Source organism: Populus nigra, chromosome 13 (assembly GCF_951802175.1).
Source record: "Populus nigra chromosome 13, ddPopNigr1.1, whole genome shotgun sequence".
Taxonomy (NCBI): Eukaryota; Viridiplantae; Streptophyta; class Magnoliopsida; order Malpighiales; family Salicaceae; genus Populus; species Populus nigra.
Window position 1 is genome coordinate 15775091 of NC_084864.1, and position 70744 is coordinate 15845834.

General features: G+C 35.7%; 9 protein-coding genes and 2 pseudogenes across 14 annotated transcripts; 5 read left to right on the forward strand and 6 right to left on the reverse strand.

The window, feature by feature from the left end:
- The first annotated feature begins 5725 nt into the window (after window positions 1–5725).
- LOC133670936 (GEM-like protein 7) lies at window positions 5726–7860 on the forward strand. 2 transcript variants are annotated; one of them, XM_062091534.1, is made up of 5 exons: window positions 5726–5878; window positions 5970–6002; window positions 6094–6141; window positions 6273–6532; window positions 7212–7860. In XM_062091534.1, exons 1-5 carry the CDS (start codon window positions 5809–5811, stop codon window positions 7383–7385), a joined length of 585 nt encoding a protein of 194 aa, XP_061947518.1. In that variant the 5' UTR covers window positions 5726–5808; the 3' UTR covers window positions 7386–7860. The 2 variants fall into 2 exon arrangements, with proteins under 2 accessions (XP_061947518.1, XP_061947519.1); XM_062091535.1 differs by having other exon boundaries at window positions 7120–7484.
- A 7207-nt stretch (window positions 7861–15067) lies between these two features.
- Window positions 15068–17227, forward strand: LOC133670863 (kiwellin-like; annotated as a pseudogene).
- A 1002-nt stretch (window positions 17228–18229) lies between these two features.
- On the reverse strand, window positions 18230–19277 carry LOC133671634 (kunitz trypsin inhibitor 5-like). Its single transcript, XM_062092443.1, has one exon. It carries the CDS (start codon window positions 19108–19110, stop codon window positions 18481–18483), a length of 630 nt encoding a protein of 209 aa, XP_061948427.1. The 5' UTR covers window positions 19111–19277; the 3' UTR covers window positions 18230–18480.
- Window positions 19278–25125: 5848 nt separating this feature from the next.
- On the reverse strand, window positions 25126–25968 carry LOC133670473 (kunitz trypsin inhibitor 5-like). Its single transcript, XM_062090975.1, has one exon. It carries the CDS (start codon window positions 25880–25882, stop codon window positions 25262–25264), a length of 621 nt encoding a protein of 206 aa, XP_061946959.1. The 5' UTR covers window positions 25883–25968; the 3' UTR covers window positions 25126–25261.
- A 13574-nt stretch (window positions 25969–39542) lies between these two features.
- On the reverse strand, window positions 39543–40421 carry LOC133670339 (kunitz trypsin inhibitor 5-like). The gene has a single exon (XM_062090816.1). The coding sequence runs from the start codon at window positions 40338–40340 to the stop codon at window positions 39720–39722; it is 621 nt and encodes a 206-aa protein (XP_061946800.1). The 5' UTR covers window positions 40341–40421; the 3' UTR covers window positions 39543–39719.
- Window positions 40422–43901: 3480 nt separating this feature from the next.
- Window positions 43902–44805, reverse strand: LOC133671721 (kunitz trypsin inhibitor 5-like). The gene has a single exon (XM_062092573.1). The coding sequence runs from the start codon at window positions 44697–44699 to the stop codon at window positions 44079–44081; it is 621 nt and encodes a 206-aa protein (XP_061948557.1). The 5' UTR covers window positions 44700–44805; the 3' UTR covers window positions 43902–44078.
- An 866-nt stretch (window positions 44806–45671) lies between these two features.
- Window positions 45672–47264, reverse strand: LOC133670864 (pentatricopeptide repeat-containing protein At3g04750, mitochondrial-like). Its single transcript, XM_062091454.1, has one exon. The coding sequence runs from the start codon at window positions 47262–47264 to the stop codon at window positions 45672–45674; it is 1593 nt and encodes a 530-aa protein (XP_061947438.1).
- Window positions 47265–50851: 3587 nt separating this feature from the next.
- On the forward strand, window positions 50852–53851 carry LOC133670865 (uncharacterized). Its single transcript, XM_062091456.1, has 5 exons — window positions 50852–50865; window positions 50957–51520; window positions 51863–52047; window positions 53152–53265; window positions 53358–53851. The coding sequence occupies exons 1-5, from the start codon at window positions 50852–50854 to the stop codon at window positions 53483–53485; spliced, it is 1005 nt and encodes a 334-aa protein (XP_061947440.1). The 3' UTR covers window positions 53486–53851.
- A 1048-nt stretch (window positions 53852–54899) lies between these two features.
- Window positions 54900–55856, forward strand: LOC133670520 (NDR1/HIN1-like protein 6). Its single transcript, XM_062091030.1, has one exon. The coding sequence runs from the start codon at window positions 54978–54980 to the stop codon at window positions 55764–55766; it is 789 nt and encodes a 262-aa protein (XP_061947014.1). The 5' UTR covers window positions 54900–54977; the 3' UTR covers window positions 55767–55856.
- A 3068-nt stretch (window positions 55857–58924) lies between these two features.
- On the forward strand, window positions 58925–60751 carry LOC133670866 (uncharacterized; annotated as a pseudogene).
- A 425-nt stretch (window positions 60752–61176) lies between these two features.
- Window positions 61177–67993, reverse strand: LOC133670574 (uncharacterized). Of its 5 annotated transcripts, none has more exons than XM_062091089.1 (12): window positions 67555–67987; window positions 66705–66754; window positions 66025–66290; window positions 65807–65940; window positions 65550–65685; window positions 64460–64556; window positions 64291–64357; window positions 63669–63767; window positions 63439–63528; window positions 62466–62620; window positions 61851–61952; window positions 61177–61735 (listed from the first exon to the last, which is right to left on the reverse strand). In XM_062091089.1, exons 3-12 carry the CDS (start codon window positions 66275–66277, stop codon window positions 61585–61587), a joined length of 1284 nt encoding a protein of 427 aa, XP_061947073.1. In that variant the 5' UTR covers window positions 66278–66290; window positions 66705–66754; window positions 67555–67987; the 3' UTR covers window positions 61177–61584. The 5 variants fall into 5 exon arrangements, with proteins under 5 accessions (XP_061947073.1, XP_061947075.1, XP_061947074.1 ...); XM_062091091.1 differs by having other exon boundaries at window positions 66025–66250; window positions 67555–67984; XM_062091090.1 differs by lacking the exon at window positions 67555–67987 and adding an exon at window positions 67426–67527.
- Window positions 67994–70744: the final 2751 nt, after the last annotated feature.

Here is a 70744-nt window from a genome sequence, read left to right on the forward strand (position 1 = left end):
AGTTTTTCCAATAGATTATAAGTTGTTTTGAGAAACAAGATGAAAATTTGATTATTTTAGAATTCCAAAACTTATTTTTGTTTTATCATTAAATTACCAAAAAATATGGTAGATTGTGACATACCTATCATCCGATATAAAATGGAGCGAACAAGGACATAACCTCATGGAGTGCACGATACCGCTTCCGAGTGAATTAAAAAGCAAACCTGTCAATCATCTAGATTGTAGCTCAGTGGTAAGAGCTTGAGATCAAGAAGTTTACTTTATCTGTGGTCTCAGGTTCGAGTCATGTGGTTACTCATATGATGGCCACTGGAGGCTTATATGGTCGTTAACTTCAGGACTCGTGGAATTAGTCGAGATGTGCGCAAACTGACCCGGACATCCAGTTAAACTAAAAAAAAAAAAAAGAAGCAAACCTCTCATCCAATATGCGTCTCTTTCTGGGCCAACTGCCCATGCTCTTAGGTTTAATACTCAAGCATGTTTCTCGCTTTCCTTAAGACCAGAGGAAAGACTCGAAGTAACCAAACAAGAACTAGTATTTAGGAAGAGCATATGGACTATGAAAGCCAGGCCCATCACTTGCCTCATGGAAATTCTGGAGGCAAAGAAACAGGAGAACAGAAAAATTGGGACGTTGGAGGATTTTTAGAAAAAAAAATCATTTTTCTTAGTTATTATTATTATTTTATTTTATTTAGACAAATATGTGTAAATATGAGCCATTAAACAGTAATCATGATACCACAATCTCATAATCGAAGACAGCCTTAGAATTATCACCATTGCACAACTAACTATTCAGCAATATTGTCATACATCAACTCCATCTCAAGTCAACACGGTTAGTCATGAAGATATCATGTAAGAAAATTATTTAAAAACAACACTCTTACGTACATCCCAAATTAAAATGAACATATCTTCGAATAACATTTGCTAGAACAGTGAAACAAGCCATAAAGATCCTCATCGATCCATCTCTTATATGATTAAGAGCTTGAAAGCAATAACATTAATCTCAGTATTAGTATGTATTGATTTAGACTTTATTTGATATTGTGATACAGTGGAGTTAAATATATTTTCAGGTTGATAATAACTTCAAGAATTATTTGATTTTTCATTGCTTAAAATGTTTTTCATTTCAGATTGTGATAAGAAATTAATGAGTTTAAGAATAATTATAATTTGTGGCTTTTCTTAGATTTGAGTTTTTCAAACCAAGCTACTTTATATTTAGGTACCAATCAGAATCTTCTGGATTGAAAATGATGTACGAAAAAAAGAAGAGAATTATGGCCATTTGAAATAGAAATATTGCATGAACATGCGTGGAAACTGCTTGGAATTAAAGCGTGTAATGAATGGAAACTGCTTATAAAATCCTATGATTGCATTCATTATCTTCGCAAACACGCATAAAATCATTAAAAAGGAACACCCTCTTGTTGAATACTAAACTCAATCTAGAAGGTCAAGGAAGGCAACCACCGGCCAGCCAGCCACCAGCTATGACCGACCAGCCGCCAGCCGCCAGCTGCAGCCGCCAGCCGCCTTCACACCACCGTCCATAGCCGCCTTCACACTTGAAGGTTGAATTTTCTTGTTTTGAATTCGTGTATAAATAGCAAGCTGAGCTTATGCTATTATGTGTGGGAGAGTAGAGAGAATAGAGAGAAACACTAGAGAGAAAGAGAGGGTGTGTATTGTTAAGCTTGTTGTAAGTTTATTTTTGCTCCTGTAAGCTTGTGTTCATGAAATAAAACTTTGTGTTTTATCCCCTCTGAGTGTTTCAAAGCCACCACTAGTGGTTCCTCCCACCAACAATTGGTATCAGAGCCCCGTTCGTCAGAAAACAGAAGTATTTTCTGGGATAGCCGAATTTTCAAAGTTGTCAAAAACAAGTTTTGATCATTCCATCGTGTAGAGCTCATCCATACGAACTCACTGCCGCAAAAATCAGCTCAATCGGACACCGGGGTGATCCACACGCGCCTCCTGAAGTTCCGGTAACTGTAGCCCAGTCGCACCCACGCGCGCCAGAGGAAGAAGACGAGTGACGGCCACGCGCGCCATATTTGAGCCGTTTAAGCCGCGCCGAGCCAAGCCAAGCCAAGCCTCCAGCCGAGCCGGAGAATATTCCCGAGAATATTCCCTTTTCAAGCCGAGCCGCTAAGCCGAGCCGCTATTAGCCGAAGCCGAGCCGATAGAATATTCCACAGAATATTCCCGGTTCAACCCAGCGAACCGCCCGACGCCCAGAATTGGTTTTTTGGACCGGTTCACCCATTTTCTGACCCGATTTCTACAAAGTCAGACCGGTTCCCGACTATTTCGACCATTCCGGATCGATCTACAGTGTCCGTTTTGCCAAATTCAACTCCCAGAAGGAGATATAGTCATTAAAAGAGCAAAATGACTACAGAAAGTACACAAACACTCATCCCGAAGCTGACCAAAGACAACTATGATAGTTGGTGCATCAGATTAAAGGCATTCCTTGGTTCACAAGAGTGTTTGGAGATTGTACACTATGGTTATGATGAACCAGAGTCCAAAGAAGAAGAAGAAGCTTTACAAGAGGCACAGAAGCAAGCCCTGAAAGTCAACAGAAAGAAGGACAACAAAGCAAAGACCATCATCTACCAAGGTCTTGATGAAGATACATTCGAGATCATAGCTTCCGCTGAAACATCACATGACATATGGGAGGCTCTCCAACAAAAGTACAAAGGTGCTGACAGAATCAAAAAGATTCGTCTTCAATCTTTGCGAGGTGAATTTGAATTATTGCAGATGAAGTCCTCGGAGTCTATTTCTGATTATCACACAAGGATTATGGTGATAGTCAATCAGATGAGGAGAAATGGAGAAGCCATCGTTGATTCTCGAATTACTGAGAAAATTTTGAGATCCCTAGATCCAAAATTTGATTTTGTTGTTGTCGCTATTGAAGAGTCCAAGGAAGTGGACAAGTTGACAGTGGATGAACTTATGAGTTCTTTGCAAGCTCATGAGCAGAAGATTGTAAAGAGAAATGGAGATAAGGCCATCGAGCATGCCTTACAAGCAAAGCTGTCTCTCAAGGACAGATATGAGCAAGGGGAGACTTCAACAAGTGGATATACCACTCAAGCAGGAAGTCAACAATCCAGAGGAGGATTCCAGAGATTCCAAGGAAGAGGTTCTTGGAATACAAGCTTCAGAGGAAGAGGTGGCAGAAATACCACCAGAGGAGGCCAAAGACAACAAGCATTCACTCCTAGAGGAAGAGGAGGCGGTTACAATAACCGTGATAAGAGAAATATCCAGTGTTATAGGTGCAATCAATTTGGGCACTATAGCACTGAATGTCAAAGGAAAGCTCCGTTGGAGATACGTGAGCAAGCCAACTATGCAGAGAAGGATGACAGAGAAGAAGCTGCATTTCTTGTCCAACAAGAACTTAGCGAGAAACAGGAGAATATATGGTATCTAGATACTGGAGCCAGCAATCACATGTGTGGCTACCGAGAGTTATTTGGTGATCTAGATGAGACCAAGCAAGGTCTAGTTACTTTTGGAGATACCTCAAAGGTTCCATTCAAAGGTAAAGGCAGCATCCCAATCAAGTTGAAGAACGGCGATTCCAGCCACATCGCCAATGTCTATTATGTCCCAGCCATAAAGCAGAACCTGATCAGCTTAGGTCAACTTATGGAGAGAGGTTATACTTTTTACTCGAAGAATTGTCATCTGACAATTAGAGACAACAATTGGAGATTAATGGCCTATGTGAAAATGTCCAAGAATAGGATGTTTCCTTTGAACATCCAGTATGATGCAGCAAAGTGTTTGAGTGCCATCACCAACAGTGAAGAATGGCTCTGGCACCTGAGGCTTGGACATCTGAATTTCACAAGTCTGAAGATGCTAGCAAGCAAGAAGATGGTCAAAGGTTTGCCTCACATTGATCATCCAGATGAAGTCTGTGAGAGTTGTGTCCTAAGCAAACATCACAGATCCAGTTTTGCCAAAGAAGTCAACTGGAGAGCAAAGAGGCCACTGGAGTTAGTACACACAGATGTGTGTGGCCCAATTACGCCTATGTCGACTGGACAGAATAGGTACTTCCTCACTTTTATTGATGATTTTAGCAGAAAAACGTGGATATACTTTCTGAAGAGGAAGTCAGAAGTATTCAATTGTTTTAAAGATTTTAAAGCAATTGTGGAGAAGCAAAGTGGCTACATGATCAGAACCGTGAGATCTGATCAAGGTGGAGAATATACAGCAAATGACTTTGAAGCCTATTGTACACAACAAGGCATCAGACATCAGACAACACCTGCTTATACACCACAGCTGAATGGTGTAGCTGAAAGGAAGAATCGCACGATTCTTGACATGGCAAGAAGTCTGCTCAAAGCAAAGAAGTTGCCCAAGCAATACTGGGCTGAAGCTGTATCATGTGCAGTGTATCTACTGAATCGCTGCCCAACCAGAAGTTTGCAAGGAGTCATTCCAGAAGAAGCATGGAGTGGTCACAAACCAAGTGTTACTCATCTACGAGTCTTTGGTTGTGTGGCATATGCAAAGATCCCAGATGCAAGAAGGAGAAAGCTTGATGATAAAAGCGAGAAATGTATCTTTGTCGGATATGGTGAAAGAAGGATGGGATACAAGCTGTATAATCCCATCACGAAGAAGGTGATTATGAGTAGAGATGTTATCTTTGAAGAAGATAAATCTTGGGAATGGAATGATGATAAAGAAGCAGTCAAATGGATCAACATTGATTTGATCCTTGAAGGTGAAGAAGTACCAACAGTACTTGTCGAAGAACCGATTGTGCCAGCAGCTGAACCACAAAGTCCAGTGATTATGCCAGCAGCTGAACCACAAAGTCCGGTACACAGATTCCCTGTATTCAACAGGAGGAACACACCAGGAGCATCATCATCAACACCAGCAGCAACATCCTCATCGTCAGAAGGACCAAGAAGGATGAGAAATCTTGACGAGTTGTACGATGCCACGCAAGTCATCGAAGATACAACTTTATTTTGTTTCTTTGCAGATAATGACCCACTTAGCTTCAACAAAGCTATCACAGAAGAGAAGATAAAAGCAATGGATGAAGAAATGCATGTCATTGAAAAGAATGATACCTGGAAGTTGACTTATCCACCAGAAAGCAAGAAAGCAATAGGTGTCAAAGGGGTCTATAAGATAAAGAAGAATGCAAAAGAAAAGGTGCAAAAAGACAAAGCCATTGAAGAGGGAAACATTTATCAGAATGAAGTTCATGCTTGGCATGACATCCCTCGATTGAGTTTAAAGGGGAGATTTGTTGAATACTAAACTCAATCTAGAAGGTCAAGGAAGGCAACCACCGGCCAGCCAGCCACCAGCTATGACCGACCAGCCGCCAGCCGCCAGCTGCAGCCGCCAGCCGCCTTCACACCACCGTCCATAGCCGCCTTCACACTTGAAGGTTGAATTTTCTTGTTTTGAATTCGTGTATAAATAGCAAGCTGAGCTTATGCTATTATGTGTGGGAGAGTAGAGAGAATAGAGAGAAACACTAGAGAGAAAGAGAGGGTGTGTATTGTTAAGCTTGTTGTAAGTTTATTTTTGCTCCTGTAAGCTTGTGTTCATGAAATAAAACTTTGTGTTTTATCCCCTCTGAGTGTTTCAAAGCCACCACTAGTGGTTCCTCCCACCAACACCTCTTCCTCTAAACAACAGTGTAAAATCTTAGCCTAAACTGATCAGCTTCTTCTGATCTGATCACTTTAATTTCTTTGTGTGACAGAAATGTCTCAGAGGAAAATCCCACCTCCACATTATGAGCAAACAGGAACACCCTCTTCCTTTTATCATCCTGGTTCGTCTTCTAGTTCTCCCCAGGATCATCAATTATTATTGCTGAATCTAAATAAATATCGTGTAGATAACTTCAATTCACTGACTTGCAGGTGCAGGAACACCCTCTTCCTGTAATCATCCTGGTTCGTCTTCTGGTTCTCCCCAAGATCATCAATTGGTATTGCTGAATCTAAATCAATATTATGTAGATAACTTTAATCCATTGACTTGCAGGTGCAGCTGGGGGATCAAGCAACACCATTGCAAATTACTTTGACCGTGGTAATTAAGACTCCTTCCCTTGAATTATTTGATGTATTGCTCTTTATTTTTCTCATTAGGAATGAATAAATCAAGGATGGGATTCTTCTTCAGAGAAAACTAACATCATTAATCATATGTTATAATTGCAGTTATATCGGCTGGTCTCTTAGATACAATGAAATTTGAGGCAAAGAAAATAAAAAAAGGCGGGAGGAGGAACATTTTCAAGCAGAAATTTGACGTTAGAGCAGGAGAAAAGCTGCTTAAGGCATCACACTGCTTTTTCTCAATTGAAACTGGTGCTGTTGCAGGACTTCTCTTTATTTCTACTGAAAAGATAGCATTCTGCAGTCAGAGATCAATTGCCTTCAATTTTCCTATTTTGCAGAAAAATCAAACAGTTGAACAGGTGAATAAGTATTTCCTCTCTTTACTATATTTTTCTTGTCTCAACTAGGCGAAGTCTTATTCAATTGATTGCAAGCTGTAGTTTTAATTTTTTTAAAATGTATTGATCACTTGTACACTAAAATATTGAAGCATAGGATGCAGAGCTCGTCTGTCTTCAATCTCTTCCTTAAAAAAAGACAAAGACTTTATTTCTAAACCATGTAGATATTCAACTCGGTTGACTTAATGACCAATTGATCCTGACCTGATTGGTCATTTCAGTAATCCAAGACCTAGGTCGATTAAAGTTTCAAATTAAATTAGGTGGAAATAAATTCAGTTAGACCTGATTAACCTAGTAGGTGAATTGATAATCTGGTCATTCATGTTAAAATCTAGTTTTGAATTGAATACATCAATCCTCCCAATTCATTATCTGGCCCTAGCAGAGACTTAAGGTATTAACTAAAAGTATTTTCCATGAGGGGTGGAACTAATTAAAGGGGGCGCTGTAGCATCCCCATAATTTGGAACATTTTACATTTTAGTCTTAAAATTTCTCATGTTTCTTTTAATTGACTTATAATTTTTATGAATGTAAATCAGATAATCAAACAACTGAACTGTATGAATTTGCATGGTTGGTCCTGTACGCAAAAGAAACCTGACTCGTTGAAAATTGATATATTCATGAGCAGTTTGAGATACCACTAAGGAACATTAGATGGAGCAACTATGGTCATCCACAACAGAAGATCCTAAAAATACGAACAGAAGATAATTCTGAATTCCTGTTCATGGACTTCTTGCGTTACGACAAAGCTCGTCAAAAGTTTGAGAAAGCAATGCGCAAACTCTACCAAGCTAAGTAATTTCAAAGCAAAAGATTAAGAAGTTGATCTCAAGATCAGACAAATGCAATGGTAATGAAGTTCTGAGGCGAAAGAAAAAGGCTCATCTTTTAGACAACATTGTCGTCTTAATTTTAACAGTGTGCAGTATTTAGAATATGGAAATGCTCAAAGGGTTTCCTACCTTTTCCGTTTCTATGGATAATTGAAACCAATTCTTCATTTCGGAAGGGAAAAAGGAAAACAGGAAATAGTAGATCTTAATATTGAGATAGGAGAAGGATTCCCAGATCAAGTAATTAGATTAATTTGTAGTCTAAAAAGAGAGTTTGTGTTTAGAATTTTTATTAAACTAGTATTTAGAATCCTTCTTGGAATATGATAATTTGGGGTTCTCTTTATCCTGTAATCCCTTTATAAATAAAAGGTTCATGCATTCAGAATGGTGTAGGTGTGCTGAATATGTATGAATTAAAGAAGAGAGGTTCAAAATTTATTTGTGTGTTAAGTTTTCAATAATCGATATATATATCAGAGTTCTAATAAAATTAAAGGAGACTAATTTTAATCTGAATGATTGGATTAGAGGTCAATGTTAAAGAAAGAGTACTTAATTTGTGATTATTAGGCCTCCAATATTCTTTGCACATATTGCCTAGGCATATTTTTCTTCCTAGAACCAACTCTAGTAAAGGGACATTAAAGATCTTAGATGAGGTAGCGAGGTTGTGTGTTTACGGAAAAATAAAGATTGATGAACTCGCGATCAACAAGGTGAAAGGCATTTTAAAATCTTAGTTAGAGAAAAAAAATGAAATTTGACTTACCTAAAGAAATCTTAGTTAGAGAAATAAAATTCAATAAAATGAAAAGTGAAAACTACAGTGTTGTAGCCAACAAAAAATGTATTATAAGAGAAAAAGAAGAAGAAATTATGCTTGATAATCTTTATTTTATACATGAAAGAAGGTTAAGAAAAGTGTTTGCTGAAATTAAATACTAAATAAAACTCGCTTTAGAAGATTTGGTTCCAATAATTTACAGATTACTAGATGAAAATTAATTAGTTATGTAATTGCAAGATATTGAAGATATGTATATCCTTTGCAAAAACAAATATGAAAGATACTCTTAAAATAAAATTATTTGTGAAGTTTAGAAAGATATTTGGTATTTACACTGAAAAAAACTTTAATTTAAAAAAAGTTTCTCGTTACTTAATAGAGTGTTTAAGAACACAAGTTTATTGCTAAATTGAGTGTTTTGGTAGATAAAATTTCAAACTGCCTTACTTATAAAATTAACCAATGGCATTTAAAAATACGGTTTTAAATTTTCCAATTAAGAAAAGGTCATATAATTAATTAATTATTAAACACGATACTTTATTTTCTATCCCTGTGAAATCAATTGACGAAGTCCTAAACGTGTATAAAGGTCAATTCTTGTACGCCAAGTCCCATATCAATTGTCAAATTCCATATCAAGTGGTCCAATGAAAAGTATTTTTCCATATCAAGTGGTCCAATATATCTTACAATTTATGAGAAAATAAAAATATATTATATGTCGTCTGCATGCATTTATTATAGCACGAGAGATCCAACATATCTCTTTGAATTTCTCAAATGTTTACAATAGTGGTGATTGATTTAAGTTTGTGCGTGTTGGAAAACTGTACATCAATTTAACCAAATACATAATTCAAAAGTCTTTTTTTTTCTCTTTGTGTAATTAAAATTAAAATCAATTAATCGACAAAATAATACAATCAATCACATAATTTAACTCCAAGAATTTTACATGAAAAATCCGATATAGGAAAAATCACGGGGCTATAATCCACCTAAAAACTTCTACTAACAACAAACGATGAGTTTACATGTGTTCTCCCTTAACTATAATTAAGGATTGCAACATTTACAATATTAAGAATAGTCTATTTTTGCAATACAACAAAATTAAAAAAAAAAATAGGTTTGAGAAAATCTCATAATACTAACAACTCTATTTTATGCCAAAATGACCTATTTAGACACCACTCTTCCATCCAACCATTTAGAATTAAGAGCACTATGTCTAGAACTTGTTGTCAAAATCTCAGCCTGATCTAACAATGAATAAGTTGGAAATCATTGAATGAAGACATATTACTCATCTTTCTCTTTTCTCTTTTTCTCTTACGCTCTCTCCTTTTCTATTGCAAAACCATTATACCACGACAATGAATTTTTATAGTCATATCACTTGTTAGCTTCTTTTCTTCATTTAAAACATGTGGTGATCTAATTTATCATGTAAAGAATTTGTCATGTCGATGATTAGCTTGTAAGCTTTAATTTGATAAGCTTTAATGAATAAGTTGGAAATCATTGAATGAAGACATATTACTCATCTTTCTCTTTTCTCTTTTTCTCTTACGCTCTCTCCTTTTCTATTGCAAAACCATTATACCACGACAATGAATTTTTATAGTCATATCACTTGTTAGCTTCTTTTCTTCATTTAAAACATGTGGTGATCTAATTTATCATGTAAGGAATTTGTCATGTCGATGATTAGCTTGTAAGCTTTAATTTGATAAGCTTTAATGAATAAGTTGGAAATCATTGAATGAAGACATATTACTCATCTTTCTCTTTTCTCTTTTTCTCTTACGCTCTCTCCTTTTCTATTGCAAAACCATTATACCACGACAATGAATTTTTATAGTCATATCACTTGTTAGCTTCTTTTCTTCATTTAAAACATGTGGTGATCTAATTTATCATGTAAGGAATTTGTCATGTCGATGATTAGCTTGTAAGCTTTAATTTGATAAGCTTTAATGAATAAGTTGGAAATCATTGAATGAAGACATATTACTCATCTTTCTCTTTTCTCTTTTTCTCTTACGCTCTCTCCTTTTCTATTGCAAAACCATTATACCACGACAATGAATTTTTATAGTCATATCACTTGTTAGCTTCTTTTCTTCATTTAAAACATGTGGTGATCTAATTTATCATGTAAGGAATTTGTCATGTCGATGATTAGCTTGTAAGCTTTAATTTGATAAGCTTTAATGAATAAGTTGGAAATCATTGAATGAAGACATATTACTCATCTTTCTCTTTTCTCTTTTTCTCTTACGCTCTCTCCTTTTCTATTGCAAAACCATTATACCACGACAATGAATTTTTATAGTCATATCACTTGTTAGCTTCTTTTCTTCATTTAAAACATGTGGTGATCTAATTTATCATGTAAGGAATTTGTCATGTCGATGATTAGCTTGTAAGCTTTAATTTGATAAGCTTTAATGAATAAGTTGGAAATCATTGAATGAAGACATATTACTCATCTTTCTCTTTTCTCTTTTTCTCTTACGCTCTCTCCTTTTCTATTGCAAAACCATTATACCACGACAATGAATTTTTATAGTCATATCACTTGTTAGCTTCTTTTCTTCATTTAAAACATGTGGTGATCTAATTTATCATGTAAGGAATTTGTCATGTCGATGATTAGCTTGTAAGCTTTAATTTGATAAGCTTTACCAAGCTCGTTTCTCTTCTACAAAGCTTTATCATGTCTGGCATATTATTATTTGTATGGATCTTCTCACTAACAAATGATTTCATCTCCATAACATCTTGAATCTATTGATATTTTGATTGAAAGTGAAAAATAGAATGATTACTGAGATATATTTCACTTTGACTGTTACAATGCAACATAAAGTTTTCTTGAACTAGTCTAAGTTCATGTAAGAAATTCTTTATCCATAGCAACTGTAACATCCTCATCATTGGTATAGAGATTCCCTCACAATAAATCTAAAAAGAATGTAATTTATTTTTTTATTTTCAGTTTGAAACAATCACCCAGTTATTATAAATCTTTCTGGAATTTAAATTTTTTTTTTATCAATCCCTAATCTTAGTATTACATATAATCCTTGTAAATTAATAACATTTCTATCAAAATTTTAGCAAATTTTTTTAATTTTTTTAATTTTGAACATCCCGAGTGTCGAAATCAATTCATATCACAATCAATCACACTTCTTATCCATAAACCACACAAAACTCATCACCCCACATTCGATCAAATCATCCTGGATCCCATCTCATTATATCCAAGATTCCATAATCCATTCTTTTCTGGAATTTCAAAAAAAAAAAAATTTATCAATCCCTAATCTTAGTATTACATATAATCCTTGTACATTAATAACAATTCTATCGAAATTTCAGCAGATTTTTTTTAATTTTTTTTATTTTGAACATCCTGAGTGTCGATATCAATTCATATCACAATTAATCACACTTATTATCCATAAACCACATAAAACTCATCACCCCACATTCGATCAAATCATCCTGGATCCCATCTCATTATATCCAAGATTCCATAGTCCATTCTCATTAATTCATAACACTAATAATAGCAATATATTCAACATTTGTAGTGGATGATGCAACATATTTTTGCAACCTTAATTGCCATGAAACTATTCCCTCTACAAAGGTCATCAAGTCTAGAATCAACATCACCATCCATATTTGTATCTATATATCCATCTAACACAAGTTTATCATTGCCAAAACATAAGTTGAAACTAGAAGTATATTTGAGATACTTGAGTATTCATTTCATTACTAGCTAATGTTCCTTACTAGGATTAGAGAGGAACCGACTAACCATACTAACTGCATAAGCTATATTCGACCTTGTATAAACTATGATATACATCAAGTTACCAATTACAAATGTATAAGAAACCTTTTTTTAGCTCATTTTTACCTTCATCACTTGAAGAACATACTTAGAACATAGCTTAGAGTGGCTTGAAATGGAGTAGAAATGCGTGTGAACTTGCTTATGTTGCATCTCTCGAGTACTTATTGAACATATCTCTCATAAGATAGCCAAAGTCTCTCATTCTTTTTGTCATGATTCATTTTTATACCAAAATCTATTTTGTCAGTCCTAAGTCTTTTATTGTAAATGATTTGTTTAGCTCTCCCTTTAAACTATAAATCTTCTTAGAATTACTTCCAACAATTAGCATATCATCCATATATAACAAGAGAATAATAGAGTTTCCATCAAGAAACCTTTTTATAAACACACAATTATAAAAAGTGGTCCTATCATAACCATGATTTACCATGAAAGAATCAAACTTCTTGTACCATTTTCTTGGAGCTTGCTTCAACCCATACAAACTCTTTTTCAACTTGAATACTAGCTACTCTTTGCCTATTGCTTTAAACTCTTTAGGCTGCTTCATATAGATCTTATCTAAGTTCCCATAGAGGAAGATAATTTTCACATCAAGTTGTTCAATTTAAAGATCCAAACTAGCAATTAAACCAAGCACTACCTGGATTGAAGAATCTTGATCATTGGTGAAAAGATTTCTTCAAAATCATTACTTTTTTTCTGACCAAAACCTTTCACAACCAATCTTGCATTGTACCTTGGCTATGAGCAGTTTTCATCACCTTTTGACCTGAACACTAATTATTCTTGAGTGCTCTCTTGCATTTAAGAAGTTTTCCTACCTCAAAAGTAAGGATTTCATCTTTACTTGCATGACTTTCAACCAGTTATTTTTCTTCTCACGTGACATAGCTTCATCAAAGCATTCTGACTCCCCCATCAGTAATCAACACATACTCTTGAGGAGAATATATGGTGAAAGGTTGGTGATGTCTAATGAACCTCATCAATTATGGCTCATCTGAATCTTTTTAAATAACCTATTCAGGAATAACATCATCATCATCATCATCATTAACTAGTGGCTCAATAGGTAAACCACCATTATCATCATTTTAAAAATCCTCCCCTTGATTACATCAAAGTTAATTATGGTTTAGGTCTCAAATTTGAATTAGCAGGAATAGAAATAATGAGCTATGTTTTTTCTTTCTATTCAAAGTCTTCAATGATTTAGTCTTCAAAAAAGACACTATCTCTTTTTCTAATTTTTTTTTTCTCTTTTAGATCCCATAACTTATAGCCAAACTCATCTTCAAAACCCAGGAAAACACATAGCTTTGTTTTATTTTTATACTTAGACCTTTCATCTCTTGGAACATGTATAAATGCCTTGCAACCAAATACTCTCAAATGTGCATAGGAGACATCATTTCCTTTCTATACTCAATCTGGAACATCAATTTAGGTCTCAAATTTGAATTAGCAGGAATAAAAATAGTAAGCTATGTTTTTTCTTTCTATTCAAAATCTTCAATGATTTAGTCTTCAAAGAAGACACCATCTGTGCTTCTAATTTTTTTTCTCTCATTTAGATTCCATAACTTATAGCCAAACTCATCTTCAAAACCCAAGAAACACACATAGCTTTGTTTTATTTTCAAACTTAGACCTTTCATCTCTTGGAACATGTATAAATGCCTTGCAACCAAATACTCTCAAGTGTGCATAGGAGACATCATTTCCTTTCTATACTCAATCTGGAACATCAAAGTCAAAAGGAACTAATGGAGAAAGGTTGATCATGGAAACTGTAGTCTTTATTACCTCACTCTAAAAGGAGTTAAACAACTTTGCATGAGAGAGTATACATCTAATTCTTTCAACAATGGTTATGTTCATTCTCTTAGCTATCTCATTCTGTTATGAAATCTTAGGAATTGTCTTCTCCAACTTAATATCATATTCCCTACAATACCTATCAAAAAGACCCTTGTACTTACCACCATTGTTAGCTCAAATACATTTAAGCTTTCTACTAGTTTTTCTTTTAACTCTGACACGAGAATCCTTAAAGACATCAAGAACTTAATCTTTGAATTTAAAATAAATGACCCAAATTTTACTGGAATGATCATCATTCCATCAATAAAACAAACAAAGTACAATGCACCTCCAAAAGACTTGTCACAATAATATGTTTAGGCTTGTCACAATAATAACACTTAATTCTCTTCCCTGATCGAGATCTCTCTTAAGGCTTCTATTTATCTTTTTTATCATCGAATTCTCTATCTTATTTAATGTGATCTTGAGTCAAGTCTTGAGCTAGTTCAGGTTTAATAACTATGTCTCGTTAGAAATCATAATAAATTATCAAACTTTCACTTGCTTCCAAACATATAATTAATTATTAGTCATTATTTTTTAAGAAGAAGCCATTAATTAGTGATAGATAATTCATGAATTTCTATGTGGAATTATTTTTTTTTAAAGAAGGAAATATATTTTTAGAAAAATAATTTTGATATATATTAATTAATCAAGATTCAGAGGAAGAGAAAAATTAATTCATTGAGGTTATTAGCTCCATTGCTATATGGAGGAGATATGATATATTAAGAAGATGATTCTTTTAAGATGGACATGGAATGCACTATGTCCACCCACATCATGCTTTCCATCTATGTACATTTTCATCTCATTAAAGAGATAATTAATACTGTATCTCAATGAATTGCGATAATTTATGCAGAGGACAAATTAACACTACATTTTTCTTTTCTAGATCTTAATTAATTGAAAGATTTCCTACTTAAATCTGAAGAACATGATATATTGAGATTTTGCTATACGTTTAAGAATCGACCTTTACGCGGTTATGTCTTCTTCAATTCTCATGACGTCCAATGATAACAAATAATATCTTTTGTTTAATAATTAATTACATGACTTTTTCTTAACTGGAAAATTAAAAATCACAATATTCTCAAATGTCAATTGTTAATGCACGGAAACTGTCAGTAGAACCTGACTGGCTCAACTGATAGACTTTAAATTCAGTCTATCAGAGTTGAATTAGTCTGAATTGAAAATAAAAAAGATTGATTTGTTGCCGGATTGACCCAGTAAAATTTAATCAAAATCCAAATAATTTTTTTATTAATTGTTTTTTACAAAACAACATTTTTAACCTATTTATTTTTTTAAAAAAACAAAATTAATCTAGATGATTATCCATTAAAACCATCCATGATCCTTAATTGTCTGATCTATGTGGGTCGCTCTACACAGTCACAGGCTTAATTATATCCTCCCTCTTCCCCTAATTTGAAGTGGTTGGTGGTTTTTTTTTTCCCTAAGAAAAAGTGTGGCATTTTTTAAGACAACAAACAATACTTGTTGGAAAAAAATGCTTTCACGTAAATAAAATACAAGGAATCAATTTATGGAAAGTGACAAGTCTTTGGAATTAATATTGCATGACCCACACGGACAATATACATGGCAGGCAGCTCTCTAACCTGTAATGAAAATTAACAAGTACATTTATCATTTTGGGTTTGATCAATGAAAATTATATATTATATATAATCTTAGCATTTAATTAAAAGGTCATTTACTTTTTTTTCCAAGAAATTAACTAAACATAGAGTTAAAATTATTAAACCGTATTGTAAGGCGCCATAAACCATCTCAAAGGCATCAGCGGCCATGGTCTCTTAGAAATTAAATGAAAAATCGTTGCTATATATATATATATATATATATATATATATATATATATATATAAACATAAACATATATAGAGTTTGCAATTAATCTTCCTACACACACACACACACACCGTGCATAACTCAAGAATTATTGAGTTTGAGGTCTTTAAAGTTTGATGTGATCAGAACACATGCAAAGAGATACAATTAAGTTAATTCACAACGGGATAGACTTGGACCATAATAACCATCGACACCACACTGCCATAATTTTGGGTGGCTCATAAATTTTATTTTTTCTTTTCTTTTCTTATATATATATATTTTAAAATTTAACTGGTTTTTTTTATTGAATTTAAGAAAATTCATATCTGGAAAGCGTACTTTAAAATTCTAACTATTTCAAATTCTTATAAAAAATACACATTCTGAATCAAACTCAAGATGCTATACAGATATCAGATACTTTTTCATCGCACCACGTCCCCAGAACAAGAGTTTTCTTACTATCTTTTCGAGAAAGCAAAAGCCGACCATTGATTTCCCCATTCTTTATCCTATCCTATATTGTACATCATGACATGATGAAACCGATCATTTATTGCCCAATGGCCACTTAATTGGACAGGCTTTTTTGGTTGATATTTTTGACGATGAGATTTTAGTAAAATATTGAATACGAAAGCTTCTTCCATGGAACTCCTTAACCTTAGGCTTATATATAATTCCAAATCTAACCTAGTTGTATCTCTCTGCAACCGAAAAGCTAGCATAAAAAAGAACGGCAAATGGAAAAAGATATTTGTTTTAGTTTGTGTGTTCTTTCTTCGCAGCATCATCTCTTCGCACGCAATTTCTTCTTGCAATGGCCCTTGTAATGCCTTGAATGATTGTGATGGCCAGCTTATATGCATCAAAGGCAAATGCAATGATGATCCTGATGTTGGCACCCACATATGCAAAGGAGGAGGCAGCAGCCCTTCTTCTCCACCACCTTCAGGCAATTGCCCTCTCTCAGGAGAACGTTAATGTAAAGAACCATCCTTCCCAGCTAAATATAAATGCTCACCTCCAGTGACATCCACTACGAAAGCTAAATTAACTTTGAACGATTTTAGTGAAGGCGGTGAAGGAGGAGCACCGTCAGAGTTTGATGAGAGGTACCATGCCAAAACTGAGAGAGTGGTTGCGCTATCAACAGGATGGTATGATGGGGGGTCAAGATGTGGGAGGATGATCAAGATTACTGCTAGTAATGGAAAGAGTGTGACTGCTAAGGTTGTGGATGAATGTGATACTTTGCATGGATGTGATAGTGAGCATGGGTTTCTGCCACCATGTGAGAATAATATTGTTGATGGATCAGACGCTGTGTGGGAAGCTTTGGGATTGAATAAGGATCTGGGTATTGTGCCTGTTACGTGGTCCATGGCATAGCTAGCAAAGTTCATCTTAAATGGGCCAATCTTTCTAGCTACTTAGTCAATGATAATAAGACGAATAGAGAAAGATCTATTTGGCTGTTTCCTTTCTGAACAATTCCCCTCCAAAATAAGACTAAAAGTTGTACTCTTTGCATGAAATGATTAGTATTGAAAAATGAAATCAGAACTTTTTTTTTTTTTTTTAATTCTAATTATTAAAGTCTAGTCCACATTCTGTGACATAATTTAATTTGCAGTGAGACTTGGGGCAAAACTCTCTGAAACAGTGAAAGGTAAGTTGAGATTAGGGGCAAAAACAACTCAACATGCTGGGACGGAGAATGTTTTCAAGCAGGAATTTGGTGTCGGAGAAGGAGAAGAGCTATTAAAGGCATCACAGTGCTATTTATCAACCACAGCTGGTCCTATTGCAGGGCTCCACTGATGCGATTGCCTTCTGCAGTGAAGGGCCAATTACTATCCCTTCTCCTAATGGAAATTTGTCAGAGCACCCTGCAAGGTGATTCAATAATTGGGTTCTGATCAGTTTATGCAAGCAAACAAGACTGTTACAGTGATTCATTTTCACCCTAAATGTTGAAGGATAGTAGTGTTATCCACTATCCAACTTCTTGGTCCTCAGATAGAAAGGAGAAAAAATCCCTTCAATCTGACAGCATCATGATAAAAAAAGATAATCAATTCTATTCTAAAAAAAAAATATCTCTTTGATGTGGACACTAACAAAGATCCTTTGCATAACAGGATCATTTTTTTTTCCTTTTTTTTCTTGTAAATCCTATTGTCTTGAAAAAGCCACAACAGAAGTACAGAAATACTCACATATGACAATTTTCAATTCTGGTTTATGGGGTTCTAGTGTTATAAAAAAGCTATCAGGAATCTACAGCAAGCAATTTCTTAGGCAAATTCTGCCTCTCAAGTAATCTAGTTTCAGACATTTTGTAAGGTGATCTAGAGAAGAAATTTCATCTCTCCCAATCCAAGTCTAAGATTATACCAATATGTAAGTTCTCATTTCAAAATTCATAAGCAAAATACAAGAAACCCAACCTTGTTATTCTGATAAAACATATGGATTCATTGAAACATTATTAGAGCAGAGCCATGGGCTCTACTTGGAAAAAGAAGGCATACAGGGAAATTGAGACCACTAACATACTAAAACCAAGATCAAGAGCAGCATAAAAAGGGTACTTCTATTACTACGAAGTAGCTAGCTCTCGCAAGGTTTTGATCATTCATTCACGAGTTTTTCTTCAAAGCTTTCTTGAACTGGACTTTAAAAGGTTGTAATGCATCACTAAGAGACAGTGTTCTAGTCCCATTATCCTCAATATAAATCCCAATATCCCTGCATAAAACTCCACAGTTACAAACTTTAGTAGGACAGAAAACAAGCTTGTAGTCATCATCAGCTTTCTCAATTTGGAACCAGTTGGTCACCGTATTAAAACCAGGATTTCCTTCAACCCCACCAGTTGACACAAACCATTGTACCTTCGAGTTCGAAGACTTTATAATCTTCCATACAGTTGATTGGGGACATGTTGTCTTAGCTAAAAACTTGATGTTAAGATCAGTAGAAACAAGGATCACACCTTTCTTGTCGTCGGCAGCTGGTGTGAAAGTAAGTGGAAGACCATTTGATACCTCAAGACGGTCTTGGACAACAGCAAGTGGGCAGCTGGTTTTGTTGCTAGCCATTGTAATCCCACCTCCTCTCCCACGGAACACTGGCAAGATATAGTATTTGGTGCCTGCTACAAGCTTTTCACCATCAATGTCCAGCACTGGTTCAGCAGCAGCTATTGACTGCTTTGTGCAGGCAAAGGCAAGGAGGAGTAAGCATAACAATAACATTGGATAACTCATGTTTATCTTCTATTGATATATTTTTTTCTTGGATGTAAAAATCAAAGGAGAGGAGATTCAATTTATCGAGCTAGAATTGGGAAGGGATGCACCGAGAGGTGCTAGAAATAAATAATTGGGTAACTCATGGAGCACATGTATCTTGTCTTGGCTGTAATCATTACTTCCATCATGCCAACTTTATTTGACTTCTTAAAGTATGTGCTATGCCTCAAAACATAGGTGAGAATTCATCTGTTAAACTCGAGCAACTTGACAGCTACATCATTTGGATTGATCGATCAACTTGGATTAATTTTGACTTAATGCTATCGTGCTTCTTATTCTTTATGCCTTATCTGCAACGGAATCACTACAGATCTGAGGTCTCCATGTCTTCAAGGAGTGAGCATTTGATTAAGCATTTTAGGCTTTTGTCTAGTTTGGTGTGTTCAAGTCGTAGTGTGTGATCGACGAAAACATGCCCACATACTGCAACCATTCCAATGAACTTCCAAGCTCTCCCCAGTCCAAATCCAGCTCAAGAACAATAAACTTCCCCCTCTCCCAACTCCAAGATCTTTTTATTGTTTTAAAATTCAAAAGCAAAATACAAGGTCACATTAATTTCATTCAAACATCACCATAGCAGAGCCAAGGTCTCTACCCAGAGAAAGAATCACATATCAGAACCCAAAGTGTTTGATTAGACGAATTACAAACTGTAAAGAAAAGAGCCATTATACATTAATGAAAAGTTAATTATAAGAACAAACTCAGTAATTGTTTTATTAAATGTGGCATGACGTAACACATCGATTCTAAAAAAAAAAATTCAAATAAGATTTAAGCCGTTGAAACTCGAATATTCTAACATGTCAATTAGAGACATAATTAACCCGGTTAAAATTTATTTTAATTTCAAAACAAAATCCTTTCTATATAGATCTTTAAAATCTTCCGGGGCAGATGTGGCTTTGGATCATAATCTCCTCTTATCACAGGTCAGCAAGCATGGTGCACAGGTTTTCCTAAGAAGCACATACCCCAACAATGGATAGAAAAGGCCCAAACCACATAATCTCTAGATATGTAACCTGCAATACTATAAATTTGAGTTTTGATATTGTGCTTCAACGTGTGTAGTTTTTCATCCTCTAAAAAACAAGCCAGATTCAATTCATTACTAAGAAAAAGAGAAAGAAAAAGAAAAAACCTATGAGATTGAAGATTTATAAAATAATTAATCACTAATGGAGTGCGCATCGAAAAAACTATGGTTTTTTGTTTATTTATTTATTTTGATTGGATTGAATGATAATGATTAATGGAACAATAATTATTACAAACAAGCTTATGTCGTCTAGTGGAGGATGCTTTAATATTAAAAGAACAAAGAAAACACAAACTTTCATTGCTAATCACCAAAACTCGAGGGTCTTCAAAGAAAACAACCTAGGCAGTCATTGGCGCATAAAAGATAAAGAACGAAGACTATAAAAGGGATTGAGAGGTTAGGTTAATTCGATTTTTTTTAATTATTAAATTTATTATAAATTTAATTTAATTTTTTTAGTTTTCTAAAAAATTATCATGGTTTTATAATCCGGATAGTGAATTTTGTTGGTTAGTTAGACTGACTCGATTTTTTTTAATTTTTTTAATTGAATTTTTTTTTATTAATTCTATCATTTAATATTGGATAAATTGAGAATTTGAATTCATAATTTTTATTTTATTTTTATATATGGAGTTATCCTATCTTCACGATCTGATTTTGATAAGTTAACTTTGATTGACTTAATATATTTTTTAATTTTTTTTTCAATTTAATTCACTAATATTGAGTTAATTAAGAATTATGCTTCATAATATTATTATAATACAACTATTATGATAAAATATGCACAAATTCATTCAATCATCCATCATTAAATTAGCGATGTAAGGTGTTTTTTTTCCAAACACATAGCCCTATAGTAATAGATATAATTTTTTATATAACCACTGGGTCATGTTAAAAATTTGCTGTTTTAAGAATTATATTTTCTATAAGGTTAAAACTATGAGGTTGAAAAGACTTTCAAATATAACTAAGAAATTACTTTTAAGGATTTGCTATATTTTTTTCTAGTTAATTTAACATTTTTTTTTCTATTTAGTTATAAATCATATTATTTTTTCAGCTTTATTTAGGTAATTTTTTTTCTAAAAAAGCAGAGAAAGTACTTAAAAATGTCAAGTTATATCATTTAAGGGATAAAAATAAATAAATTTGATTTGAAGAAATTAGACCAAAACTGTTATCTTGGAAGATGACTCCTAATTTCTATGTTTAGAGGATTAAATGTTACAAGAAAAGACTCTTTAAGAGAAATATTACTATTTTCATATTTTCTGATCGAACTGGAATCGTCACCGTATTAGACCACTTAATTTCTGAGAACAATGATATCTTTGGCACATTGATGATTCATAGATTTATTAAAATCTCTTTTCTCTTGTGATAATCTTGTGCGTGGAAAAAGAAAATGACAACATCTTACTTGTACCCATAACATTTAACGAAAACTAGAGGCTTATGAGAAACTTGGCAACTTTGCAAGTGATTTTATTTACTCAAAATGAGGCTAATTAATGAATATTGTGCCTGCACAATTAGATCAGTAGACCTTCCAAATCTCTTTAAATAAAGACTCATTCAACACAACTTCTATTTGATGGATTTTAATACTAGATTTGTACCTTTACAATATAAAAATACAGATCGATATTAATCAAAATAGCATAGAAAAATATGCGGGAAAATCTCAAATTTTCCAAAATGATTTTTAATTTTTTTGACTCGGTCGGGTTGAAATCAGCCCAAAAATAAAATCGGGCCTACATTCTACAAGGCTGGACTTAGCCCAGCCGCGTGGGCTTGGCTGATAATCCAGCTCATAGCAACCATGAACTGGTTACTATGCATGAGCACTGTAACCAGTTAATTAATTAGCCGATTACTATGCGCATGCATAGTAAACGACTAGTATTCTTCTTACTTGCAGAACGTGCACAGTGCCCATTTTGCATGCAAGAAGATGAACAATGACCAGCGACTATGAGGGGGAAGAGAATTACCTGGGATGATGATCTCGGATAGCTGAGCTGACGGTGATGCTAGTGACCATTCTCAGTGGTGTTGCGGTGGCAAACGGTGGTTCCAGGCGACGCTGCTGTGGTTTTTTCTTTTTCCCTGTGCAGAGGCCCTTTTTTTTCCCTCCCTGTTATCTTCTCTTTCTCTCCTCTTCTTCCTCCTCTTCTATCCTCCCCCTTTGTTTCTTCTCCTGTTTCACCAGCTTTCTTCTCAAAATTTCTTGTTTATTTTACTCCAAAAACTCTCCTCCGTCTGCTTGTCTGTTCGTTTTTTAAACCAAAAATCCTCCCCCCTGTTTTCTAATCTTCCTTCCTTCCTCTCTATTGTCTTCCCTTTCTCTCCTCTGTCTCTTAAACAAATCATCTCCCTCTCCTTTTCTTTTTCTCTCCTCTCTATTTAAAACCTGAGGAGATGGAGGCTACCTTGCCCTGTCTCGTCAAGGTGCAGGGCAGGGTGGCGTGGGGTGGCTTCTGCACAGCCACCCCAACCACTGTAGGGTATGACCTTCTTTCTCTCTTTTTACATGATGGCAGGTGAGGGTGTACATGGTTGTATTTAATGGTGGTAAGGTATGGGATGTGTCGTGTTTTTTGACAAGTGAGGGGAGAGAGAGAGAGAGGGAGAGATATAGTTGTTGCAAAGGAGGATGCAAGGGAAGAAAAAGCCCCATGGTGCCATTCAAAACAACACCGTTTGGTTTTTTTCCTGTATTTTTTCTTTTTTCCACGGACACCTAAAAATGGGTTACAATAAGTTTATTTTGAGGGCGTTACTCTCCTCTCTTTCCATAGATGTATTGCACCAGACCTCTCATTATGTTTGATGCACTTTTGAGAAAGCTCTCGCCTCTCCATCTAATTCTCGTATTATGCAACCCCATGGGTCTTTTCAAGATCTTCGGCAAGGTGATGCTTCGATTACTATGTACATGAAGTAAGCAAAGTTATTATTTAATGAATCGGCTGTTGCCGCTCGACCTATCGCCTTTGAAGACTTTAACCTCTATGTATTTGGTGGCCTTTGTGGTGAGTTCAATGACTTGGTAGCCAGCCTCGTGACCAAAGCATGACCGTTGTCATATGTTGATCTTCATAGCCATCTCCTTACCCATGAGATTTTGCACAAGACCTCCATTCAATCCATAGCTGCAAACCCACCTCTGTTACCCACGCTGTCTCTGTTGCCCTCTGCTCATCTTTCTCATTATCAACACAACCTAAATTTTAGTCATAACAGAGGTCGTTATCGTGGCAACTGGCATTCTAACAACAACCACCACAGCCACCAACACAGGTTTGATTTTCTGACTTCCATTCCTTTGCTCCCATCAACTGGAAGCAAAGCAATTGTCAGCACAATAGACGACCCTCTCGTTATGGGCAGTGGTCTCCTCACCGGTCTTTTGAGCAGAACATCGTGTGTCAGTTGTGCTTCTCCTTCGGCCACACAGCCCCTCAATGTGCCTAGTTTTGTAGTGATGGCCAGCAACCCTCTGCCCATCTTGCTGTTGGTACTTTTTTTGCCATTACTTGGTTCCCGGACACTAGTGCAAACCAACACATTATGCCTAATCTTGCAACTCTGACCGATTCTGCACCCTATCTTGGTAATGATTATTTGCATATTGGTGACGATAAGGGCCTTTCCATATCTGCTTTCTACTGCTTCCTTTACTGCTTTTCGATTCAAGTTTCGGGTTGATCCTCCACCCTCGACTTGAGGAGGCATATTATGGAATGTGTGTGTGTGTGTAAAGATTGGGTAGATAATAGGTTAAGCCTCCTATTTCTTCTTAACTTATGTGTTGAGATTTTGTTTTCTTTGCACGTTCTAGCAAATTTAATGTGATTGATCAATTTTTAAATTTTTAGTTTGAGAATGATTAAATGAAATTGGGTTTAAATTTATAGTATAAAAATAATTACAAGAAGAAAGATGAAAATAAAATGCACAAAAAACCAAACAGGACCTTTTCTCATTTTCGTGTAAAAATTTAATTTTCATCCAAAAGCCTCAATCTACTCATTTTTGCGCTTTGGTTTTTGGATTCTATGTTTAGGTCTAAACCTTTTTTTTTCATGTTTTAGTTCTTGAGTTTTGAAAAAGAAGAGAGAAAATTATTAGACAAAGGGGAAGGAGAAAGAAGTTGTCGGCTAGCCATCCTTCATCCACAAAAAAAGTCTAATTTTGTGTCAACTAGTTCATAATGATGAGAGAAGTGCGTATAAGTTTTCTATAACTGTCATCTCGCTAGAGTGGCTAGAGAGAATAGATTACAGCCTAAGAATTGTTTGTATTTATTTTAGTTTCATGTTTTTTTTTTACCGATAAAAGAGTGTTTTGAAGCCATAAATGGTTTTATCATGGTTCTTAGGCTCTTTTTTATAATTTTTAAATGAAAAAAGTTGGAAAATAGATTTTTATGGTTTGAAAACTCAAACCCTGACTTTTCACTCCCCTTCAATTAAAATAATCTTAATAAGAAGACAATGTGACATTTACCATTTTAGATTAAATGTTGTCTGGTTTTAAAAAATAAGGATCACAATTAAAAAAAAGAAGCAAAAGAAAACATGGTGGTTTCATTTTCGCACGAAAAGCTTCATTTTCATGAAAAAACAAAATTTCATTTATGCTTTATTTTAGTTGAGATTGGGTTTTGTTTGCTTTTCTGGAGATGAGTTTGTATCAAATGGTATAATATTCGAATATCAGTGTTTGACACTCAATGTTTTTCAGCTATTTCATATTCCTGAAACATTGAGTGTACGTGTTTTTTCTCCCCCAAACTAGAGAAGTAAAAATTGGGCATTGTTTCAACAACCATAGAGAAAGAAGGAAGGACACCAACGTCACAATAGTCAACATCGTTTCTTTATTAAGTAAAGAGATCAAGTCACTAGCAAGATATATTGATATGTAACGACATGAGATACATTTTAATTTCCAAATATGGAATTTATTCCTACAGAAGCACATGGCGTAGCTTAATTATTGATATTGTATTTGAGCATGCATCATCGATCGTGATCTTCAAGCCTTCTTGAACATAACTTTGAGGGGCACGGTGCTAAGAGCCAGACGCCTTACTCCTTTGGCATCAACATAAATCCCGATATCTTTGCACATAACTTTGCAGTGTTGACACACTGTAGGGCAAAAAACTAGCTTGTACTTGTCTTCGAACTTCTCAATCTTGAACCAGTTGTTAGTTGTTTGCGGACCAGGATTTCCTTCAACTCCATTGGTTGTGACGAACCATTGTTTTGTCCATTCATCATAGCTGTCAAGCTTCCACGCTGTTGACTGGTGACAGATTGATGCAGCAGAGAATCTTATGTTAAGATCGGTGTGGACGCGGACGACACCTTTCTTGGTGTTCACAGGTGTGAATTTCAGTGGGAGACCATTTGACGCCTCATATCGGTCCTGGACAACATCAAGTGGGCAGGTTCTTCTTCCAGTGCTAGCCATTTTGAGCCCACCACCTCTCCCACGGATCGCCGGCAGGATGTAGTAGCCAGTGCCGGTTCTAAGTATCTTACCAGTGACGTCGAGCACTGGCTCAGGAGCAGCAGTAGCTGCTACCCTAGGCAATTGATTTGCAGCTAAGGCAAAAAGAAGGAAGGACAATGCTAGAATTGCAGCTCTCATTGTCGTTGTGGGTGACTTTCAATGTGTGTGATGTGTTTATGCTAGAATGAATGGGAAGAGGCTTGAATTTATAGAGTTAGCAATACAGTGGGATGCCTGCATGCATGCATGATTCTGGTTAAGAACTTTTGAAGGAGCGCCGTGTATGACATGCATTTAAAACTGGTGGCTTGACCAGCCATAAAGTCAATTAAAAGATCTTGGATAAACCTGATCCTATATTTTATATTCTTGAGTAGCTCGTACAATATTATCTTTTATTTGATGAAATCGGGATGGTCCAAAACAACACCCTGTTTTTGGAAAAGAAGAGTTCCTAAAGTAATAAACTGAAGTTGTGTATTACTATTATTCATTTACTGTGTCCTACGTTGACAAAAATTGCATTAATGCCGAAGAGTTTTGTGAGGTACACAGTTAGAACTTCTTGTCTGCTACTACACATCATGCTAATCTGTTTATGATCAGTCAAATACTTTGCCTAACTGTCCATGAAAGTCAAAGAATTTGCCTTCTAAACTTCTTGTTTGCGGTTTACACCTTACATCACATCGGACGGCTTGTGTATTAAAAAACAATGATTGATAAGACAATAGGTATACACTAAAATAAATTAAAAGAAAACCACATTTTAAAGTGCAGTTTTTTTCTTCTCGTAACGGTGGATGGCTTTCTTCCATGAACAGTGTTGTGTTGTCTGATTATGATCTACCAATTTTTTCTAGTAAAATTACTCGTGCTATCCTATTATTTAGTTAAATTTATATTTGTCTATTAAATTTTAAAAAATTATAGTTTTTATCTTAAATCAATATAAATTGATAAAAAGACTATCATTGTATATATTATATTAGAAATTCTTATTCTCTCTTTCTCATTCCCCCTCTCTCACACCAAACTCATTACTAGAAATTCAACAAATACAAACGGAATTGCTGACAGAAGATTTCTATCGGTATTTTGCAGTGATATTTACCAATCAAATTTTTTTTCTCACTAATCATTGGTATATACTGACGAAAACATTTCGTCAATATATACTGAGGGAATCATAGACGAAATATGGAGAATTTTAAAAACAAAGCAGTGCGATAACTTACAAGTTTTATGGATGATTTTACCACGAATTACAATGAAATTCAAATCGGGATGTCCATACAGTGACGTGTCTACTTCACCGACAGAATGTCCGACGGATGTACAGACGAATATATTCTGTCAGTAATTTCATTGACACTAGTTAATATATGACCTAGCCATCAACCCTCTCCTCCCCTATTTCTCCTTCTTCTTTCCCATTGCATCTAAACAAACCCCCTCCCCATTACAAACAACTAGCCCCCCTCCCCCAAACAACCTCCCTCATCTCAACTCAACTCGCTGTTCTTTAAATTTTGTGGTCACAACATCCGTGTTCTGATTTATTACGAATTTTAATTTTATTTTTGATAAGTAAATCTATCTTTTTTTAATTTTAACCCAATTTTAAAATGTCAATTTTATTATTGAATGTTTTTTTAGTATATGTATTTTGTTTGGGTGTTTACTTGTTTTATTGTTTTTTCTCAAACAAACTTGTAGTATGGATTTATAATTTTGTACTTGTTATAGTTTGTTTTAGACTTTGTAAAATTGTATTTTTTTTATAAATTGTTAAAACTTATATCGAATTACCGACTTTGGTGTGTTGTGATGAAATAAATAATGGCTTGTTTAACGAGCATGTTTTAATTTTTGTCAATTTTATTGTTGAGTTGTAAATTAATGTGTATAAATATGTATGTATGTAGATAATTGATAATGAATATTTAAGAGAAATTTGAAAGTAAGCTGAATAATCTTAAGCTAAACCAATATTTTTGCAAATTTATTTACTTAATGTAGTTAATAATTAATACATGTTGTCATCATTATTTTATAGAGGTTCGATAGAAGTCATGGATGATCGTTTATGGATATATCAAGATTCACCCCAACGATTGCAGATGATGGATTATTATAATAGGATTCAAAGTTTTATTAATTTCACAACATCTATTCTGAGAAATACTAGTGGAGGCAATATTAGGTGTCCATGCAGGAGGTGTAAAAATAAAAAGTATCTTTATTCAGATGTTGTAACGATACATCTTTTACACAAAGGGTTTATGGAAGATTACCTTTTTTCATATACATACGAAGAACTATTTGTTCTTAACGAGAGCATGGTAGAAATGATGGTTGGGTCAACTTCTAGTGCTAACAACGTGCATGAAGTTGTAAACGATAACAGTAATCCTTATAGGAATATGGTTATGGATGCAATGAGAATGAATCAAGGTAATGCTAGTCAATGTCCAATCGTAGAAGAAGAACCTAATGCAGACGCGACCAGGTTTTTTGATCTTTTGAAAGATTCTAATGAATCATTATGGATGGTTACACAAAGCATAGTAAATTATCAGTCATTGCATAGGTGTTCACCATCAAGTCGGATTATAGGTTGAGTGAGGCCGATTATGACAGAATTATCAAATGGGCGAGAAGCATTTTACCAGAAGGGAATAGGCTGAAAGAAAACTTATATGCTACTAAGTTCATAACGAAACCCTTTGGATTAGGATACCAAAAAATTGACATGTGTCCAAACGTCTACATATTATACTACTTTGAAAATGTTGAGTTGACTGAGTGTATGACATGTGGGCATTCCTGTTACAAACCCAGAACTGGTATGGGAAAGACTCTTATAGCATATAAAAAACTTAGATATTTCCTAATCACACCTAGACTGTAGAGATTATTCATGTTGTTGCTACCTAATTTTTGACCCATGTTTTTATAAATTTTTTAAAATAAAAAAAAATAAAAAATAAAGGTCTACATGTGGCGATAACATAAAGCATCAGAGCTAATATAAAGGAAACAATGTGTCGAGGAGATAATTATTGAATCATATATAATTACTGCAATATAAAATACCATATATATATATATATGATTTGATTCGTGCTGATTATGGAAAATAATCACTGCAATATAAGATACCATATATATAGGATTTGTTGGTGTTGGTTATAGAAGACAATCTCTGCAATAATTATTGCAATGTTTCCTTAAATAACAATGTGTAAAAAAATTTTATATAAATGAACCTTCAATCATATGAAAAAGGGGAGAAAACTTTACAAACAAAAAGCAATTTTAAGACAAAAAAAAATTAGAGCTTCCACAAAACCCTAAACCCATCCTTTTTAGTTTTTAGTTAACCGGTTGGACACCCTCCTTTGAAAAAAAGAGCCGCTACCCAATGAAGCTTTTCCTTCTCCTTTCAGTCGACTAGAGCTCCCCTACATTTTGTTTCCCTGCCATCAACACAGATCCACAGACACCCGACCATGGCACCAACACTCTCTTCTCCCTGATTCTAGCATTTTCCCTTTGGCCTTTCTTCTTCCCCTCAGCCGACCAAAGAGCACACCAGCCCTCTGCACACAAGCCTCCTTTCTCCCTCTCTCAGCCGTCCCCATCTTCCCCCACATACCACCCAAACCAGCCTTCTCCGTCTTCACCGACCTGTCATCCTCTTGGTCACAGAACAAGAGTTACCATTTCCCATCTCCCACTTAGTCGTTTCTCTTTCACCATCACAAAGCATCTCGTGAAGACCCGACCACCCCTGTTATTTCCTTAATCTCCTTCAACTGGCCCCGGAACCAACCAAAGGACAGCAGCCCCACAGGCCATTCACCTCGATCTGCTCATTCCCCTCCAATCAAAAGGGAGACGTCTGCAGGCCGTCATCTTCGCCAAGACATGAACCGGCCACCAACAACTGCACAGACCGGACGGAAACCCAAAGCCTAGCAGCCGGCGGCCCCCTTAGTCTTGCCACCACCTAAGACAGAGAAGAATAGGAAAGGAAAAGAAAAGAACATATCTGTAGAGGGAAGCAGATCCAAAATGGAGAAGAAAAGAAAGAAAACAGATCCGTGAACAAGAAACAAAAAAATTTAAAATCAACTGCCTGCGTTTTTTCCCTTATTGCAGGTCACGGTGAAAGCCACCACCGGCAGGAAAGTGAAGAGGGGAGGAAGCCGTTGCAGATCTCCCTTGTCATTTTTTCCGGCGGTGCGTGAACCCATGCGCCGCCAGTGGCGGTGGGACGTGGATCAGATGCGCCGCCACTGTTTTGTGGTCCATAAGACTTCCCAGCAGTTCCCTGGAATTTTAGGGGCTATTATGTAATTTTATTTATGTGCTGTATTGTTTGTTTTATGTTGAATTTGGTGATTGGTAACATGTAAATGTGAGTGTAGGAGAAAAATATAATAAAAAAGAAAAAAAGTGTTTTAATTTGTATATAATCAAATATCTCGAGGATAGATAAAATCACGTTTCCTGTGAAAATATAAGAACATATTTCTATATATTTTTTTGGAATTTAATAACTAATTTATTAAAGTCTTAAGAATTTGACTAATATGTGGTTTGTTGACTTTAATTATGATTAAATGCGATGTATGTGTTTTCAATAGAAAATATAAAAAATGTTTTTTTGTGTGTTGCATACGGCCAATACCCTAACATGTTTTGAATGTTTTTTTATATAAAAAAAATATTTGAAGTTTTGAAAATGTGTTTTCACATGGATTTCTTAAACACAATAAAAAAATTATTTCTTTTGCATTTCTGGATTTTACAACATGTTTGTAAAACTCTAAAGGGTATTGGCCAATATTTTAAAAAATACAAAAATCTTATTTTGGAGGGAATTCATCTATTATTCACCATTAATGTTTGGATAAAGAAATCTTAAATGGATGAATATCCAAAATATTATTGGGAATAACTTGTTATTATTCACTATTAATATTTGGATAAAGAAACCCCCAGTGACAAATATCCAAAATAATTTTTTAGGAATAATAAGTCATTTTTCAATTTCTGACTCTACGGTTTACGAGCCGCGAGAGTATGGAAACACTAAGGCAAAAATAGGCTTTTAAAGTGCCATGACTTTCCTTAGATTCCTAAATTTTGGTCTCTCCTCCTTGCGATTTACAAGTCGCAAAACTCTTGAAAAACTAAGGGAAAAATGAGCTTTTAAAGCACATGGAATCTTCTTGGATTTCTATCTTAATAAATTTAGTCTGAATCAAACACAGATTTCAAGAGATCTGCATTGATTCTCCTTGGTACTTTGTAGACATATCTAAGGGTGTGATCCACATTGACCAAGGTTTATCTCTGTTTGAAACTTTCAGCTCAAATCCATTCATCATAGCAAAACGTATTCTAGGAAAACACCAACACCATAGCAATTATAAGGCAAACCAAACACCAAGTAGCTTATCTTAGGTAAGGTGTACTAGGGGTGCTAATACATTCCCTTTACGCAACCAGCCCCCTTCTTTAGAATCTCTGAAAGACCAGTTAAGTTTTCTAGTGACCATAATACTAGGTGGCGACTCCCTTTTACGCAATAAAACAAAAAGACCTTGAAATCAATCAAGGATCACTGGGATGTCACGCTCCGCCGTAAGGGTGCGACATATGTCATCAAAAACTGCTGGGTATATGACATGACACCAATCATATAATGTTGTGGATGCAGTAATGGTGCATGGAAACACTTTAACAGTATGTATCCTCACTTTTCAACTGAATCAAGGAATGTGTATCTTGGGTTGTGGACTGACAGATTCAACCCATTTGAGTCATTTGCTGCTCTTTATTCTTATTGGTCAGTTATACTCACGGTTTATAACTTGCCACCAGGAATGTGTATAAGGTCGGAGTTCATGTTTTTATCTACAATCATACTTAGTCCTAATAGTCCGGGCTGGAATATAGATGTTTGTCTTCAACCATTGATTAATGAGTTGATGTAATTGTGGTCCTCTAGGGCTTTAACTTATGATTTATTGAGAAAACATAATTTTCTTATGAGGGCAACTTTGATGTGGACTATCAATAACTTTCTAGTTTATAGAATGGTTTCTGGTTGGAGCACGCATGGAAAACTATCATCTCCATACTATATATAAACATTAACAAAAAAGACAAAAATGCAAAAACTTAAACACATCAAATACACAAAGCTTAGTCTAATATTGTCAGAAATAGTACCTTCCCCAGTGGAGTCACCATTCTATCGCACACCCCCCATACGGCATTGAGGCGATTTTTATTTGTTTGCTTGTTCTTTAGGAGTCGCCATCTAGTATTTGGTTATGGGTCACTAGGAAACCCGATTGTGCTGATCATGTTAGAGATTCGAGGGTAAGGGACTGGATGTGGCTAGGAAAGGTATTAGCACCCCCTGGCGCACCTTACCTGAGGTAAGCTGTTTCGTGGTTTTGAGGCGTTAAAGAAGTTTTAAAATTTTTATCTTTTCATCAGATATTAGAAATACAACTTATATGTAAGTTCATAATCCTTAACTGTGAGCAAATCAAAACATTAAATTCTTTTTTTTGTCTTTGCGACTTTATCATAAATAAAACATCAATAAAAAAATACAAACACACATTCACTTTTACTATGTTTTACACATACACCCATGTTTATATGTTACAAATCACCAAAATTCAAATTAAATCCAAGAACACATTACACAAATCAAAAATTACAAAATAGCCTCTAAAATCCGGGAAACTGCTCGGAAGTCTTCTAAACCACTGGAACAGTGGTCGTGTGTCTTCTCCATGCCCCACTACTAGCAATGCCCATAAACGGGTGGATCTGGAACGATTTCTTCCCTTCTTCCCTTTCTCACCGACGACGACCTGCAAAGCACCCAAAAACACAAACATCAGTTTGTTTTAATCTTCTTTCACTGTTTTCAGATATGTTTCTCTCATTTCTCCTCTTTTAAAATCTATTTCATTGTAGATTTATTTTTCTATGGGTTCGTCTTCTTCTCCTCTACTTCAGGTGGCTGACAATATGACCAAGGAGTTATTGGCTACTGGGTTTCTGTCGCGTCTTTACTGCTGGTAGTGAGTGAAGAGATCCGGAGAGAGGGAACGCTGGAGGCAGCTGTTCACAGTTGCTGAGAGGGAGACCATGTGTTTATGGTCGGTTGGAAGGGGGAGATTTGTTGGCTGCTGGGGTTGGTTTTAGATTGGTCATCTCGTGGTTGAGAGAGGGGGGAGGCTCTGTGGAGCTGTTCTGGGGTTATAGAGGGGCGCTGGAAATGGGAAAGGAGAGTGAAGGGGTGTTTTGTGGTTAAGAAAGGATAGGGATGATGGAGAGGTTGGAACGGAGCTGGGGAATCGATGGGTGTTGGTGTGGCAACTATTTTGGCCAAGGGGAAGGGAATGCCTTGACGGGTTCTAGGGAAAAAAATCCAGGAAGATGGAGGGGGTGGTGGCTTGGTTTGAAAGGGATGAAAAATTGGGTTTCTAGGGTTTTTGTTTTTTCTGACCCCTAAAATTTTGTCTCAAAATTTTTAAGCAAAAAATTGTTTAGTCCTCAAACATTGTACATCAACTTTTTTTTTTCTGTAAATTTTGATTTTGATTTTATTTTTTATATTTTTTTGAAAACAAGCAATATCAATGTCGACTTAATGAGGAAAATCAATGATTTTAAAAATAACACATGAAAAGTCGAACGCGTTCAAAAAACCTTTGAAAATTTAAATTCTTTTGAGACGATGATAAAAATGCTAAAATGATGCATATATTAAAAAAAAATGTTTTTTGGATTGTTTTTTTTAGTTATTTTTGGATTTTTCAAAATTTTTATCAAAAAGATAGGTAAAAAATTAGGTAACAACAAGGGCGGAGTCGCGACCCACTTTATAGAGGTCCAATCTCGCCCCATCATTTTATGCGTACTTTTAGGTGTCTTTGCTTTCCTTTTTTGCATCCATATAACAATCATAAATTGGATTTTCATTCCTCTCCATGTGTGGTTTTTTGTTACATCTCATCACACCTTGGTTATCGATGTTTTGATATTGTATCTCAATGCATTTATATCTCTCGTCATGTCTGCTTCCATGAACATGTGTTCCTATTTGATAATTCTGAAAAAATTCCAAAGGTCTCGACCACTCCCCCCACCCAACCTGCCACTGCCCTCCTCCCAAATCTACTCCACTCCCCATTGTTAACCACCCATACAGTTCTGCCACCCCAAACAGTCAACCTATCACAGCCTCCGCCCCTCCCCTGCCCATCATCACATGCATGTTTATCTAACCATTATGATGCAAGTTCAGCTTGTCCATCAGTCTCATCTAGCCACCAGCACGCCACCCTTACTAGTGTCGGGACAATAATCTCAGATCCCTCCTTTATTTCACCTTACTTGGCAAGTGACAATATTACTATAGATTCAGCCTCTACCTATAGTCCTTCATCTGCTGACAGTCCTCTTCTTAAGGCATATTCTCCCTCAGCCCCTCCGACTGGTCTGAATCTTATGGTTGATTTCTACTCTTATCCACTGCAACAACTCACCTCACTACCACTATATTCTCCTATGTCGCCACCCTTGATCAGCAGGCATCCTATGGTCCTTCGACCACGGCAGCCGAAGACAGCAAATCTGGTTGCTTCCGCTACCGTTGTTACTACCTCCCTTCAGGTACTGCATTCTCCCTTTTCTGAACCTCTTGCATTCTCTGATGCTGACAGGTATGTCGTTTGGCATGATGTTATGTGTGATGAGATCAAGGCTTTGTGCTCTAATCACACTTGGTCTTTGGTTTTTTTTCATCCTTCGATGAACGTTATTGGCAATAGATGGGTTTATCGGATCAAACGTCATGTTGATGGTAGCATTGAGCGTTATAAAGCATTCCTTATTACTAAAGGCTTTACCCAGCAAAAAGGTATTAATTATTTTGAAACCTTCAGTCCAGTTATTAAGCATGCCACCATCCAATTAGTTTTCTCCATTGCAGTTTTGTGCAATTGAAAGATTCATCAACTTGATATTCATAATGCCTTTCTCAATGGAATTCTTACTGAAGAGGTTTACATGAAACAACCTCCAGGTTTTGTTGACTTTACTCTTCCATCTCATGTGTGTAGATTACACAAGTCATTATATGGTTTAATTTTAAACCAGGCATCGAGGGCATGGTACACTCGTCTGAATGATTTTTTGCTCTCCATTGGTTTCTAGGACTCCAAGGTTGACACCTCACTGTTTATATTGTCTAATGAAACTAATATCTTTTATCTTCTGGTGTATATTGATGACATCCTATTTATAGGTAGCAACTCTGTTATGCTTCATCGCCTAATACAATTACTAAGCTCTGAATTCAAGATTCGTGACTTAGGTGCAATTCACTATTTTCTGGGTATTAAAGTTCAGTCTACAGGTATGGGTTTGATGATGCGTCAACACAAATATATTCTTGACATCCTCACCCGCGCTGGTATGACTTCCTGCAAACTCGTTAATACTTCAGTTTCTCCTTTGAAAGTTACTATACTACTGGATAATTCATTCTTTGATCTTACACTGTTTCCTCAAATCGTGGATGCTCTTTAGTATCTTACCTTTACCTGCCCAGATATCTGCTTTGCCATTAATAGAGTCTGTCAATTTATGCATGCTTCTACAGATTCTCATTGGGCCGCCATTAAGCGTATTATATGCTACCTTAAAGGTACAACATCTTATGGTTTTCATATCACTGGAGGTTCCTCTTTTGCTCTATGTCGCATGTGTGCAGCATCGCGATGAAAACATCCACCTTCAAATTCTGTTATCTTATGTGGAAAATGTGTGGAGACAAGGAATTCTTGTCTCTTATCAATGAAAAATTGAAATGGGAGTCGCCACCTAGTATTTTGGTCATCAAGAACCCTAACTGGTCTTAGAGATCGCGTGAGGGGACTGATTGCATAAAGAAAAGGTATTAGCACCCCAAATATGCCCTACCTCAGGTAAGCTGCATTATTTTATTCTCTAATAAAATCTAAAGTTTTATCATGTTTTCTAGTTGTTGGTCCATCTGTGATTTAGGAAAAGTTCTCCTCGGTAAGGAGATCCTTATCTTATCGGGTAAAACCTAACAGTTCTAACCTCAACAAAAGAATTTAATATCCGGAATACGTTTTACGTATAAGATCATAACCTAGATATTAAAAGAAAACAAAATAATTTTTTTTAATTTTTGAAATATTGGCTTAGTTCTCGTGAATTTAATAAACTAATTATTAAAGCCAAAATGCATGCTAATACCTATTTTTTGAATTTTTGTTGTATGAAAATATGATATGATTTTTTTTTAGAGACTTGGCCCGTATGCATGAAAACAAAATATTTTTTTTTATTTTTTAACAAAAACCAGGTATTTTAATACCGGATTTGTATCTTTACAATATAAAAATACAAACCAATATTGATCAAAATGCAGTAAAAAATACGCGGGGAAATCAAAAAAATTTCAAAAATATTTTTTTGATTTTTTTTGGTTAGGTCGGCACTGCCTGGCCCAATAAACAAAAACAAACAGTTGAGAACTCTCAACTGTTCACATGCAACATGAACAGTGGAGTAGCCCGGGCGAGGAAGAAGAAGAAGAAGAGAAGTGGAGGCTTACCTGGCGGTCGTCCATTCTTGCGAGAGTTGAAGCTGCCGGTTATATGCTGTTGGACGGTGGTTATGTTCCTTCTCTGTTCTATTTTTTATGTGTTCCTTCTTCTCCCCGCTTCTGTCTCCTGTTTCTCCTTTTCTTCTTCTGCTTCTAGTGGTGGTGATGTCGTTGTTGATGGTGGCTTAAGATGGCATGCTATTGACGGTGGCTCTTCTCTACGGTGGTGGGCAGTGTTTGCTGCTGTTCTTCCCGTCTGTGGAGAGGCGCAGGCTTCCTCTTCTTCTTCACAAGCGTTGCAGCAGGGGGAGGAAGATGGTGAGAAGCTGATGGTGGTGCTGGTGATCGGTTGGACGATGGTGTTGCTACGGTCGCTCTTCCTCTTCTCTTCTGTTTCTACATTGCTTCTTATCTTTGTTTCTTTCACCTTGCTTCTCTCGTTTTTTTTTGCCTCTTCTCCACCCACGGTCACTCTCTTTGTTTCTCTCCTTTCCTTCTCTTCTTCCCCTTCCTGTTCTCTGTGCTTCCCTTTTTCCTCTCCCATTTGCCCCTCTATTTCTCCTACTTTTGTAGGCCAGAGACCTTGTGCTGGTAACGGCTAGCTTGATAACATTTGCAAAGGGATGACAGTCGTGACATATGCCAGCTGCATGGAACCATTAATGATGAAGAAGGCAGTGAACAGCCAGCTACATGAAACCGTTGCTGATGAAGAAAGCAGTGAACAATGTTCAGTGAAACAACACTGTTTTCCAATTTTAAATGATATTTCTGATTTGGTCCTTGGATGTTTTTACAATCTTATAATCAAACCCCTCTGGAAATGTTGTAATTGGATCCTTTGATTTTAGCACTTTCCAGTTTGGTCCTTGGTTTCGGATTGTTTCAATTAAGTCCCTAATTGGCTATCAAACTTCAATAATTATGCAATTAAGCCTTGGATTTGACCAAATCAACTCTTCAAAATTATAATTGGACCCCAAAAAATTAATTTCTTCCAATAAAAGCATAAATTGACTTAAAAATCAATTTTCTTACAATCCAACCCTCTATAAAAACAATTAAACCTTAGATAAAATTTAATTGAGTCCATAAACATTTGATTTTAGACTTTTCTTCCTCAACTTGAATTTTCTTTATCAACAAGGCTCTCATCAGTCAAAAATATACTGTCAAATTTCAATCTTTTGCATTTGTAAACCTCTTCAACCAATTTTGGCCTTTTTCGGTATTCCAGCATCCTTTTCTTGCTCCTAATATTTTTGGATTTCTTTCGAATATTTTTTGATATATTTTTTTTTATTTTCTCATTTTGTTTTTTGGAAATCAAAAAATGGGTAACAACACTCTATATGGATTTACAGATGCATATTGGGCTCGTAGTATTGATGATCGCAAGTCTACGGGTGGCTACCTTGTCTTCTTTGGTCAAACACTGATTTCATGAAAATCCAGCAAGCAACGCATAGTTGCTCACTCATCTACTGAGGCTGAGTATAAAGCCTTAGCAGACGGTACTGTTGAGGTCATTTAACTTTAATATTTGTTAACAGATCTGCAGGTTCCCTCCATCTCTGCTCCTAGCAATTGGTGTAATAACCTTGACGCAACCTATCTCTCAGTAAATCCTATTTTCCATGCTTGTACTAAGCATGTTGAGGTCGATTATCGCTTTTCTCGTGATCGGGTTGCGAAGAAAGAGATACAGATTCATTTTTTCCCTTCTTAGGACCAAGTTGCAGATGTCTTCACCAAACCGTTTTTTACTGCGTCCTTTACTCCTTTTCGTTTCAAGCTTCGGGTCGATCCTCCAGCCTCAGCTTGAGGGAGCATATTATAATGTATAGCATATATATATATGAATAGAAAATTAATGTCGGACTATTCCAATGTTGTAATCTCTATGGTTACTACCGTGTTCTACTACATAGACATAAATAGAAAAGGTTGGTGAAGGCACAACCTAAGATGTTATATTATTCTCAACTATGCCTTTGGTTTTGGGATTCTATATTTAGGTCTAAACTATCTTCTTCTTTTTCATGTTTTAGTTCTTGAGTTTTGAGAGAAGAGAGAGAAAATTATTGGACAAACGAGAAGGAGAAAGAAGTGGCCAGCTAGCCATACTTCATCAACAAAAAAGTCTAATTTTATGTCAATTAGTTCATAATGATGAGAGAAGTGCCATAGAGGTATTCTATAACTATCATCCCGCTAGAGAGGCTAGAGAAAATAGATTACGGCTTAACAATTTTTTATATTTATTTTAGTTTCATGTTTTTCTTTTACCAATAAAAGAGTGTTTTGAAGCCATAAATGGCTTTATCATATTGTTCTCGGGCTCTTTTTTTAATTTTTTAATGAAAAAAGTTGGAAAATAGGTTTTTATGGTTTGAAAACTCAAAGCCTGACTTTTCACTCACCTTCGATTAACATAATCTTAATAAGGAGACATCGTGACATTTACCACTTTAGATTAAATGTTGTTTGATTAAAAAAAAATAAAGATGACATTTTCAAAAAAAATTAAACATGGTGGTTTCATTTCTGCAGGAAAAACTTCATTTTCATGCAAAAACAAATTTTCATTTATGCTTTATTTTAGTTGATGTTAGAGAATAATATAAATTATATCTTGGGACCTTACCTAACAGCTTAAGCTTTTGGATTGAGATGGTTCTTTGACATGGTATCAGAGTCTTGATGACCAAGTGGTCACGAGTTCGAATCTCATCATCCTCATTTATTTGATAAAAATTAAGCACAAGGTAATATGGGCTTGTGTAAGTTTCAAGCCCAAAGGGCTTTCACTTGAGGGGGTGTGTTAGAAAATAATATAAAATATTTCTTGGGACCTTACCTAACAGCTTAAGTTTTTGGGTTGAGATGGTTCTTATTTTAGTTGACAATTAGGTTTTGTTTGCTTTTCTAGAGATGAGTTTATATCAAATGATATAATATTCGAATATCAGTGTTTGATACTCCGTATTTTTCAGCTATTTCATATTCCTGAAACATTTAGTACTGTGCTTTTTCTCCCCCAAACTAGAGAAGTAAAAATTGGACATTGTTTCAACAACCATAGAGAAAGAAGTAAGGACACCAACGTCACAATAGTCAACAATATTGTTTCTTTATTAAGTAAAGAGATCAAGTCACTAGCAAGATATATTTATATGTAACGACATGAGATACATTTTAATTTCCAAATATGGAATTTATTCCTACAGAAGCACATGGCGTAGCTTATTGATATTGTATTTGAGCATGCATCATCATCGATCATGATCTTCAAGCCTTCTTGAACATAACTTTGAGAGGCACGCTGCTAAGAGCCAGACGCCTTACTCCTTTGGCATCAACAAAAATCCCGATATCTTTGCACATAACTTTGCAGTGTTGACACACTGTAGGGCAAAAAACTAGCTTGTACTTGTCTTCGAACTTCTCTATCTTGAACCAGTTGATTGTCGTTTCCGGACCAGGATTTCCTTCAACTCCATTGGTTGTGACGAACCATTGTTTTGTCCATTCATCATAGCTGTCAAGCTTCCACGCTGTTGACTGGTGACAGATTGATGCAGCAGAGAATCTTATGTTAAGATCGGTGTGGACGCGGACGACACCTTTCTTGGTGTTCACAGGTGTGAATTTCAGTGGGAGGCCATTTGATGCCTCATATCGGTCCTGGACAACATCAAGTGGGCAGGTTCTTCTTCCAGTGCTAGCCATTTTGAGCCCACCGCCTCTCCCACGGATCACCGGCAGGATGAAGTAGCCAGTGCCGGTTCTAAGTATCTTACCAGTGACGTCGAGCACAGGCTCAGGGGCAGCAGTAGCTGCTACCCTAGGCAATTGATTTGCAGCTAAGGCAAAAAGAAGGAAGGACAATGCTAGAATTGCAGCTCTCATTGTCGTTGTGGGTGACTTTCAATGTGTGTGATGTGTTTATGCTAGAATGAATGGGAAGAGGCTTGAATTTATAGAGTTAGCAATACACGGGGATGCCTGCATGCATGCATGACTCTGGTAAGAACTTTTGAAGGAGCGCCGTGTACGACATGGATTTAAAACTGGTGGCTTGACCAGCCATAAAGTCAATTAAAAGATCTTGGATAAACCGGATCCTATATTTTATGTTCTTGAGCAGCTCGTACAATATTATCTTTTATTTGATGAAATCGGGATGGTCCAAAACAACACCCTGTTTTTGGGAGAGAAGAGTTCCTTTGTTTGTATTATTCATATATAGTACTGTCCTTTGCCAGAGATTGCATTAACGTCGAAGAATTTTATGAGGTTATAAAATAAAGTTAGAACTTCTTGTCTGCGACTACAAATCATGTGCTAATCAGCGTTTATAATTTTCTGTGTATTGGAATGGATGATCAGTCAAATACTTTGCCTGCCTGTCCATGAAAGTCAAATATTTTACCTTACGTAGTTTACACCTTACATCGCATCGCATGGCTTGTTATTAAAAAAAAAAAAAAAACAAGTATTGAGAAGAACGATAATGGTAAAAGAAAAGAAAACTAATTTTTAAATTGCGTTACTGTTATTCTACTTGTAAATCACGGTGAATGGATTTGTCCAATGAACCGTGCCGTGTTTTTTCACTATAGTCATCGGAACTTCATTTTTTATCTTTTCAATTCATCATTGTTTGTTAGTTAGTTATTAATGTCTCTATTATATAGGAAAATGAAATATTGTAGTCGTTCACTTGTGTTATCACCTCACCATTACTATTATATGTCACCCTACACACACAAACACACACACACACACATATAGAAAAGGTTGGTTATCCAATAGGTTAAGCCTCCAAATTATTCTCAACTTGGTATCAGAGTTTTCTGCCGTCAAACTCTTCTCTCCCTCTCCCCCCTGCAGTTGGCCTCCCCTCTCCCTCTCCTAAATGGACTCTGCTGCTTCCACCTTCTCCCCCTACCAAACCGGCGGTGCAGCCCAGCCAGCCTGCCCCTCAGAAGCTGCTGCCGCTTGTTCCTTCTCCCACCAGCAGCAGCTGCCGCTTGTTCCTTCTCCCACCAGCAACAGCCCCAACCTCCAGAGCAGAACCATGGTTCCTTCTCCTATGTTTTTTTCATCCCTCTTCACATCGTGGGGATAACAACTCCTTCTATCATTGCGTTGTCCAACACTCATCAAGTGGTGTCACTGAAACTTACGACCAGCAACTATCTCTATTGGCCACTGCGGATGAAGCCATATCTTCTTGGTCAGGGTGTCTTCCACTTTGTTGATGGCTCAGTGTTTCATGTCCTCCCTCTCATGTTTCTGACCGATCTGATGGTTCTTCTTCGGCAATCAACCCCTCTTTTCTCCGCTAGAAGCAACAGGATCAACCTATTTTGAGCGCGTTACACTCCTCTCTTTCCATGGATGTACTACACCTTGCGGTAGATTGTCAGACCTCTCATTATGTTTGACACCCTCTTGAGAAAGCTCTCGCCTCTCCATCTAATTCCCGTATTATGCAACCCCATGGGTCTTTTCAAGATCTTCAGCAAGGTGATGCTTCGATTACTGTGTACATGCAGTAAGCAAACTTATTATTTGATGAATTGGCTACTGCTGCTCAACCTATCTCCTTTGAAAACTTTAACCGCTATGTATTTGGTGGCCTTCGTGGTGAGTTCAATGTCTTGGTAGCCAGCCTCATGACCAAAGCAGAATCGCTTTCATGTGCTGATCTTCATAGCCATCTCCTTACCCCATGAGTTTTTGAACAAGACCTCCCTTCAATCCATGGCTGCAAACCCACCGTTGTTGCCCACGCCGTCTCTGCTGCCCTCTGCTCATCTTTCCCAGTATCAACACAACCCCAATTTCAGTCGAAACAAAGGTCGTTCTTGTGGCAATTGGTGTCCCAACAACAACCGCCACAACCACCAACACAGGTTTGATTTTCATGGCTTCCATTCCTCTGCTCCCACCGACTGGAAGCAAGGAATTGTCAGCTGAATAGACGGCCCTCTCGTTCTGGGCAATGGTCTCCTCACCGGTCTTTTGAGCATAACATCATGTGTCAGCCGTGCTTCTCCTTCGGCCACACAGCCTCTCAATGTGCAAGCAGCCCCCTGCCTATCTTGTTGTTGGTACTGTTTATGCCCCTACTTGGTTCCCAGACACTAGTGCAAACCAACACATTATGCCTAATCTTGCAACTCTGACCGATTCTGCACCCTATCTTGGTAATGATTATTTGCATGTTGGTGACGATAAGGGCCTTTCCATATCTGCTTTCTACTGCTTCCTTTACTGCTTTTCGATTCAAGCTTCGGGTCGATCCTCCACCCTCGGCTTGAGGAGGCATATTATGGAATGTGTGTGTGTGTGTGTGTGTGTGAAGATTGGCTAAAATAATAGGTTAAGCCTCCTATTTCTTCTCAAATTATGTGTTGAGACTTTCTTTTCTTTGCACGTTCTAGCAAATTTAATGTGATTGATCAATTTAAATTTTTTTTGTTTGAGAATGATTAAATGAAATTGGGTTTAAATTTATAGTATAAAAATAATTAAAAGAAGATGAAAATAAAATGCACAAAAAACCAAACACGACCTTCTTTCATTTTCGTGTAAAAATTTAATTTTCATCCAAATTAAAAGCCTCAATCTACTCATTTTTGTCGCTTGGGTTTTTGGATTCTATGTTTAGGTCTAAACTCTCTTTTTTTCATGTTTTAGTTCTTGAGTTTTGAGAGAGGAGAGAGAAAATTATTAGACAAAGGGGAAGGAGAAAGAAGTTGTCGGCTAGCCATGCTTCATCAACGAAAAAAGTCTAATTTTGTGTCAATTAGTTCATAATGATGAGAGAAGTGCCGTAGAAGTATTCTATAACTGTCATCACGCTAGAGTGGCTAGAGAAAATAGATTGCGGCTTAAGAATTTTTTGTATTTAATTTAGTTTTTCTTTTACCGATAAAAGAGTGTTTTGAAGCCATAAATGGCTTTATCATATGGTTCTCAGGCTCTTTTTTTAATTTTTTAATGAAAAAAGTTGGAAAATAGGTTCTTATGGTTTGAAAACTCAAACCCTGACTTTTCACTCACCTTCGATTAACATAATCTTAATAAGGAGACATCGTGACATTTACCACTTTAAATTAAATGTTGTTTGATTTAAAAAAAATAAAGATGACATTTTAAAAAAAAATTAAGCAAACATGGTGGTTTCATTTCTGCAGGAAAAGCTTCATTTTCCATGCAAAAACAAAATTTCATTTATGCTTTATTTTAGTTGACAATTGGGTTTTGTTTGCTTTTCTAGAGATGAGTTTGTATCAAATGATATAATATTCGAATATCAGTGTTTGATACTCCGTATTTTTCAGCTATTTCATATTCCTGAAACATTTAGTGTGCCTTTTCTCCCCCAAACTAGAGAAGTAAAAATTGGACATTGTTTCAACAACCATAGAGAAAGAAGTAAGGACACCAACGTCACAATAGTCAACAATATTGTTTCTTTATTAAGTAAAGAGATCAAGTCACTAGCAAGATATATTTATATGTAACGACATGAGATACATTTTAATTTCCAAATATGGAATTTATTCCTACAGAAGCACATGGCGTAGCTTATTGATATTGTATTTGAGCATGCATCATCATCGATCATGATCTTCAAGCCTTCTTGAACATAACTTTGAGAGGCACGCTGCTAAGAGCCAGACGCCTTACTCCTTTGGCATCAACAAAAATCCCGATATCTTTGCACATAACTTTGCAGTGTTGACACACTGTAGGGCAAAAAACTAGCTTGTACTTGTCTTCGAACTTCTCTATCTTGAACCAGTTGATTGTCATTTCCGGACCAGGATTTCCTTCAACTCCATTGGTTGTGACGAACCATTGTTTTGTCCATTCATCATAGCTGTCAAGCTTCCACGCTGTTGACTGGTGACAGATTGATGCAGCAGAGAATCTTATGTTAAGATCGGTGTGGACGCGGACGACACCTTTCTTGGTGTTCACAGGTGTGAATTTCAGTGGGAGGCCATTTGATGCCTCATATCGGTCCTGGACAACATCAAGTGGGCAGGTTCTTCTTCCAGTGCTAGCCATTTTGAGCCCACCGCCTCTCCCACGGATCACCGGCAGGATGAAGTAGCCAGTGCCGGTTCTAAGTATCTTACCAGTGACGTCGAGCACTGGCTCAGGGGCAGCAGTAGCTGCTACCCTAGGCAATTGATTTGCAGCTAAGGCAAAAAGAAGGAAGGACAATGCTAGAATTGCAGCTCTCATTGTCGTTGTGGGTGACTTTCAATGTGTGTGATGTGTTTATGCTAGAATGAATGGGAAGAGGCTTGAATTTATAGAGTTAGCAATACAGTGGGATGCCTGCATGCATGCATGACTCTGGTAAGAACTTTTGAAGGAGCGCCGTGTATGACATGCATTTAAAACTGGTGGCTTGACCAGCCATAAAGTCAATTAAAAGATCTTGGATAAACCGGATCCTATATTTTATGTTCTTGAGTAGCTCGTACAATATGATCCGTCTTTGTTAATATTTGTTTTTGTTATTTGATAAAATAGTGATGGTCCTAAACCACACCACACCCTGTTTTCGGGAAAGCAGAGTTCCTTAGGCAATAAAAGAAAGCTGTATATTACAATAGTTGATAGTGTGTTTTTTTATTGAAGTAGCAATGTCAAAGATTTGTACGAAGTCAGAAGTCAGAGCTTCTTATCTGCTACATCGCATCATCTCAACAACTTCGTTTTTAATTAATTTCTGGTTTGCAGTTCAAGTCACTTCACATGGCTTGTTTGATGAGAGAAGAATATAGTGAGGAGATCATGAGAACACGCTAGTGTCGACATTTTCCTTTATTTAAATAGAGCTGTAAGCATTTTCTTGCGATGGCTGTCTGAGATTCTGGTTGCAAGAACTAATCAAAACCTGATTTCACGTTATTAGAAATAGTCTCCGTGACTGCCATTTTGTACATATTAACAGTAATGTCTTGGTAGCTATCTGATTTGGTTTTCTATCAATGTGGACTTAAGAGCAATCTAAGTATGGAAAATTCATGTAGAAGCATAGAGAAGACTTCATTAATTTAATTTTTAAGAGCCACCTAAGTAAAGGAAAAGTGCATCTTAATAATTCATGTAAAAAATTGAACTGTCTCAAGTTTACAAGTGCTTCAATCTACAGCTGCCTTAACCAAAACTCTTCTCCAAAATGCTCTGCCAAAACCTTGCCCGATTTCAAAGCAGCCCGTCATATACCAGGTCCATTTCGAACAAAGAGTAATCCGTATCCAATCTCAAATGCTTATTGATCATTTCTAGAAACATGTAAATTTTTGTGGAAGCATGATGAGTTGCATTTTCTGTATGAAATTCATGAACAACACCATTTAACTCAATGTAACTCCATGCTGGTTTTTTCATGACTTTTTGATCACCCATCATTTTCCTCATCTTCCGTGCGTCCTTCATCCTGTTTGCTACGTGATAGATGTTGGAGAGGAGCACATACACTCCATGATCATGCGGTTCCAATTCAATTATCTTCTTTCCTGAAATTTCAGCCAAGCCCAAGTTCCTCTGGTTCATACAAGCGCTAAGCAAGGATCGCCAGATAACAGCATCTGGGTCCATAGGCATATTATCAATCAATTCTTTTGCCTCTTCCAAAAACCCTGCTCGACAAAGAAGGTCTACCATGCATCCGTAATGCTCAATCTTGGGTTCAAAACCGTAACATTGGATCATTCCGTTAAACAATTTATTTGCCTCGACAAGCAATCCTGAATGGCTGCAACCTGATAGAACCAACAGAAATGTAACATCATTTGGGATGACCCCAGATTCCAACATGTCATAGAAAACTTCAAGGGCATGGTTTCCTTTACCATGAGATGAGTGCGCTGATATCATAGTAGTCCATGAAAACACATCTTTTTTCACCAGTCTATCGAATATCTTCGTAGCAGACTCAACGCACCCACCCTTTGAGTACATATCCATTAAAGCATTGCTCACAGTAGCACCCTTATCGAGATTAACTTTGCTGATATAACCATGAACAGCTTGACCATGATCATGAGCCCCAAGATCAGCACAACCCGAGAGAACAGCCACTGCCGTGATAACCGTAGGCTGGTTTTCCCCTTCAGCTTTCATTTGCTTAAACATTTCAAGACCCCGAATTGGCATTCCTCCTCGAACATAACCTGTTATCATCGCAGTCCAAGCAACGCCATTCCTCCATGGCATTTCATCAAACACACGCCTAGCTGACTCTAAACCATTGCACATTACAAACCCATTAAGCAAACTGGTCCAAGAAGACACATCTTTGATACCCATTTGCTTAAACACCAACTGGGCTATCTTAATTTCACCATTTCTGCAATACATATCAATCAAAGCATTACCAACAATCGAATTCGCCCCCAAATGAAATCTAAAGATCATCCCATGCACTAGCTTCCCATTTAGCAAATCTTGTTTTTTTCCACAAGCTGATAACGCACCAACAACTGAATGGCTGTCAGGCCTTAAACCCTCATTTACCAGCTTTGAAAAAACTGAAAAGGCTTTGATTGGAAGTTGAGTGCTCAAGTAAAGATTGATTAGAGAAGTATAAGTTACTCTATCGGGGTCTTGAATATAACCAAACACCTTCTGTGCATCACGTGGATTACCCAATTTAGCATATCTATTAACTAATTTGCAGGCTAAGGGTTGCTCAATGAAGTGTAATCCTTGAGTGAGAGCTTGGGCATGGATTTGCTTGAGAGTAACGAGATCTGCACAACTTTGCAGCAGAAGCTTCAAGCTCTGGCGCTTCATTCATCTATAGTACGCCCGCAGGGATGCATCAGAGTCGGCCTATTTATAATTTTATCAAAAATGCCACCAGACATACAAATGTGTTGGTCAGTGTCATAAAACACCTTCTCAGGGTTTTAAATTCCACCTTCAGCAAGGAAAAGCTAATTCATCAAAATTAAATAAGAGGCGCATTTTGGTCACCAACTTTAATGGCGGACATAAAATAAAACTATGTAGACTGATGTATCCAGCAATGGATAGATAGCCTACGGATAAGTTATAGCAAGGCCAAACACACAAGTCTATGAAAGAAAGCACGTAATTGGGCAAAGACCAGCTAAGCGAGAACACAATGTCCAAGACTCCAAATTGATGAATCAATAGCATTTCCCCACCAGTGCCAGTTTTACTTGTATTGAATCAAGATGCCTTCAGATATCGTCCTTTTCTATAACCGTTGCCTGGTGTTTTCTTGATCCTGCACAGGGCCAGAGAGGCAGAAGGGAATGGCAACAGGGCCATCTCATAAGGGAAATTGTGGTGTTACTTTCTTACCATAAAAACAACTAGATTAATTTGTTTCATTGCGACGTATAAACATCTGCAAATATTCACTTATACAGAGAAGCACGCATATTCATCTTCTAATGGCAAGGTGCCCCCACACAATATTTGCGCTGGTGTACTCTCTTCATGGAAAGAAGGTTGCATGTAAGATCAAAGAGATGTACGATACGCCCACTCGTACAACACATCGCCGCTAGGTGCTGGTATCCCGCAAATCCAATCCGGAACTTGCTTTTCTAGAATCCCAATCTTTTCTTCAATCTCCCCGGTGGCTGTAAGAGAAGACTGGGTGAGTTCACTGACCAGTGATTCAAGAAGAAAAATGTCAAGGGTGCTATAAAGGCAGAGCCATTTTGACACGTCTAAACTATTTAGAATTATCCTGTGCACAAGTTCCTCCTTTGTGACTGGAGAGAGGCTAGCTGACTGGAACATGTGGTGAATCAGAGAAAGAAGGTCAGGCTAATGAATAGGCATCAGCCGGTGCGTTGAATCAGGCTGGCAGGTTTTCTGATCTACAGATGATCTCCCCCTCCATCTAAACTGCAATGTTATATTCTTACTCAAGCCAACTAATTCACAATTCCACAGGAATCGATCCACTTGAAAACTCAGGCGTCAAGAAAACTGATAGAGGGGAAAATGTCATACCTAGAAGCAAAGCAATCATATCAGACTTCTTGCATGGTGATTTCTAGCTTGTCATGTAACATAATCTTATGAATCTGTGTAGCTTCAGGAAGTAAGAATTTTATCTGCGCAAGACGTCCATAAGAGAACCTCATGTAAGAAAGAGCAATGAAACTTTAAATAACATTGAAATAAACCAAAAGAAACATAGATTTGCATAGAACCATCAAAACAAGAATTGAACCAAGATTAGGACAAAGTGGCTGACACGTACATAATCACCAAGAAGAGGATCAAAATTCAAAACAACAACCTTACATCTTCAAAACGTTTGTTATTTGTTTCAGAAATGGTGCCTGCTCATTCATCGCTTATCTATCTCTCTATCTTTTTTTTCATTTTTTCATTTTTAACGTATCATTAATATCCTATGGCAATATTTCATTCCAAAACCAGTTTAAATTGATATTTGAACAGATATAACATTGGTAAATATCCGATGATCATATAAATAAGAATGATCATCGAATGCCCGGATGTTACCATTACCAAGAACTACGTGTGCAATGTTCAAACTAACGGTGCAATTATTTTTATTTTCATCATTGAAGTTTTTTAATTGTAATATCATCCTTCGAAGTTACATCAACAAGGTTGCACGTGTTGAGATTTCTTCAAGTTTGTGTTCTCTCTCATGAATTATTGATCCATTTTATGAAATAAAACTTTATTCATAGTTAACAAAAACTAAAAGAAAACGATTAAATTTAATATTAAGAAAATAGAACTTTTAAATTCCTGCGATTTCTTTCAATTTACAATCTCTCACCTAGCTTTTTCCTTTTTCAGAAAGCTTTTTACTAATTTTTTTTATTTAAACTTTAATTAACATCCTCTCTCTAATTTTTTAAAAATTTTATTTCACTTTTTTAATAGTAATTAATATGTTTAATTACTTTTTTTAATTGTATAGTGCTTCAAAGAGATTATTATAATTTTTTCTATTTTTTTATTTTTTATTTTATATAAATAAATTGTCTTTACATGATGCATTTATAAAAATAAAAATTATTTGTTCTTGACAATAAAAATTCACCTCTAAGAAAAAATAAATAAAAACATATAACATAAAAATGACACTTGGGGTTAAATATATATACATGTGCAATTATTGTTTTTTTTACTAGGAAGATTAGTCTTAGGTTTTGGCATTTAACTAGATAGCTGGTCGGCGTTAAACTGTGGGTTGTATTAAAAAATCTAAATATAATAAAATGTCTAAATATAGGTAGCATATTTTCTAAAAGTAAAAAAGAAATTGTGACCGAAATCATAAACTCCATAAGTTTCAATAAACTTGTTTAATTTAATTATATTATAACAAAAATAAACAATCACAATAAATTAACTAGATTAAAAAAACCATGATGTGTGAAAAAACACTTGCTTATATTTTAAAAACATTTCTATAATATTTATTGATTAAAAATTTAAGAAAATTTAATAAAATAATATCTAAAATATATTTTGAATTAATTTAATAATTAATAAAATGTACCTAGTATATCTTAACTTATTTAATTTCTAAGAAACTGTATGAAAATGGTGGGGAAAAGATTTTTTTAGAAAAGCTAGGCGATCAAGCCTGGATAACTTAATTCTTTTGAAATAACACATCGTTTATTTTTAGAATTCAGACAACACAAAGGTGGATGAAGAGTTGAGCAAGGTGCCTTTTGAAATCAAAAGTCTAATTTTTAATCTATTTTTATCTAAAAACATCTACTAAACACCCTTAAAACCTCAAAATTAATTTATCAACCGAAAAAACCTCAAATATAGTTAAAAAAAACATAATCAAATTATTTTTTTAAAACAAAACCTCTCTTAATCCTGATGTATTTTTTTTAGCTAATATGGATGATCAAAAACACTTTGAAGGCACTTCTCTAATTAATAGAAATACTTTGATATCAAGTTTGTCTATTTAAAAAAAAAATGACTCACATGACTCCATCTTTTTTTCATTATTTTCTGATGACTCTCTCCATTTTCTCTTAAACTAAAAGATTAAAATGTAAAATAAAATAAGATTTTGAACTAAATCAATTAATTAATTTCCAATCTAAAATGATCAAAAAAGGATATTTGGAAAAATTCTATAGCTAAAATAAAGGAAAAGGCTCTAAACCAATTGGTTTTTTATTTTTTAATCATGGCTCCTATTTTATTTATTTATTCAATTTTGATTTTCTCATTATTAATATTTTTTAAATAATAAAAGTGAATTATTTTTTTATAAAATTAATCGTCAACTCAATTTCAGGATATTTTCTTTAATACTAGGTTATTAAATAGCATTGACAATTCTTTTCCGGGTGGTATGGATATGGGTTTTTGTATATGTTATGGTATGGGTATGGTACGCCATTCCCTTTGCTATCATAAAAAGGAGAGCCTGATCATGTACCGATTCTAACTCGAACTGAATGTTTTTGAAGCTCAAACCTTAGGCCCGGAAATCTTTTGACCCCCAACTTTGGGGATGGGCCGACAAAGTATAGCAAGAAAGCAGCAAAAGGTTGGCTACTAGGCTTAGTCACTCACCATCTAAAGTGGAGCAACAGACCTGCTCCTGCTCCTGCTCCTGCTCCTGCTATTCTTTGGCAACTCTTTGAGGGTATCAAACTGATGGCTAGTAGTACTGTTGCTGAATCAGAAATGGAAGAAGAAATAAAGTTGGGATCTTATGGTGGAAAGGTGAGAGTACTAAGACAAGATGAAGAATCAGCTGCTGCGGAAACCATGCTCTTGTGGGGTATCCAACAGCCCACTTTTTCAAAACCAAACTCTTTTGTCTCCCAATCTTCTCTCCAACTCAATCTTGATGCTTGTGGTCATTATCTCTCCATCCTCCAGTCTCCTTCTTCATTGAGCACACCTGGAGTCACTGGTTCAGTCATGTGGGACAGTGGTGTTGTGTTGGGGAAGTTCTTGGAGCATGCTGTCGACTCTGGCCTGCTTCTTCTTCATGGCCAGAAGGTTGTTGAATTGGGCTCTGGCTGTGGATTGGTAGGGTAAAGATTGCTTCTTTATCACTTTCTTTTTTATCCTTTTATTCATACTTTGTTATGGAAAATTGTTCTCTTAAGTGGGCTGGCAAAAGGCGGAAACTTTTCACCATCCAGCCTGATAATTGAGTTAATTTAAAGAGGTCCCTTTGGAATTGGACCTCCTTTTGTTATAAATGAAGATACTCAATAAGAAGTGTCGGTGATTTTTGGCATGCAAAGACTCAAACTTTTTGATATTAGGCTGGTTGAATTTTCTAATTTCTGAATTCAACTTTTCTAGTTGAGAAAGAAGAGGAAAATTTTCACTTTTTTGAGTTGAATATGTCTCATGTTTATGGTTTGCAGCTGCATTGCAGCTCTCTTGGGTGCTCAAGTAACACTCACTGATCTGCCTGATAGACTGAGGTTACTGAAAAAGAATATCGAAACAAATCTGAGGCATGGAAACGTGCGGGGCTCTGCAGTTGTTAAGGAACTCATATGGGGAGATGACCCAGATCAGGATTTGATTGATCCTTTTCCTGATTACGGTACGACTTATTTGTTATCTTTGCCTGCTGGAGCGTGAATTGAAATTGAAATGTACCTATTTTTGCTAATCGGTTCCACGTGAGCAACTTTTTAATGTTTTATTGAATCCATATTGTGACAAATTTGTGGCAATTCAATTTAGAATAACGTGTATTTCTTGAAATTACAGAACTGTTCAAATCATAATTGGCAGTGATTTGCAAGAGAATTTGATTGGTTAAGGTGAATTGGATATGCAGACAGTTCATGTGAGTGTTTCACATGAATTTTCTATGAAAAATCAAGCATACATTTCATTCATAAGAAAGGTGAAATGCAATAAATTTGGCATATGTCCATTGATGAATCTAATTTTAAAAAAAAAAGATACTTAGTAATGCTGAGAATAACAGCAAAAAAGAAAGAGGTTATTATTTTCTGGTACTGAGAAGCAAGACTTGAGAAATCAGGCACTCAAGCGTTTCCATCATCATCATAAGATGTACATGAAGTTGATTTTTATTTGTATTGATATTTGTTCTTTCATGGTTTCTGTTTGTAAGATTATCATGATAATTGGCGCAGGTGACAACTAGTTTAGCTGATAAGTTATATGGAGTCATTTAAATTTTAAGAGACTAAGGATTGGATCCTTCAGATGTCTCATGACAGGAAGGTGAGGGTGTGCTAGCTCTGTTTCAATAGTGTTGGAAAAGCACTTTAACACAAATTTCATGTTGGCTGCAAAACCTTTCGCTGTTATCTGTTCACAGTTTATCCAGTGTAATCTAAGTTGCTTATGAAAATAAATAGTGAGTTGCATATTGCAATTATTTTTCTAGCTGGTATTGGTCCCCATGCTAGCAACATATCGTAAGGATTTTTCTAAGTGATAGAGTAATCTATTTATTTTGTGGAATAGCAAACATTTTAGTAGACTTCTTTAGCATTCTTTCTTAGAATTGTCAATGTTTGCACTTGGATTAGCTGATAGTTGCAGTAGCCTGCTCATATTCCTGAATTTCTTCCAATACATTGGCGAATGATCAAAAATTTGGAAAATCATGCTTGTGTGGTCCTTGGAAAAGCAGCATTTTAACTTAATTATGTGTTCTGCTTATCAGTGCTTGGATCGGATGTGGTCTATAGTGAAGGTGCTGTGGTAGATTTGTTGGACACATTGGGGCAACTCTGTGGAGCCCAAACAACTATATTTTTGGCCGGAGAACTTCGGAATGGTGAGAGTCTCAGTCTCTCATGCCCATGCATGCTTGCGCGCACACCAGACACATGCAAATTTTAAAATTCTTATTGCTTATTCCTGTGGCAGATGCTGTCCTCGAGTATTTCCTTGATGCTGCGATGAAGGAATTTGTTGTTGGGCGTGTGGAGCAGACACAGTGGCATCCAGAATATTGCAGCCCCAGAGTAGCTATGTATGTTCTGGTGAAGAAGTGAATTGAGTCGTGGATGTTCACTCGTTAAGGCCCCCTTCAGCTTCTTTTTTTCCGTGATTGGGTTTGTTTTGAGTCCTCCTGGTTTACAATCTTGTAAATTCAACAAATTATTTTTCCTAGAATCGAAATTCAGCGAACATAAAACCAAAAAACAAGTCAGAACACATCTGATGGAGCTCATGTCTCTGAATATGTGGGCTGGAGTTTCTTGACCGTAAAGAAAAGGATAGTTGAGATGCTCTGTGGTCAACAGGATAGCAGTAAGGGAGTTTGCAAGTTTCTTGAGTAAAAGTCACATGGCAACCATCTTGATGGATACCCTAAAAACTATAGCGCTTATTCTAAAACCGTTTTGGTTTAAAGTTTATTTTGAAGCTCATGTGTGATTGAGTGGTCGTGACATCTTGTTGAGCATCAGAATCAGCAAGCATCACAACACAGAGGAATGAATTTGTCACACACCGTGCACTGTCAACGAGCTTTCCATTACTGGTTCCGTGACCAGAAGCATGATTTTTTGCCGGAACGTCCCTAGCACTCATAAGTTCCACACTCAGTGTGTAATGCTTTTTCGGTGCATCTATTATATGCATGCTTATCAAATAATTATCTGAACTCTCTCAGTGAAAATCATGTTTAGTTGTGGTCCTTGGGATTTCCAGAACTTGCAGTGCTCATTTCCATTTGAACAAATGAGAATGGACATCAATGATCAGCTAGCATACTTTCTCTGTTACTAATTTGTTCTCATTTCCAAGAGGATCATATATCCATTATTGTTGGGATCCTCATCCAATTCAAGCAGGATACAACTCACGTGCTGCAGTGCAAGCAAATTATTCTAGGAAATAAACAATGTTTATACTCTAGCTGCGAAATAGTGGAATTCAAAGGAATGTTATGTTGAAAAAGCTAACTAATCGTTGGGCTCTATACCACTTTTGAAATTTGATCAATTTTGAAATATCCCAAATAATTCTTTTTATCAATTTTGTCCTCCAAAACAAACTGTAATGTTTCAGTAAGGTTTATACGTGTAACGTGTTTGGTTGTAATTCTCAAGCATTGATGTCACTGGTCACCTAACTAATTGGAATCTGGCTTGCCACACTCTTTCATTTTATTTTTTTATAAATTTCCAGGGTAGACATGTTGCATATAAAGATTCCTGTCATGCAAAGTGTTTGAAATTTGAACAAAGACTTCCTACTTAGCTGAACTACCTTGTCTCGTATCAAGTGTGTCCCATGTGTTGTTATTAGGTGTGGAAGGTCAAGACCTTCCCTAACCAAAGTGTTGCAAGGACTAAATCATAGGTCATAAATTACTAGGAAGCTTCTCCGGTCAGCTAGCTCCCTCTACTTATATAAATTACGAATGGCATTAATATATTGTCATAGCTTTCTGCACGCTTTTGAGGTGCAACAACTGGTTTAAAGGAAAGAAGAAAGCACCATTGAGAACAAACTCCAAGTCTCCATTTAAGTTTAGATATGGAAAAAACAAGAACGCAGATGATGGGAGATAAGCCGAAAATTCATCCAGCAGTAGATGTTGAAGCACCACCACCAACAGCACCGTTGATGTCTCGAGGCTTGGCAACATCCGAAAAGGGTAGTTCGAGTCAGAGTCAGCAGCAACCTCCACTGCCATTACGCACCATGCCAGCAGCTGTGCAGTCTAGTAAACCACAAAAAACAAGAAGCTGTTGTTGCAAGTGCGTATGTTGGACCGTAGGTCTACTTGTCCTCCTATTAGTTATTGTCGGAGCCACTGCCGGCATTCTTTACCTGGTCTTCAAACCAAAAATTCCCAACTACTCCGTTGATAGTTTGAGAATAAGTGACCTGAGGCTCAACTTTGATATGTCCCTATATGCTAAATTTGATGTGAAGATCACAGCCAATAACCCCAACAAGAAAATTGGAATTTACTACGAGAATGGTGGGCTCTTGAGTGTATGGTACACAAACACTAAGCTCTGTGCAGGTTCAATACCAAAATTCTACCAAGGTCACCAGAATATAACAAAACTGGATGTGAGCTTAACGGGGCAAACACAGTACGGAAGCACTTTATTGAGGGCATTGCAAGAGCAACAACAAACAGGACGTATTCCATTAGATCTTAAAGTTGATGCACCAGTTTCTATCAAACTTGGTAGGTTGAAGCTGAGGAAGGTGACGATCTTGGGGGATTGTTTGTTGGTGGTAGATAGCTTATCTACCAACAATCTAATCAGCATCAAAGCTAGCAATTGCAGGTTTAAATTAAAGCTTTGAGTTCCATGCCACGTATTGCATTAGGCCTGTTTTTTTCTTTTCATTTCTCCCCATTTAGCTCTCACTCATATCCCAGATGCTATTGGTTTTTTTTTTTTTCTATATTTACATTTTAAAAAAAAAAATCAGTGATTAAGAATATATACAGTTATGTTGGGAAAGTAGAAAATTGTTGAATGGAAATGCAGGCCCACTGCATGCTTACTGACAGATATCAAATCACTATGCTAAAAACATCTTTTCAACCGATCAAACCAAATCAGATTTTAGCTATCATATGACAAGATATAGATGCTAGATGCTTTATTGTTGTGTTAATGTTTCGAGAGACTGGTTCCAACTATATCTCCGTTTCTTCTATTTAATCAAACAGTGAAATTATTAGTAAAATACGATTTATCAAACCGATAATAAAAACCGTGAAGGCCATGGACCAGTTAGAAGAAAAAGAGTATGGGCGGTTATGTGTATTGTACAATGGTACATTCTACCATATATGTATATTGTACTTTCTTATAAATAAAAAACATCACCACCACCACCACTGTAAAATATAATGGATTTATTAGAAAATAATATAAATTATATCATAGGATTTCACTTAATAGCTTAAACTATTGGGTTGAATTGATTTTTTGACATGGTACCAAAGTCTTGATGACCAAATAGTCACGAGTTCAAATCTCATTATCCTCTTTTATTTAATAAAAATAAAGTACAAGGTAGTGTAGGTCTATACAAGTTTCAAGCTCAAAGGGCTTTCACTTGAAAAGGTGTATTAGAAAGTAATATAAATCATATAATGAGACTTCATCTAACATCTTAAGTTGAGTTGAATTGATTCTTTTACAGGTTTTATAAACCTTTTTCATGGTATAAAAGCATTCTTGGATTAAACTCCATCGAACCTTTTCATGGTATCAAAGCATTCTTGGATTAAACTTCATCGACCCAATGACTTCCAATGCTCCAAGCTCTTCTCTTCCTCTTCAAACAATGTTATGTATGATTACTATCAAGCTTTCCTCTTCCAATTATCTTCTCTAGCGTAACCAAGTTTTTCTGCTGCTCAATTCTTAAAACCTTCTTGACTGTATTAATGGCTCTCTGTCTGAGCCTCTAGAAATCATCACCTCTTATTCTTTTATAGTTTCAAATCCCAAGCATATTGTTTGGAAATCTGAAGATCAGCTCCTTCTTATTCTTTTTTTTTCCTCTCTCATAAAGGAAGCCATGGTTGAGATTATTGATCTCTTTACCTCGCATATTGTTTGGACTACGTTGAAGTTTGCTTTTAGCCATATATCGAAGATTCATGAATTCGTCTCAAGGATGACCTGCAACTTTTGAAACGAGGTATTCACAGTGTTACTTAGTACTCTCTTAAGGCATTATGTGATCAACTAGCTGTCATGGGTCGTCCTGCTAATGACACTGACAAGGTCCACTAGTACTTTCATGGTCTTGGTCTTGAGCTTGCTTGTTTCTCCACCACTCAGCTCTCTATTTCTTCTCTGTCATTTTTTTATGATACATGTTTCTCCACCACTCGGCTCTCTATTTCCTCTCTGTCATTTCTTTATGATCTTGTTTCAAAGGCTGAAAGCGTATAAATATTTCAAAAATCTCTTAAAGCATATGTTGCTTCATCAACTGATTGCACTGCCATTAAAGGCACCTCCAATACATTTTGTAATGGAGGGAATCGAAAATTATATGGAAAAGGAATATTTAATGTTGGTCATGGTAAGGGTCGTAGAAATTACACTCCTTGTTGCCAAATCTATCGTAGTGAAGGACACAATATGGAACAATATCACAATCAATATGTAACGGTTGTTGATTCTCATGCTCACCTTGTTGAATCTTTTTCTCAGTTCTCTCTAGAAGGTACCAATACTGACTAATACACAGACACTAGATCCTCTGCTCATATGCCTCCATATTCATCGTAGTTGGACAAGGTTGAAACTTATAATGGTAAGGATTGTGTAATAGTTGGTAATTGAGTTTTTTTTACTAATCACCCATATGTGTACTCTTTCTCCATCTAAAAATACAAATCTAAATGTTTTAGTTGCCCCTCAACTCATTAAAAAATTGTTATCTATCAGCAAATTAACATTTGATTATCCACTTTCTAATACTTTTATTGATATATTGTTTACCATACAGAACCATGCAATAAAAAAAGTGGTGGTAACCGATCATCGTGAAAATGATCTTTATGTGCTTGAGCGTGGTCATTCAACGTTTCTTTCTACTCTTAAAAATAATTCCCTCCATGCTTCCTATGATATTGTTTGGTATGCATGTTTGGGTTATTACATATATTTTTTATTTTTTTATTGGATAAAAAAGGGCATCTCTTTGTTATTTCTTTACTTCTTTTTTTCTACTTTGTGTGTTGCTTATCAAACTGCTAAAAGTCATAAACTGCATTTCACCTCTAATGATCAGCGCTCTAAAAATGTTTTAGACCTTATTCATTGTGATATTTGGGCCTTATTTATGTTATATCTTCTTCAAATGATCATTATTATATTATTTTTATTGATGATTACTCTTGTTTCACATGGTTTTATCCCATGACATTAAAATCACATGCATTTAAAATTTTTCTACAATTTCAAACCTTTGTTGTAGTTCAATTCTCACGTAAGATCAAAACTTTTTAAAATGATTGGGAGGTTAAATTTATAAGTAATCAATTTCAATCTTATCTCCTTGCTTCTAGCATTTATCACCAAAATTATTGTTCATGCACTCTATCTTAGAACGGTCAAGCTAAACACAAGCATCGACACGTTATTGAAACTGGTCTTGCTATGTTATTTCAATCTCATGTCCCTTTATCTTGTTAAGTTGAGGCATTTAGTATTATTGTCAACACTATCAATCAGTTGCCCACACTATTCTTGATAGGTTGTCTCCTTACAAGGTACAATATGGTAAGCCAACCACGTATGAAAATTTTCATCCTTTTTGGCTTTGGTGTTTTTCCTTATTTATGAGATTATGTTTCTTATAAGTTTGCCTCTCGTAGTATTGATTGTATGTTTTTTGGTTATAGAATATCTCCCAATGTATTTAGATGTTCTGATCCCTTTATACAACTTAAGTGCCTTACTCGTGCTCAACTTTTTGATAACAAGTCAATGTCCACACCCATGATTGTTTTTCAGTGGCTCACTAGTGATGGTGATTCCTTCTTTGATGGCACATTGTATCGCTCCATGGTGGCAGTGTTACAGTACTTGACTATTACTCATCCCGATCTTGCTAATGCTGTAAATTTTGTAAGTCATTACATGTAATATCCTATTTTAGATCACTTCAAACACTCAAACATATTCCCCATTATGTCAAGGGCGCAATCCACTATGGGCTATATTTCTTTTCTTCTCCACGTACAGGCATTCTTGCCTATTTTGATGTTGGTTGAGCTGGTTTCCCTAACAATCGTTACTCTACTTCTGGTTATGCAATCTTTCATGGTGAAAACCTTATCTCATAGAGTGCTAAGAAAAAATTTATTGTTTCTGGTTTTAGTTATGAATCTGAGTATCGAGCATTGGCTCACACAGCCTCTGAAGTTTTTTAGCTTTCTCACCTTCTTCAGGACCTCAGGGTTTTTCCGAAACATCAACCTTCACTTACCCATAACAAAAGTGCAATCTTCCTAACTTTTAGAGCTTGTTTGGCAGTGTGGTTGCGGGTGCTTTTCAAATAACTTTTCGTGCTAAAATACATGTCAATGATATTTTTTTTATTTTTTAAAAATCATTTTTGATATCAGCACATCAAAACGATCTAAAATGTACAAACCATATTAAATTTTAGCAAAAAAAAATTTTAATTTTTTTAGGAACGCGGGTTGAACCGCATTCCCAAACACTCCCTTAATCTTATTTCTCACAAACAGTCTAAACATATTGGTCTTGATTGTCATTTTATTTGTGAGTTAATTGCCGGTAGTGCTATTCGACCTCAATTTGTGCCATCCTAGATGTAAGCTGCTGATATATTTACAAAGAGTCTCTCTCAATCTTTCTATATTTTCTTTCGTTCCAAGCTTCGTGTTCAGGTCAATCCCACACTAAGCTTGCAAGGCAGTGTTAAGGATGCAAGAATATTGTGTCCTGATTCACATGATCCTCTGGATTGTAGGAAATATTTTAGGAGATATCCTACATTAGTTGTCAAATGTGTATTATGAATATTGTACTTTCTTATAAATAAGAAACATCACCACCAGAGTAAAGCGTGGTGGTTTTATAAACCTTTTCAAGGAGTCCGTCGAACAAGCAGCAGCAGCGCGTTATGAGTCTGCGTGTGTTGATCATGTCATAGAGTATGTGTTAATGTATACTACTGCATTTTCTTCATTTCAGTAATCCCAGCATGAAATTTCGAAATTATGTTCCTCAAGACAAGGAGCTTCATGAGGGTAAGCTTGCTCCGCCAGTGCTACCAAAGTTTGAAGATCCTGTTGCATCAGTACCTCCTCCATTATAGAAGAAAGAGGTAATTGTGACCTTCAAGTACCAAGTTTTCCTAATAGTAGCCTGAGTCTTGTGAGTTTGCTCTTTTTCACTCTTTTTTCATTTTTTTATTTTTTTGCTTCTGCTTATAATTTGTGTTACTTACTTGGGTGGATGTTTAGGATCCATTTCTCAACATTGCTCCAAAGAAGCCAAACTAGGACCTGCGAAGAGATGTGCAGAAGAAGCACGATAAGCTTGAAAGACGTACACTGAAGGCAATATGTAAACTTATGGGTAAGTGATCGTGCAGTGTTTGATTTTGCATGTGTTATGAAGTCTCTTATGAATATTAGCCATTTTAAATTAACAAAGCTGTCATTTATTTTCCTTTTAAAGTAACATCAGATCAATAATCAGTCTTATCACTGTCATTTTACAGAGGAACAAGAAAAAGAAAAGCAAGTGGTTGAGAATGGTGGCAATGTTAACGAAGATTAACAGCATAATTTACCAAGAACAGAATTGTAGTTTGATTGACCTTTTAAATCTGCAGCCTTAGAAGACAAATGGTTTACCTCTTCAGTAATGAATCCGGCATTACGAAATCGGAAATATTAGTAACCGAGGAAACCGAGTTTCATGTTAGGTGCAATATGACAACCTAGATGTATGTGATAGTGGCCTTTTATTGTTTAGCACCAAGCTGCTTGCAGTTCATGCAACTTCCGGATTCATTTTATCAGAGTTTTATTTGGTGAAATGATATGATTTTTTATTTTTTTAAGATGGTATTTGATGAGGCACTTGAAGCAGCTCATTTGCTATCAATCTTAATGACGACATACTAATCTTGAGATTATATAACATGAAAAATGCAGCATCAAATGTTTGCTGTACATAAAGAAAGGTTTTACTCGGGAAAAAAACAGAGAAAAATGATGACATTATTTCTTTCCCACGCCATTCCAAGCCGTGCACACACACCAGCTGTAATCAATTTTTCACACCAGCTTTCTATCAAACTAGACAATTTCAATATCAATGAAGAGAACGTCATTGTTGGTAAAGAAAAATCAACACTTTTCAAGCAGTATCTAATTTACACACGACAAGAACTTGTACAGAGGTCGACAACACAGATCACTTACAGGTCTTGACAAAGGGAGAAGAGATGCAGAAGGGAAAAAATCAGAAGAGGCTGGAACACCGGGTGCTAAAAGGAAGGTTTGGCACGCAATCTAAGAATGGTTCTCTTGTTGACTTGCCAATTCCACGTCTCAAAACAAATTTTTGGCCCCGTGTGTGTATCTTTTATGAAAATGCAGTATGACCTATCTTCGCTCACCCTTCAGGTGGTTCGAACTGGCTTGTCCACCACCAACATTATCCTCATTCCAGGACGGGACCACAGGAGGGAGCTGAAATTCATCAGGTTTCAGCGCCAAAGAAAAATCAGGCAATGTTGGTGCTGTCTCCATGATTCTGCAATCAACATCACCAAATCCCCAAATTACAGGATCAGGTGACTCCACTTGTTAACCAAGCAATTTGGAAATGATTCCAAGGAAAAAATTCACCTGCTAAAAGAACCACTTACTTTTCATGGGAATATAGATCACGGTTTATCCGCACCTTGCTAGAAGTATCTTTTGGAATTTTCTCAGAGAGGTACTTCATGGTTCCCCAAAGCGGTGGGTTTCTGCACAAAGACAAATCAAAACTTGATAAGGAGACCTGAAGAAATGGTAAGGTATGGGTAAGAGTTGTCAGTCAGTGAGAAAAGGTAGAGCATTAACAGTCACTCGCATAGAATTCAATAAGAAAAGTCACATAATTAAGAAAATCCAAGTCCTAATGCAAAGGCCCATGGAAACAACAAGGTAGAGCGTTAACAATTCCATAGACATGCCAAGACGCTGAAGCATTAACAGCTAAGAATCCTAGCAACGGTTTGTTTTTTTGAATAGTATCATAGACTTCCTTGTAGCATGCAATGAGATCAAGAAAAAATGAATTCATTTCTGCTTTCTTTTAGTGAAGATTAAGATCCCCTAACAACTTGCATTATATTGAGATTATGAGGGGGGGGGGGGGGGGAACAACAAACAAACTAGACCATAAAATAAAATGACAAAGTATCCACAGCATTGCTCATCACAGAAAGGCAAGTTATGAAGGTAATGAGCTGGAGGGACTTCGGTAGATGCATTACCTTGACAAAGGAGAAGCTGCATTGAATGCCTCACATGATCGTTTACTTTCTTTAAAATACTCATCTGCAGCTTGCAAAGCAGCTACAGCCATCCCATGAGACTTTTCTGTGTTCCCTTCATCAAGGATTAAACCATGATAATAGTATGCTGCAGCCTGGTTTGGTGAAACAACATTACTACAAGAAAGGTGATTTTGATTGATAGCTATGAAAAGGAAAATACAATAGAAAGGATTTTAAAATAAACACAAGAAAACATATTATCTAATTACAGCAGGGAATGAGCAACAAAGTACGAGCCAACAAGTAAATGGCTAGAAAAGTCAACAGTGAGAATATGTTAAACCAATTTCAGCCTGCTGATCCAAATTGCAATAAGTCTCACGCTGTGGGAAGGTTAAATGACATAAAGACAAATTATTTTTGTTATCTGGTTGCTCTTGTGTGCACGAGCCCGTGTGTGTGTGTGTGTTGGAAGATTCTGAGTGGACAAGATGGTTAGGTGTTACTGATCAGTTTTGATCAAAACCATTTGTTTAGCACTCAAGAATCAGGAGAAAATATGTCAGGCTGTCATGAGATTAAAGGTCAAGGGAAATTTGAGAGTTGTTACAGCAAGCACAGTTTCTTGAGTGCAATTCAGCTTGTTTTACCAATCACTTGATCATTGATGTGGAAAAAGGTGAAAATGGGAAGCAAAGAAGTAGGGTAAGAAGAAGAAAGGAAGCTAGTTAAGTTCATTGTGTTTAAGGCAGCATTAATATCCCTATTCCAATGCCAATCAAATGCTGCGAATTAGATGGTTGGTTCAATTATTACTAGTTCATGTTTTCTGCACAACATTGCATTGGGAGAATACACACTTTCATTTTCGTAGTTTTAAGATCTGACAGCAACAGGAAGGACAGCGTCTAATGTGAATGATGACAAAATACAGAGAGGAAACAAAGAAATGAAAGCAATTTTTGCATACCTTTGCCTCCACATATTTCCACTTTATGAAGAGCCGCTGCTTTTCCCCCCAACCATTTGCTAGTGGAAGGTTCATTATATTATCTTGAGCCTGTCAAGAAAACAATAAAGAAAAAGAAAGATGAAGCTACAAGGGAACCATTTGTAATCAATACACAACTGTTGTTTGTACAAAAACTGAGTTTATAATTTATTTATTTGTCAGGATGAACACAGTTAGTGCCCTCATACCTGCTGCCAGTACTTTACCATCTCACAAGCAAGCCTTCGCTTCACTGCAAGAGTAGCTTTGGCACTATCGATTGCCATTCCTAATTGGATATCAACACCCTGCATCAGATGGAAAGAATAGAAAGACCATAAGACAGTAAAAAGAATATTTAACCAAAACAGAGGGAAACAAGAAAAGGAGGTGATCTGAAAACTGTAAAAGAGAATTCTGTCTATATGAATTAGCAGCTCAAAGAGACAACTCCAAACAAAAAGTGGGGAAGGTGGGAATCTTAATCATTCTGAACATGTCAACTGCTAAAAGGGGTTTTTCCAACAAATCATCATCGCAATTTTACTGCCCAAAGAGGTTTCTGGCTCCTAATATGTCCTTTATGTGCTACAAGCCTAAAAAGAAGAGGGGTTGGAGTCATATATATCAACAATGCAAGAAAATGATTGATATCAGTTAGTGGGTAGCCAACTTATGTATTGGTAATCAAGAAAGATGTAAAAAGAGAAGTTTCATCTAAAATCTTCTAGATAGTCTCCATGTGCAACCGCCATTCATACATGTCAAGGATATCATGGACAGAATTTCTGACTTCATCAAACAAAACCATAAAGGAAAATAAGTCACTACCTGTCCCAATGCTTGAAGACAAAGTGCTCTAAGAACACCTTCTGCAAGGTCCACTGGTAAATCTTCCCTGGAAGCAATAGTTATTCAAGTCAGATTGGATATGCAATGAAGACAAATATAATGAAACATGAGCAATTCCACTCTTGACAAGTCTTTCAGCTATGCAAACCTTAGTGAAGTAGGAAATTGTGGAAGCACATGCCGAACAGCACAATCCAGATACCCTGCAGCCTTCAAGAAAATATCAATTGATGCTCGCCTATTCTCTGTGACAGATTCGCAAAAATAAATGAGCAAAATTAAACTTTTGTAACAGGATGAGTGGAGATCTAATGTGAAGCATAGTGAAAGGTAACAACTGAGCATATGTGCATGAATTCATCTACATCAAATATGATTAGATCAATTAGCAAGATATTTTTCTGAATCATTGACGCAGCTGTCTGAAACACATGGAAAACTCCTTCCAAACAAGGTAACATTCCCAATTCACTGTGGTTTTCAAATTACTATCAAAGTCGAAGCAATCTTCCCTGGTTTAGAAATTGTATTATTAAAAAATATTGCTTATAAAATACAAAAAATCTAAACAATATATATATATATATATATATATATATATCACGCAGATGCTAAAGGATAGAATTATCACCAAATTTGCCCATCTAGGGCCATGCACTTGTAAGACCAAAAGTGAATAATGGTATTTCGTCTTTCAATCTCATATGGCATATTGAGTTGGAGCAATTAAGTTTTTTAGGTTTCATTTCACACCCCTCTATCTATTACTCAAATTAAGTATACTCTTTAAATGTGGTCTTCAAGTTAGATGGCTGGTTAATTGATTGGAGGCTATATGCTGAAATGCATAAGAAATATCCTGCTGTTCTAATTGCATGCCCATACTTAATTAGGACAGTAGATTCTGAAAAGCATATTTATGAACTAAACTGTCACCAACATTTCTGTCACTAATTAGATCAACACCTCTGTCCGCCACACCAATCAATCTCTCTTTTTTTGTATATATTAAAACAAATTACACCGAGAATGCTATTATAGCCAAGATCCAGATAGACAGTATAAGAAATATCATAAATGGCTTCCTGACCCAGCAGTCACTCTCCAAATTGCTGGACAAGGACAAGACCTTATGTTTGCAAAATGAGTTATCAATTCTAGAAATAAAATTATTAAGAAATGTCACACACAACAAGCTTCATCACTCGATTCACATAAAGTTTATAGAAAACAACTACCTTCCGATACTTTTGGCTGATAACCATCACAAGATGTTCTTGGAAGAAGTAGCAAGTTGGCCTGTGATAATGATAGCATCGCCATCAAATGCAAAACTGACAACACCTCATACCATGCATTAGAAATGGCTGTTTCCTACAAAATTCCAAAGTACATATCAAATCAATAATTCTCCATCTCAGAAGGAAGTGCAAACTATAAAACAGAAGATTTTAACTGATAGTAAATAGATGAGCTAGAGCACACTCCCACCCACCTCTGCTTCATCTTCTTGATTCATCCACGCAAATTGCACGTTGTGTTGTAGCTGGCTTCCATCTTTAACTAATCCCAACAGAACAGGCAAGTAGTCTTGAAGAGCCTGGTGAAGATCGGCCAATGTTGAACCTCCTGCAGACAACAAATAACATTGAAATTCCAACAACTTCACCTATTGCTGATCTATCAATCTGCACTGGTATTATTACAACCTACCATGTTGTGTAGCACTTTTTCTCCTTGTTCTTGAAACTGTTGGTGCTTCTTGGCTAGCCATAACAACAACACGAGTTCTCAAAGCAGATAGGCGTTCCAATAAATTCTTAGGCAATTGATCACCAAGTGACAGAGAGAAATCAACGGGCTTTGGTATCCGAAAACCAGGTACGTAAACAGAAACTTCCCCTATACTCCCCGGTCTCCTTCTATTTCCACCTGAATCCTGCGGGGTAGACACCAGACATCCCATATCCTAATAGTTACTGTGTACACGAATTCAAGGAACAGAAAGTCAGTTACTGCAGTACAAACAAGTTGTTCGGCAAAAATGATCCCTCTTGCAACAGTGATTCATAACACAATAAGGGTATTGATTCCCGTGGCATGAAATTGTACGAAGGATGAAGGAAGCGATTAGTTTCATAGAATGCAGACAGCAATCACAAGGAAAAGTGGAGGATTAGCAGTAAACGAGCCACAAATGAAGTAATTAAATTTCCCAACCAACAAAGCACAAGAAGTAGGTCACTCACGAGCAGTCTTCAAATAACTCTTGCTAGAACTCTCAAAAAGCTTTTGAAAAAGATTGTTTGTAGTTAACAATTTCAACCTACATATAATATCCTTCTCCTAACACATTTCATCACCAAACAACAGTAAGAGATAGATTAAGTCACCTGGTCCCCAATTAGAAGATTGGAAAACTGGTCAAAACTTCAAGTAATTTCTGCACAGAAAAGGGAGATAAGAATTCAATGAGAGAAAGAGTCAATAAAAAGACGAAACCAATAAAAGTAACTGAATCACAAGAAAAGCATGACACAACATAATTCACTATCTTCCCCATTCTGAAAAAAGGAAAAATGCAAAAGTGGTATGCAACAACTATAACTTATAAAAGGAAAAAGTGATGTGCTTTTTCCCATCACACATGAAATAAAACTTTAAAAGAGAAATGTGAAGGAAAAGGGCAATTGGGTTCAAACAGAATTGAAATAGCCTTGCAGAAGAAGCAGCAACCCCAACAAAATGATAGGTTGGTTGCAAGCAAATCCAAAATAACTCATAGGATTGGAAAATGAACATGAAAAAAATGCAAATGAATTCCATTAAATTAATTATTACAGCAGTAGAAAATTGGACAAAGATTGTGAGTAAAGTGTCTCCAAAATCAGTTTTAAAACAAAAACAAGCAACCTAAAGCCCATGAAGCAAAGTAAAGACATCCCCTTTTTTTATCCTTTTTCCACTGTACTTGAAATCAATAAGATCAAAGGTCCAAACTTCAACAAAACAAACAAATGCCCAAAATTTGTGCCCAATTCAACAGCTTTTTGAAAGTTAGCTATATTTGACAAGAAAATACATCATAGAATTTCAAGACTACAAGAAACAAACTTTTTGCACATGTTAGTATGTTAACATCTCCAAGCAACGAAACAAAACAACCCAAAAGGAAAAGGCGCCATTTTCAACAAGTAAATTGAAAACATACTAAAGAAAGAGAGAGAGAGAAAACTGTCTTACCATCAAAGCTTTTTATACTTGTAGTAACAGGAAGTCACAACTGAACTAAAAGTGAAGCCAAATATAGAGAGGGAAAAAGGGAGTCAAAAATCAAGGATCAAGAACGAAGAACTTTAACAAAACAAGGCTAAATTCTCTAATAAGAAAAAAAAATTCAAGAAAAAGAAAAGGAAGAGAGAGTTGTTAAGTTTAGAAGGTTCGAAAGAAAATTTGTTGCTTTGTTTAGAACAAAGAGTAAAACTTTCTGTTTATAGAGGATTTATTGTTAATTTGTTATTGTTAGCTAGTAAAAAGAGTGTTTGCCTTTTTTATGGTGGCAACTGTGTGTGTATGTGCTTGATTGGCGCCTAACACGGGCACCCCAACACCCCCTAACTTTTGACTCTTTGTCCCTCCATGCTTTAACCTCAACTTCACTTCACTTCACTTCACTTCTCTTCTCCTCTCTTCTTGTGCTTTGACACAAACATTTTGAGATCCCAAGACAGAAAATAGAAAAGGTAAGAATGTCTTTCTCAATCATTCTCACGTTACTAGTCTTTCAACTCTTTAACAAAAATAAAATGAGATGAGATGAGATGAGATGAGATGTTCTACATTTTGATTATTAAGGTAAGCTTGGGAGTGTATTTTGTTCAATCATAATTTTAAAAATATTTACTTAATTAATATATACCACAATTTTATATAAAATAAATTAAAAACTCTCTTTTGAAATTTTAATTTTAAAAAATAATTTATAATTTATAATTTATAAAACTATTAAAATATCAAACACATATTAAAACAATTAATCACATTTTAGTTAAAAGAGTAAACTATTATTGTTAAAATCCCATTTACAAGTCAATATAAATATTTAATGTGCAAATATGGACTGAAAGCTTAAAAACCAGTAAAATTAAATTTGATTTGTTCAAAATTAGTAAATTCGATCAAAATTTGCAAAATCATGATTAACAAGTTCATAAAAAGTATAAATATTATTGTTGACTTCTAAATTCTCCAACTTTATTCTCAATTTCACCCTTTTTCTTCTCCAAAAAAACTACTTTTGCACACTCATTGGAGTGTACAGCTCCAAAAATTACACTGAAAAGGAACCTCTGACAAAGCAAACCTGAACATTGCAATAGATGCTGGAACTTTTGAGGTATGACATAAGGCTTTGTTATTGTTTTGAGGATACCAAATAGGTTGCTAGGGTTTGATTTAGGGTAAAAGGATAGCAATCGAAGAGTTAACCTCGGGGTAGATAGGAGTGAAGTAGCACAAAAATAGTCATATGAGTCTTATTTTTCTTATAAAGTAAATAGAATTGTATTAATCACTAAAGTGTTTTAAATAGACCAAGTATGGCTTTTGATATTATTCTATGGAACCCATTGTAATATCAAGCAAAACTAGATAGTATCATATATTCATCAAAAAAAAAAAAAGAGATATAATCCTTAAACAAATTAAAGGGTCATTTTTGGTTCACACAAGATTGATAAAAATAGAATAGAATCTCTTGAAATATTCTAACTTGTTTCTTTTTTTTTCAATTTATTGAGATTTTAGATTTTAACATTTTAAAATAATATTTGATTACTACTGTTTGGGGATGGAAAATATATATAAAAACATTTAAGACATATTTATATATTCCTACTCTGAATTATTCAAGAATTAAACAGGTCTATTTTCTAAGTATATAATAATAATTTATGTATATTATATTGAAACAATAACCGACACAACCTAAATATCTTCTTTGAACCCTAACCTCTATCTTAATTCAATGTAAGGAAGCGAGGGTGTTAAGAATCGTTGATCGACATCTCCTGTACAGTAAGTGTCTGATTAGATAAAGCCAATCAAATATCTCAAAGAAGATTAGAAGAAGCAATTAATGCGGACAAAACAATCACTTAGTTTGAATCTTTGAATTTAGCCTTTGTAATAATAAGAACAAGACAAAAGGATCAAAAAGTTGTTGAAACCAACCATGATGAGATACAATAATAATAATAATAATAATAATAATAATAATTAAACCATGACGGCAAGCATATATATATATAAAGTTATTAAAGTTTAGGCATATATATATAGTGTTTGTTATCATTTTATCATCGCCATCATCATCTTAATTAATGAATAAGTTAACCCTTATTTAACTATATAACCCCAAAGAATGTTCTCCCTGGCTCGATGCACTCTGCCCTTAATTAGTAACGCGGTGATCAATAGTTGAACTTCTGTTTAACCCCAACCTTTTTAGTAATATTTAATAGTTTTATACGCACATGGATTCAACTGATTCTTTTAAAAAAACATATTTGTTATTAAATAATTATAATTTACAGTTTTTTATATTTATTTTTATCAAACCACAGTCGCATAAAATTATCATAATAAAGCATATATAAAGATCTCATTTAGTATTTAGTATTATAGTAGCGATTATTTTTTTAATGTGTATTTTACTTGAAAATATATTAAAATAATATATTTTTTAATTTTTTTATATTAACGTATCAATACAATTTAAAAACATAAAAAAAAATAATTTAATTTTTAAAAAAATTCTTTTATATATATATATATAAAAAAAAGGAACACGGTCGCTGAATTATATATTAACATTTACCTGCCCCTACGCTCTGCTCAGCAGTTGCTTCTCCACAACCTATTAACTAGTTCTATTGGTGGATATGTATTGACTTGCTGCCCAAAAGAAACTATAGTCATCATGTATTAATTAGACTATGCATAGAGCTGGTAATAATATACATTGACTTGCCTTAATTAACTATACAAGTACTCCCCCCTGCCAAGTAAGAAAAATATTGGTTTCCATGGATCATTAATGTGCTTGGAAAATATATAGTTTACTTCCATATTAGGAAATTGGGTGCATGGTTTTTAATAATTATGAGATCTCCTACCTCATTATGGCTCTCTATTTGATGATGCATTCTGCTTTCAAACAAATTATAATTAATAATATCAATAATAAATGCAATTACTTTGTGTCCTCTTCACTAAGCTAATGCAGTCTGCATCATATATATATATATATATATATATATATATATATATATATATATATATATATATATATATATATATATATCGTGAAATGACCGACTTCTTGACATGTCGTGCACTCCTTTGGAAAAATGTAAACATGGTTTGGGATCCT

What these genes read in the sequence shown, in the direction of transcription:
- LOC133670864 (XM_062091454.1), bottom strand. Translation starts at nt 47,264, where the DNA reads ATGAAGCGCCAGAGCTTGAAGCTTCTGCTGCAAAGTTGTGCAGATCTC.
- LOC133671721 (XM_062092573.1), bottom strand. Translation starts at nt 44,699, where the DNA reads ATGAGAGCTGCAATTCTAGCATTGTCCTTCCTTCTTTTTGCCTTAGCT.
- LOC133671634 (XM_062092443.1), bottom strand. Translation starts at nt 19,110, where the DNA reads ATGAGTTATCCAATGTTATTGTTATGCTTACTCCTCCTTGCCTTTGCC.
- LOC133670473 (XM_062090975.1), bottom strand. Translation starts at nt 25,882, where the DNA reads ATGAGAGCTGCAATTCTAGCATTGTCCTTCCTTCTTTTTGCCTTAGCT.
- LOC133670865 (XM_062091456.1), top strand. An exon ending in TCTGGCTGTGGATTGGTAGG is followed by an intron (nt 51,521 to 51,862) that starts GTAAAGATTGCT and finishes TATGGTTTGCAG; the next exon opens with CTGCATTGCAGCTCTCTTGG. An exon ending in GGCCGGAGAACTTCGGAATG is followed by an intron (nt 53,266 to 53,357) that starts GTGAGAGTCTCA and finishes TTCCTGTGGCAG; the next exon opens with ATGCTGTCCTCGAGTATTTC.
- LOC133670574 (XM_062091089.1), bottom strand. Translation starts at nt 66,277, where the DNA reads ATGGGATGTCTGGTGTCTACCCCGCAGGATTCAGGTGGAAATAGAAGG. An exon ending in AAAAAGTGCTACACAACATG is followed by an intron (nt 65,941 to 66,024) that starts GTAGGTTGTAAT and finishes TGTTGTCTGCAG; the next exon opens with GAGGTTCAACATTGGCCGAT. An exon ending in GTCTTCAAGCATTGGGACAG is followed by an intron (nt 63,768 to 64,290) that starts GTAGTGACTTAT and finishes CATCTGATGCAG; the next exon opens with GGTGTTGATATCCAATTAGG.
- LOC133670520 (XM_062091030.1), top strand. Translation starts at nt 54,978, where the DNA reads ATGGAAAAAACAAGAACGCAGATGATGGGAGATAAGCCGAAAATTCAT.
- LOC133670339 (XM_062090816.1), bottom strand. Translation starts at nt 40,340, where the DNA reads ATGAGAGCTGCAATTCTAGCATTGTCCTTCCTTCTTTTTGCCTTAGCT.
- LOC133670936 (XM_062091534.1), top strand. Translation starts at nt 5,809, where the DNA reads ATGTCTCAGAGGAAAATCCCACCTCCACATTATGAGCAAACAGGAACA. An exon ending in CTCTTCCTTTTATCATCCTG is followed by an intron (nt 5,879 to 5,969) that starts GTTCGTCTTCTA and finishes ACTGACTTGCAG; the next exon opens with GTGCAGGAACACCCTCTTCC. An exon ending in CTCTTCCTGTAATCATCCTG is followed by an intron (nt 6,003 to 6,093) that starts GTTCGTCTTCTG and finishes ATTGACTTGCAG; the next exon opens with GTGCAGCTGGGGGATCAAGC.